This window comes from Pseudochaenichthys georgianus, chromosome 24 (genome assembly GCF_902827115.2).
Source record: "Pseudochaenichthys georgianus chromosome 24, fPseGeo1.2, whole genome shotgun sequence".
NCBI lineage: Eukaryota > Metazoa > Chordata > Actinopteri > Perciformes > Channichthyidae > Pseudochaenichthys > Pseudochaenichthys georgianus.
The window spans coordinates 1,005,826-1,077,914 of NC_047526.1; the positions used below are offsets into that span (position 1 = coordinate 1,005,826).

The 72,089-nt window shown below is 43.5% G+C and overlaps 2 long non-coding RNA genes across 2 annotated transcripts; both read left to right on the forward strand.

Annotated features, from left to right (window-relative positions):
* Positions 1 to 33,667: 33,667 nt before the first annotated feature.
* On the forward strand, positions 33,668 to 38,139 carry LOC139433134 (uncharacterized). The gene is made up of 3 exons (XR_011642714.1): positions 33,668 to 33,787; positions 34,683 to 34,827; positions 38,003 to 38,139. It is a non-coding gene; the product is annotated as an uncharacterized lncRNA (long non-coding RNA).
* Positions 38,140 to 38,369: 230 nt separating this feature from the next.
* LOC139433111 (uncharacterized) lies at positions 38,370 to 39,208 on the forward strand. Its single transcript, XR_011642676.1, has 2 exons — positions 38,370 to 38,478; positions 38,674 to 39,208. It is a non-coding gene; the product is annotated as an uncharacterized lncRNA (long non-coding RNA).
* The last annotated feature ends 32,881 nt before the right edge of the window (positions 39,209 to 72,089 follow it).

A 72,089-nucleotide genomic window follows, 5' to 3' on the forward strand; every position in this document is an offset into this window, starting at 1 on the left:
CTGAACAACAAAGTGGTCAACAATCATTTTATTCATTTTTTGGAAACATTTTCATGATCGCTTTTTTCGTTTTACATTTTAAGTGCTATTAAAATGTTAATGTGCTACATATCCACACAAACACACAAAGTGTGCAATCCAATGAATGTTAATCTAACTGGGTTTTGATAGATAACATATCTCTTTTTCTTCTCTGAATTATTTGATGTATTTGGGTCTACAACAGATGATACTTGTCGTATTGTCATACTGATATTCTGTACACACTGTGAAGACCACTGAGACAAATGTAACATTTGTGATATTGGGCTATATAAATAAACATTGATTGATTGATACAAATGTTAGTGTCAGTAAATGTGTACTAACAGAGGCGGGGGTGTGTGGAAACAACGGGGACAGAGCTGCTGTCAGACGATCAGCTGTGCAGCGTGTACAATGGGTCCTTTCCTCCGGAGCGTCACGTGAAGCGACGTCCGTTTGTGATCACAAACGGACGTCGCTTCACGTGACGCTCCGGAGGAAAGGACGTCCCATTGCTCTTAAAACTCATTTCCTGCTTCTTGTGGTTTCCTTGCGTCTGTCCATGCTTCATGGATGTATAATAAGAACTGGGCTGCAGTCGAATAGTCCAAAGATCAGCTCCTAAATTCTAACCCTATCGTCTATTCCTTGACCTCTGAGTGAAACGTCACGGGGTTAAGGGATAGTGGACAGGAGAATTCAAAAGGACTTAGGAGAAGAGACTGCGATACTTTAGAGCAGAGGTTCTCAATTGTTTTTCAGCCAAGGACCCCTTACAAGATAGAGAATACACCAAGGACCCCCTCATTCTGATTTGTGATTTTGGGCTATATAAATAAAAATGTACTTGATTTGACATGTTATATGGAATAATCTGACGTAGCCTATTTTTTACACTTCTATAGTCTTAGTTATGTGAAAGAACAACACAAGAGACATGTATTAGAAAGATATTAGATATGTATTACAAATATTTGCACCATCTCAACACAGAATACCCATAAAACAATCAATTAGCTGCAAGTAACACTGTACCTACACAACATATCAAAGGGAAATCAAGAGAAAAGTGATCATTTGAAGTGCATTTCAGAACACACACACACACACACACACACACACACACGCACACACAAAGATAACACATCAAGTGTTTCACTCTTAGTTAAATGATTTATAAAAGTCTAATCATATAATAAATGCAGGCTATAAACAATTGAACACATGCCTGCATTGCAACATATATCAAATAAATTGCAAAACAACTGCAACTGCATTGCTACAATCCCAAACTACTTGTAATGGCAGCCAGCTCTGGACACTATTGGAGTGATGCAAGGCAGTCCATGAAGCTGATTGCTTCTCTCTGCAAGTGAAGACACGCATATCAAACTAAATCAATAAATGCAACATATCTGACATTTCTGTTGCACACACACACACATGCACGCGTGCACACACACACACACAGAGAGAGAGAGAGAGATAGCGCGCTCTTACCATTAATGTGAGATATGGGCCCGTCTCTCGCTGCACAACTTCTATCCTTGGAGAAGTAGATGAGAGGCATACACGTAGGTCGTTCTCCACTTCTGTTGAGCCCTGTACTTGGTCTTCATGGAGGTCAGCGCTGAGAATGATGACTCGCACAGGTATGTGGTTGGAAAGGGGAGCAACACCCGCATGGCAACAGCAGCGATTTCCGGATACTCCTGTTCAACCGAAGACCAAAAGTCCACATGCCCCCCTTGGCCGAACCGGATTCTCAGCGTCCCGTCACATGCCAGGTCCAGCAGCTCCTCCTCTGCTTTTCCACTGAGACCCCACGCTGATGTATGGGCAACGAAGGGGTCGCCCACCCAGTCCCAGGCATCGGTGTCAACGTCAGTGAAATAGTCATTGCAATAGTCACTAAGGGAGGCAAGATGCGAACCGATTGTATTTTTCACAATCTCAGCTGGTATTTGGTTTGTGTCCAAAAACTCTGTGAGCTGGGGGAACATGTCTGTAATGCCATTTTGCACCCGCCTTCTCCAGATCGCTGTTTTGGCACGGAATGCCTTGATTTTGTCGCTTACCTCCAGGATAGAGGCATATCTGCCTTGAACGGACAAACTGAGATCGTTCAATAAGTTGAACACATCTGCGAGGTAGGCGAGCTGTGCGATCCATTCGGGGTCCGAGAAGAGTGCTGCAGTGGTTGGCTTGTCATTCTGGATGAACTCACACAGCTCTGAGCGCAGTTCGTACACCCGCTGTAGCACTTTTCCACGGGAGAGCCAACGCACCTCTGAATGGAACAGCAGGGTGTCCTGTCCTGCGCCCATCTCCCTGCAGAGCTGGCCGAATAAACAGGACTGCAGTGGCTTACACTTGATGTGGTTGACCACAGATACCACCGTGCTGAGAACGGACTGTAGCTCAGGACTCAACGATGTTGACGCCAGAGCCTGCCTGTGCAGCATGCAGTGGGTAACTATCATCATTGGATTGCGCTCCTTGACACGAGCAACCAGCCCACTCTTGCGTCCGGTCATGGCAGCTGCCCCATCCGTGAAAATCGCAATGCAATTCTCCCAACTCACATTGCCAGTCTCCATGAACATATCTATAACATTGAAAATCTCCTCACCTGTTGCTCGCCCCGTCAACTCTTGACAAAATAAAAAATCTTCCTGAATCCTTCCTTCCCACGGGTAGCGAACCTGCGCGATGAGCTGCGCAGAGCCGGACACATCAGTGGACTCATCCAATTGAACCGCCAATTTAGACCCTCTCAGTCTTTCCAGCAGTTGTGATTTGATATCAGCAGACATGTCCTCAATTCGTCATCTGATGGTGTCATTTGACAGAGGTACACTTCTCAATTTGGCAGCCGCATCTTTCCCCACCATCACCTCACACAGATCCACCGCAGCAGGGAGCAGCAGTTCCTCCGCTATTGTGTGGGGCTTTCGCGCCTTAGCAATCCTCTGCGCTACCAGGTAGGAGGCCCGCTGCGCTTTAGCAGAAACAGACGTAACATTAACCATCCGTTGTTGTTGCTGCCGGTAGTCCTCGCCCTTCCTCTAAAAAAAAGCCCGGCCTTTTTTTACATAATCTGGATGCTTGGTCTCGAGGTGCCTCTTCAATTTGGCAGGCTTCATCGCCTCATTGGCAAGACACCGCAGGCATATCAGACATTTCGGTTTCCCTTCCACTTCAGTAAATCCATATTGGAGATACTCCTCATCGTATTTCCTTACTTTTGTTTTTTTGTCATTTTAAAAATCTGTCCATCTTCGTAGTATGCTAGCCGTGTTATATCTCTATGATGCTTGCAGCGGCGCTCTCTGAATGACGTAACAGTTATTGTTGTTTCCACGGTAACGGGTGACACGCTTGATTTTTAAATGTATCTATTTGTTAGATTAGAATGTAATCTATGAACTATTTTAGATTAAAAAATATATATATTATTTGTTGAAAAAAATAAAAATAAATTATATCATGATAATTTAAATGAATGAATCTGAAAACTTTTCACGGACCCCCTGGCAGAGTGCCACGGACCCCCGGGGGGTCGCGGACCCCACTTTGAGAACCACTGCTTTAGAGAATCCGAATGCACTTTCACTATCAGCGTGTTTATGATGCGCCAGCGGACGTCATGAATGTGCGTCTGCTGCTGTGGGGAAACCATGGAAACCACAGTTTTCTATACAGCGGACTACAACATGGATGTTCAATAAGAAGGAGGGGCTACTGTGAACTCATCTAGAGACTCTGCACCGTGCTCTGATGCTGCTGCTTTGCTTTATGAACGTGGACACCAGAGAAACATATTCTTCATGACCAAAGCTGGAATTGAAATAAAAAAGGAAAGTGAAACTTCTGCTCGTCACCCTCTCCCTCCGGTCCACATTAATACTAATGATCCCAATACGTATGATTGTATGAACTAAAGATCTTAAAATCAATACAAATGTATTCATTATAAACGTTAGTCCTTAACATCTATCACTGTGAATATCACCATTCAAACATCTTTTAAAAGTTGAACAAACCCCACACAGCTCAGTGAAGACTGTGAGATGTTGACTTTATTTGATCATTTCAGTAAAAACTAACGTTCATATTTCTCTTTTTGATTATAATACTGATGAACGTTCAGAACAAAGCACTTTGGCAACTTACCACATACGTTTTAAAAAGCTTAATAAGCACCGTAACTTTCGTGATATCATTTCTCGGTCATAATCGGTTGTTTCCGTGAACGGCCGACTGTTGAGTGACGGCAAATGCTGCGGCTGCAAGGCATTGTGGGGCAGCATTTTCGCTTCTCCTGTCGGTTAGGGAGGTCCAGTGGTTCCTAAGCTAAAGGAGGTTATAAAGGAAGTTTGAAACCTCCTTTCCTATCATTCTCATCATTCTAGAGAATTCGAACGGCACTTATCATGGCTGCCACTGAGGGACTTCCGGGTCATTTCACTCCTTTAGGAAGGTTCCTAAGCTAAATGGACTATTCGACTTCAGCCCTGGATACAGCGTGGGAGGCGGGGCCTCATTCATTCCTATGAGAGTTGCTCAATGGCGCATGATGACAAAATGGGCCAACTTTTGAGAGAGCGAAACGTCACAGATTACCCGGCATGCCTCAGAAGTACCCGTATGTGCGCTCATAGAGCATGCGCAACTTTAACCACGACGCCCAAAAGGCTCGTTCACATTAAGCACGTGAACTTGCGTACACGTAACAGCACCGCGCGTTCATGACAGCATAGTACTGGATTTATATTAACGAAGCGGTAGTTAGCAGCTAGCAGCTAGCGGCTAGCTAGTAAATTATGCTAAGTTACACATCAATGGTTATGTACTTTTATATTACGCTGACATCAGGATCTAGTGATGTCCAAGCAACAGAGCTTCATTTAGCATGATACTTGTGTGGGTTGTACATAAAACCACTTGGTAATATATACAAATGTATATGTTGAAGCCTGTTATGATCAATTGTGAGTTAAAACTTTATCTAAAAAGTAAAGCTGATGATGGATTACTGTGGTGGAGTTAAAATAACAATAGCCTATTTCTTTTTGAAATGTGATGGAGGAAAAGGATAGTAACTGTGATTATTCATGTTAAGTAGCCCACAAGTAACTAAAACAATTGCAAGTGCAATAAGAAGCTACAGGAACGTTAATCTACGTCGGTAATATTAACTTTATTTAATACAACATTTACGGTACAAGATTTACATCATACAGCCGGGTATGTAGTATAATATATGACAAATGATGAATTACAGCAAATATGTGCAATATATCCATTATTACAGCTCCGTGGGCTGGCAGTAAGGCGATATGGTCCGTTGTTATTGTGCATCCATGGGTAAAGAGAAACTCATGTAGTGCTGAACACGTAACATGAACGTGCCGGGCGGCGCGGTCCCGTAGGTTAGATGCGCGTTCATAATGCCGAGGGAAATAACTCTCAGAATAACGTTATTAGCACATTTTTACAACTTGAGGAACGAATGTTTTTAATAAGGGCTATACAAACGTTCATACTGGGTAGTTTATTTAGTTTAAAAAAGATTATCCAACGAGTTACAGACCACTCTTTCCCCATGTAAGTCAATTGGAAAAAGTGTTTCCGGGCCCAGTAACCTAAAGGAAGTGTAGTACCGCCGTTTGACCAGCACGAATATTCTCATCAGACTCCGGCGCACTTCTTGGGGGCTTGCCATGCTTCCCTGGTGGGAGGGACTAGTCGCAGGAAACTACGCAAATGAGGGATGCAAGGAATCCATTTAACCAAAGTGAGAAGGGCCCTGAGACACGTTAGTTCTTCCCACTTGCATCTCCCCCTCGCTCCTCCTCTCTGGGGGCTGTGACATGAGCTTCCACCCTCCTTTCTCCAATGTCCGATATCGCACATCAGTGGCGTCGCCTGGCCTGGGCATTCAAATGTTTTTTCTGTGTTTCAATGCTCCCTCAATAATATAATACATTGAACGTACTTTACGTGAAATTCATCATGACACATGACACATGACTGCAGGAATGTAATTTCCCGTGTTCAGTGAATGCAACAGAGGCATGACACCAGACCAATCAGAGAGTTGCATGGAAATAAACGTGTCATTCAAGACGACGCTGAAGTTGGCTTCCGATTCAGAGCATCCGATTCGGCAGTTAAGGGGAAAGTTAAGGGACATTTAATTTACAGTGCTGAGCGAACGATCCTCCGTGTTTGAACCTCTTAAATCGCTGCATAGCCGATTTATTTGGACTGGATTATCCCAGAGCAGTGGCGGATTTAGGATTGTAGGAGATCCGGGGCTTAGCCCAGGAGTCGTTGGGTTGGGGGGGGGGGGGTGCAGGGGTACAGGGGTACAGTGCTATTTTTTATAAGTGGGGGGTGGACCGAACATCCTTTAGGGGGGTCGTCGCCTCCTCTTGGGGGGTCCGGGGGCATGCTCCCCCGGGATGATTTTTTTTTTTAATATTGAAGTTGAAAGCATCAATCTGGTGCACTTTGAGAGCAACATTAACCCTTAATAACACCTTAAAGCGGACAAAAGGCACTGGAGAACACCCTTTAATGAAGCAAACTAATGCCTTAACTCGCTCAAATAGTCGTTTACTTATTAAGGTGAAACGAATGTGCGTAGAGTTTTAAAGGATGCGGATAGTCTCACCTTGATTCTGGCGCATTGCTTATCGTTTTATCTATTCTCATCCACCATCTTTGTTTGTGACGTAAAGGGTGTAAGAGTCACGTTTCTGAATCGGACACTCTGAGTGGATGCATTCACAGCCAATCGGAGTCTGATTCAGAGGGTTGCCTGTCAGTTCTGTTGTTATGTGTACTGAAACAAGAGCTGGTATAATTCCATGCGCGAAAACAAAATAAAAATTGGAATACGTTATTTTAGTGTCTTAAAAGTAGACTGAGGTATGAAGGGTTAACGTTACATCTTAGGATAACTTTTAGTCATGTTCTGTATGCATACTAAGATATAAGGTTATTGACTTAGTGTGGTTACTCCATGTTTACTAGCTATAACATTAACGTTATATCACTCTTTTTCACTTCTTCCTCAGTCAGCCAGAGGGCAGATATCACCATTAGATTAACAAACCTGAAACATCATCCATTTCTTCACTGCTGGTGATGACATTGTTGTCAGCTGCTGATACTGCTGCTGCTGCAGCTTGTGGCGCCTGCTTCGATGACAATAACTTTCTAATATCCATAACTTTATAGGCTATTAGCTTAAAACTCGTCAGGCACTAGGAAGGATCACTTCTTCTTCAGGGCAGGCTACGCAGTACGCAGGCTACAATTTAAAAAATAAATGTAAGTGAAATATCCGGGGCTTTTCAGAAAACATCCGGGGCTTGAGCCCAAGTAGCCACCCCCCTAGCGCCGCCTCTGTCCCAGAGGGTCTAAAGATTCTTTATAACACAGTTTGAGATTTGTGAAACCTTTATTCTATTTGTGAAAATACAGAAAAGGGAGATTTCAGTGCTTTTTTTTTTTACATGTAGACCACATTTGACCAGGTCCTGATCTGAAACCACTAGACCTAGACTCATCAAATCTGGACAGTTGCAGTTACAGGCAAAATATTTCAACAGGAAATTAAATATAGTCTATAACTAGCATTGTTCAAGTTTACTTTAAGCAACAAGCTTTGTTTGCCTAATTACAGTATGTCATCTTGAGTACTAGGATTGCTTGGAATGTGAAAGACATTACAAGATTAGAAAATAACACTTTGGTAACAATGGAATGAGAAAGTTGGTTCATTGTAATCCTGTCTTCTCTCTCAGAAAACTAATTGCTATTCATATTTAGCTTTAGGACAAAGCAGCAGAAGCCGTTCAAAGTGGATGAAAGACTGAAGGTTAGCCTTTTCCTTTATCTCATGAACCTGAATTCCTTTAACATCTCTTTCATGTTGTTGTTTGCTATGAAACAGTATTTAAGATACGAAAACTTTGTAGATAAAGAATGATCACCTAAATGAGGAGCATACACTTATTTTTATTTATTTATTCATTTGTTTAACAGGGACAGTGCACATTAATTAACATTCCTGTAAATGTGCCAGAGTTAGCCAAGAGGCTATTTTTCATCTGTTGTCCCGGGACAGATTTTATAAGTGAACCTAAAACAAATTTCATTTAAACAAGTAAATACAATAAAATTAAAACATGCAACATACATTACTGGAATACTTAAATACAAAGACAGAACAATAAAACAAAAGAACATGTTGTGACGACCCCTCCCCCTTCTGCCTGTCTGTGCTCCCTGCCTTGCTGTCCTCTGGCAGGTACTGGGAGTGTCGTCCTGTTTGTGCCCGCCCATCTAGAGGCGGAGCCTCAAGAAGGCATAAAGGCTTGCCCAGCTGGGAGGTTCACTTTCTGATCCTGATCCTGGCCTGCTGCAGCAACCTCAGCCTTCCACCTGTGTTTGTATTTTCACAAATAAAATAAAGATTTCACAAATCTCAAACTGTGTTATAAAGAATCTTTAGACCCTCTGTGATAATCCAGTCCAGATTTGATGAGTGTAGGTCTAGTGGTTTCAGATCAGGACCTGGTCTAATGTGGTCTACATGTAAAAAAAGCACTGAAATCTCCCTTGTTTGTATTTTCACAAATAGAATAAAGGTTTCACAAATCTGAAACTGTGTTATAAAGAATCTTTAGCCTCTCTAGGATAATCCAGTCCAGATAAATCGGCTATGCAGCGATTTAAGAGGTTCAAACACGGAGGATCGTTCGCTCAACGCTGTAAATAAAATGTCCCGTAACTTTCCCCTTAACTGCCGAATCGGATGCTCTGAATCGGAAGCCAACTTCAGCGTCGTTCATTCAAGCTCGGCTCTGTGTGTGTGGCAATAGCGCATTTAGTGTGATCGAGAGAGGGAGAGAGGTGCCAGCAGGGACCGTGTTGCTAGCATCTGGTTAGCTAGCTGCACTAACGGACATAAGGAGCTGTTTGTTCCACAACAATATGGAGGAGGGTCCTCTCCTCTCAGACTGAGAAGAGGCTTCTCAATTCTTAAATTTCCCCTCCTCGAGACTTAGTCCCGCCCACAGGAGATGCGAGCGGAGGACCGAGGAGGGGAACCGAGGAGAGAGGAGGGGAAGCAGCAGACATTTAAAGAAATGAGAACTCCTCTCCTCTGAGCAGTCATATTAAAGCGACGTCCGTTCATTATTACGTGGCAACAGCTGCATCAGCTGTCGAGTGTTTTGTCATAGCGCTGTATTTTATAATCTCTGTTAGATCAGCTGAACATTGTTCTCCCACATATTTAGTTTGAATTCATTGAGAGTGCGGTATAATGAGACAATACCAGGCTACAGATGCGGACACACACACACAAATATATTTATATAAATATATACAATTTAAAGTATGAGAGCACTCCCATAATAACGTAACACAATCAGAGACTGGATATATCCCCCCCCCCCTCTCTCTGGTCGCTGAAATGGGGAATTGAAATTATGGGCCAAAAGTTGTATTTACAAGTATTAAAAGTAAGCAGAGGACACCAAACCAACTGAGACCCGTCTGTCCACCGCATCTACGTACTGTACAACACACACCTACTACTGTATCACACACACACACATACACTGCCTACCACACACACTTTTACGGCCCGTCTACACTACAGTGTCGACAGCGTCGAAAGCTCCAATCTGCCCATTCACTTTCAATGGGGTCACGTAGCCTCGCTTTTTCGCCGAACTGAATTGTGGGTAGCAAAGCGGTCCGTCTCAGGCGTCTCCGGCGACAGAAGTTGAACAATGTTCAACTTCTGACGCCGGAGACGCCGGAGTAGCCAGCGCCAGCCAATCAAATCCCGTTTCCCAAAATCTGACAGCTGAAGCCGTAGCCAATCAAACCACGTCTAAGCTGGGAGAGATATCCCGCCGTTCATTTCTATATTTCAAAAAAAGTTGGAGGAGAAACTAACTATCGCCATAGAAAATCATCCGGTTTTGTGGAGTTTATATATATATTGCTCCCATACAATCCCCGGGGTTTTTTGCTTTGTATGTCGGGGGCGGGAGATTCATGTAGTTGTTGGCCGTGTTGCTTGAATAAAATCCCCAAGCTCCAGACACGCCCAGCTCCAAGCTATTTTTGAAGCTGTAGTGTGGACGCTCCGTTACAGCTCCTAAAGCATAATCAGGCGACAGCCGTTGTGTATTTTATTATGTGAAGCACTAAATGGTTTTAGACTCGACTCTTTGTTTGTAGATATCTACTAAACTACAGCAAATACAGAGAGTAATGTAGGCCTGTTATACTGAGTGATATATATTCTACACACTGCTCTGCTTTCTGCACGGACCTCACAGCTGTTCTCTCTGGAAACATCGCGACGCGATTAAAGCAGTTTCTAAAATAATATCCAGGGGATGCATGCAGAGCTGTCATTGGCTGAGATAAGTCCGGCCGTGCGTCACGCCTCCACCGTTCCCGGCAATGCATCCGCGGAGGAGCCATCAGTGTCTCCTCGGTTAGAGCTCCTCCAGAGAGCCTCCTCGATGCTCGACGGTCGGTCCTCGAAGTGCATTTAGAGAAATGAGATGTCCTTCAAAATGGCGCACTGAAATTCATTTCCGGGTCACTACCGGAGGAGTCGAGGAGGGGAAATTTGAGTATTGAGAAGCCTCTAGAGACTCAGGTGAGCTAAAGTATGGTGGCCCTGAAGTGCAAAACACCACAGCGTTTCAGAAAACGCCACAGCATTTCACATTGGACGGAAAGGGTATTCCTTTAGGGAGAACACTTCTTGTTTGTGATTGGACAGAGCCAGCGCCATATAGATAGAAGAGTTACGACACCGGAAGTCCAAAAACGGTTATCGTCACGTGGTTCATGTAGACGAGGATCGTTCCCCGGAAGTTCATGGCGGGCAATGTGAATGCATTGATAACAGGAGATAGAACTACGATTTTTGGTAATTATTAGTGAATAAAGGTTTTGATTTGCAATATTTATACAACAAATCGATATGTGTATGTATTTACATCAATATGTTTTAAAAAATAAAATCGAATTTGCTAATATTAAGTGATAATATTAGGATTAGTGTGAACAACTAGTTTACATGTTACTAACAGTGCCTTGGTTAAAGAGCCTGTTGCTGTTTATTTATAGCTTTGAATTCTTTCAAACCAATATTATCTTCTTAAACCTGTATGGTAGTCAGGAGCATCACTTTCTAATGTCTATTGATATATTTAGAGGGAGGGGATCTAAAGTAATGCTTTACAATTCAGATTAGATTAATTTCTACCATTTTCTTAAATTCATGGTAGTTTCAGTAATCCCCTGGTGATTGAGGACACAAGCTATCTAAATGACTAATGTCATCTTTATGGCTTTCAGAAAGGACAGGAGACCGACAGGTGACTATCAAAGGACTAGCAGCAGCAGCAGGACTAGCAGCATGATGATGATGATGATGATGATGATGATGATGATGATGATGATGTTAAATATGTTGTTTTAGGAACATCCATTGCAAATACATGGAATTCAATAAACATTGAATAGCATATCATGCAGTTTGTCTGTGCCTTTTCCTCCGTGTTGTCCTGGTTTGCTGTGCTGCCTCCTAGTCGCCACCATGGTTTGCTGTGCTGCCTCCTAGTCGCCACCATGGTTTGCTGTGCTGCCTCCTAGTCACCACCATGGTTTGCTGTGCTGCCTCCTAGTCTCCACCATGGTTTTCTGTGCTGCCTGGGGATGCTCAAATCGCTCTGAGAAAGGAGTACGAATGTACGGCTTCCCCACTGACACAGAGCGGAGGAAAAAATGGCTGGCTCAAGTCAGCAGGAGCAATTTCACGACCAACAGCAAGAAAATATGTGATGTAATTATATACAAACACTGCATTTGCACTTTTTCACCAAACGAAAACCACACCATTGGGAAAGCTTAATGTTTTGTTTAATGCAAAAAAACAGGGAAAGGCTTGAAAAACACTGAGCGTTGAAACTCAGGGTGCAGGGTGAGGGTCTCAGTGCAGGTATTCAGGCTCCATTGAATCCCCCTCTGGTTCTTGTGCTGAAAGAGGGAGTAACAGACAGGAGAAAGGGTTAAACACACCTATATAGCACACCTATTGCCTTGGGGAGATAAGGTGTGGTCTCTGTTCCCAACTGAAGTTATGGAACTTTATTATTTGTGAGTTTAACAAAGTATGACAAATGGCATCAGGAACAGATGTGATATGAATTTCTATAAAGTTGTCTCACATTCTTGGTCATATTTTATATACAGTATGTAATGAGTATAACATGTCCAGTCAGTATAAAGTGTTTCCTAATACTGTGTATTCAACCACTATGGAATATGTATGTGGGCAGACAAAACTGAGTTGTTCTGTGTGTGAAGTAACCTCAAGTCACTCGTTTGTCAAGAGAAAAAAGGGCAAGACTAGGCTGAGAGCAGAGGCTATACCCACCATCTTGGTGCATCGCCCTGTGGTCAAAAAGAGAAGGGCCCCTGCACCACGATTCACCCCGGGACCTGTATCTACAAAGCCCATAGCTCATGATCACAGCTATAGTGTGAAAGGTGACCCCAAGGTTGGTCTTGCTCTAAATGTGTTCAGTAAGGCTACAAGTGCTGGGCTGAAATACATGGTGCAGCAAGAAAAACGCCCTCTGTCCTACCTGATGACAGCGTGGTTCCTGGAGCAGGTTGATCGTTGGTTTGATCTGATGTCATCTCGCCATCCAATTACAGCCCTGAGCAGGCTCAAGATGGAGGAGTACCAAAAGGCCATCACTGTCCTCCAGAACATCGTCCATCTGTTTTGTGGGATGAAGATTGGTCAAAAGGGAGGTTGGAAGCCTGTTCAAACAGGGGTGATAATGGCAACAATATCAATTTTGGCCATACAAGAGGAGACAACCCAGTCTCACAAAAAACGTGTAATAACTACGTTGGTCCACAACGTAGGACGTAGTATTTCTACAAAAACGCCTCTGAAATTGTAAGATCCCTACGTTTTTTTTCACCATTCATTCCAATGGCTGGGGTCTGTCACGTGATCTTCACATTTCTCCCTGCAGAAAAAGAAAACATGGCCGAACTTCGTTTTATTCTCGGTGTAAAATGCCTATTTAAAGTTACTTTGGCCATTAAAATGCGTTTTGATGTCATTTGATGCGAGAAATATGAGTTGTTATTTCAGATTATGTGTACAGTGGATGTACATGATCTTTAGTTTGCTAGTTATTACGAAGATTACTTCAGGAAATGGTGTCTATACAACGTTTTCATTGTTACCAAGGTGGTTGCTAGGGACGCTGCTATCGATATTATTTCTGTTATGTTGTGTAACTGTTTAATGGTGTTATCTTTATTGCAACAAGTCCTCCAACTCATACGACCAAATGGGTCGATTGTTTAAGCCCTTATTACGACCAAATATGTTGTTTGTTCAAGCGCTTAATACGACCTATAATTACGTTTTAAAATTGTTGGCCTCTAGTGCTCCCGTTCAATGCAAACGTTACAGAGGGTTGTTTATTCACAAATAACCCTCTCTGTAAAATCCTAAATTGTAGGATAGTTTGGCCATTAAAACGCTTTATGATTAGATTTCTAGCGAGAAGTATATATTGTACTTTTAGAATCCACGTCCAGTCGATATGTAGGATCTATAGTTTGATAGATATTACGAAGATGATTTGAGGTTTCGTCAGGAGAACGTGTATATGCGGCAAGCTTCCATGTAAAGTTACGGGTTGAAAACAGTATTTCCGGTCTCGCCGTTTTCATAATAAAACCAATGATCAAATGATTTAACTGCACTACTCATCCACTAAAAAACATCAGTTTATCCTAGTTAATTATACGACATTAATTGGTTTAAATTGTGTACAATGCTTTTGTGTTTTTCCCATAGGTTTTTCTCTTTCGATTCTGAGAGACACATTTCTGTTTTCAGAGGTTTTGATAGGCTAAAATCACGCCGCAATGCACGTCGGGATATGGTGTTTATGTGATATGAAATACTTTATTCCGAGTGTTCTTGCTTTTCTCTTTGAAAGTCATCACATAACGGCATTGCAATACACGGTTCGGCTGCATTAAATATTACATATCTGCCCTAGATATGTATTTATAGAGCCCTGATCGGAAGACCTTTTGACAAACTGGAAGAGATTCCGCCAAAACTGAATACGTGACGTGGACCATAAATATATCAACAATTAAACAACATCTTCCATTTCTTTTCACACAATACGTCTCCTTGCAGTATCAACACTAATTCGGCTGACTTTTATATTTGATCCAATTAGTAGATATTCTGTATTTACACAGCTGACAGAAAGGGACTTTTTTGTAGTTTTTAAAGATATTATTGATTTTCTGAACTACCTTTCCAACTCCTCATGCAGTTGACTGTTACAGGTCTATACAGGTTCATGGTACAATGCATCAGCTTCACATCGAGAGACTGAAACTGTATTTTCCTTTAACGTTCTGCTTTAATTTCACAATAAAGTGTATAGTCATATTATGTACGATATTATTATGTTTTATTAACTAGACCACTGGTGTAAACCGCACCTCCTAGTGGATAAAGCACGTTATTGAATGTAGTTGTTGAATAAGTTATATTTGATGAAAACATTTAAATATTAAGACATACATACAAAATAGGGGTCAATGATAGAAATATAGAATGGAAAATATCAAGAAGATACTGTAGTGATCTCTACAATAAAACAGTTTAGTGCAGGACGTCCAAAGATATTAACAGGAGGATGTGCAAAACAGACAAACTGATAAGGCTGAATTTTACTCAGGTGTAACTAAAGTCTGATTTAAGGGTTGTTTATATTTCACATCATTAATCAGAATCTGCAAAGTAACACAAATAAATGTAGTAGAGTAAAAATACCAGGTTAACCTCTGAATTGTAGTGGAGTAGAACAAAGTAATACATGCTGCTGTAACAAAAACATTTCCCAACTTGGGATCAATAAAGTCTTAACTTAAGATGATCGATGGCTACTGCCATATTTTCTAAATGTGCATCTGAACCTTGACAGGTGCATGTTTCAGGCTTATCAATTAACAACAGGAGGGGTCACAGACATAAGACCAGCTGTTAAATAAAGCTCTTCTGACCTTAGCTGTCATGTGGTATTAATGCTGCCCATTATGGACACAAGCAATTTTCACCCATGTATTAATTATATGTTTTAAATTTGATAACACCAATGTGTTTCGTATCCCCTAAACCTCCAGGGATGTATACAGTTTAATACTGGCAACTTCTAATTGTGGGAAATACGAAAACGTCTTTTAAAACTACATTTCCCAGTAGAGACGTGCCATAGAACATGTTGCGAAACACACAATAGCCAGCAAGTGTAATTCTGAGGGGGAGGGCCGGGCTGGACCCGTCCATGACACAGACAGTCTGTGTTTTGTATATGTTTAACTTTTGTCCAGTTTCTGAACAGATATGAGGAGCTGTGAGCTCTGAGTGTGTGCTAACAGCTAACGGCTGATGTGTTGGGCCAATCACGAAGCGTCATTTCTTGACTGGCAGCAAAAACAACCAATCACAGCAGTGCTTCTCTGGCTGGCTCTGTCCAATCACAAACAAGAAGTGTTCTCCCTAAGGAATACCCTTTCCGTCCAATGTGAAATGCTGTTGTGTTTTGTGAAATGCTGTGGCGTCTTGCACTTCAGGGCCACCGTACTAAAGGACTCTGAGTGTTTAGATAGTTCACTTTAGTCTTGCATTCACACCTAATAGTCCGCTTCTCTGGTGAACACCAGATGACAGTTTGTTACATTGTTTCATTTTTCAGAAGATTCGGTTTGCGTTCACCCCAAAACTCAAACGGACTATACACAAGTCATGTGCACGGAAATGCTGTTCAACCATTGGTCAGACATTAAGGGGGTAAAAACGGAGCCTCCGCCATGGAGCATCGGCACTTTTGGCAGGTTATTCTCATGCTGCTGTTAATCTGGAGATCAACAGACACTAGCGGCCCGCGCATATGATTATATAATCAGACAACGTCCGTTAAAAAACATTAACACACATATAATGAGACATTCTGCAGTAAGGAGGGGCGTTTCACAGACGACAGGTGTTCTTACTTTTATGTAGTTGACGGAGCATTTTTACTTTACACGACACTGTTCAACACTTCATTCTGCTTCACTCTTTAAATGAACAACCGCGGATGTCTTGAAAGACTCTTTTGCTAAAGATTTTGAAGACATGTAAATACTGCGCTTCCTATGTTTTGGTGCGGACTGCGTTCACACCAGCAATGAACCGCTCCAGAGTTCGCAAGCAAGCGCTCCGAGACCACCTATTTTAGCGGACCAGAGTCCGGTTGTTTAGTTCACTTCAGAGGTCTCGGACTGTGTTCACACCGACCCAAATGAACCGCACCAAGCGGCTAAACGCACCAGGGTTCGATTCAACCAGACTATACAAGGCTGGTGTGAATGCGCCGTTATCTCAGTGGGTCTCAAACGGTTTGGTCACAAATTATTCAAAAGATTATTTCCGCGGCACACCTTCATATGATCATTATAGTCTATATGGCAGTAAAACAAGAATAGAGTTTAAAAGGGGAGTGATTTGTAAAATATCCATATAGAAAAAGAACATCTGTTTACAGTTCTGTTTCATCTGGGTGTTGAGCAGTGGCGAGCCGTCAGGGCCCTCTAGGCCCTCTGTGAGGGCCTAAGATATTCTAAAAAATAATATTTTAAAACATTAAAAAAAAAACATTTTTTTTAAAATATATTTTCTTTGTTACATTTTCTCATAAAAAATAGCACTTTACCCCTGCCTATATGCCGTGAGCTGATTATCGAGCCTTCATTGTAACAGTCGCGGGTCTACTGTGTGTGTGGGGAGTGTTGCAGTAGAACATTCCACTGTAGCGCCGCGGCCGCCGCCACTGTGGGCTAAAGCCCCGAATGTTTTCATGTCCAGGCGACGCCCCTGACCCAGAAAGCCACGCAGGTTCTGGTCCAGGCTCTCGTCATCTCACGCCTAGACTACTGCAACTCCCTCCTGGCTGGTCGACCTGCATGTGCCATCCGACCTCTGCAGCTCATCCAGAATGCAGCGGCTCGTCTGGTCTTCAACCTTCCTACACCCTCGCAGTGAGGGTGCAGCTCGCTGCACCCTCACTGCGAGGGGGACCCAAGTTCCCATCAGCAAAAACACGTTGGTTTGCTATCCTGGCTCCAAAATGGTGGAATGAGCTCCCATTGACATCAGGACAGCAGAAAGCTTACACACCTTCCGGCGCAGACTGAAAACTCATCTCTTTCGACTCCACTTCGAGCGATAGAATTACTAACAAAGAACTATTAATATACTAATAAAGGACTGGCTTATCTAAAGCCAGTTGAGTAGCACTTGAAATGTTTTTGCTCTATGAAGCCTGATGTACTTATATGATTCTGTTTTCTTCAAGGTTGTGTCTTCCTGGTCGAATGTACTTACTGTAAGTCGCTTTGGATAAAAGCGTCAGCTAAATGTAATGTAATGTACACGCCTTTTCTCCTTATACACTCATTCATGACTTTTTATTTAATGCATTTTAACGGCTGTAATCTTGTTTACGTCAAACCGGAAGTGACGTCATGTGAACAACGGAATTGTCTTTCAATAAAGCTTTTTAGAATACAACCGTACCTTCATTTAATATTCAGCAATAATAACATCTCGGCATCTATACATGTAGTGTTAAAGTCAGTATGTTTTAGTGTGCAACACTACGTGTAATTTTCACCATAAATTCACTTTTATAGAAAATGTAAGATTAGCCACATGCTAATGCTAACCGGAGATGAAGAATTTTCAGAATACAAGTTTTAAGTTAAGAGTGTGCATGAACTTCAATCTTTATTTATTTGTATTTATATAGCACATTTAAAACAACCTTCAGTTGACCAAAGTGCTGTACAGGCAGTAACTACAATATTAAATAACACAATGGGAGTACAATAATAAAACAATAATTAAAAACATAATAAAAAGCACAATAACTAGAAACATATAAAAAATAAATAAATAAAAAACACATACAAATATAAAAATGTAATGCTCAACTAGTATTAAAAGCCAGTACAAAGAGGTGAGTTTTTAGCTGAGATTTAAAAAGTTCAATAGACTCAGCAGTCCGGATATGTACCACAGTCTGGGAGCTGCAAAGCCCTGTCACCTCTGGTTTTTTTCCTGCTCCGAGGAACCGCCAACATATTCTGCTGAGCTGAGCGCAATGCTCTAGCTAGAGCATGGCGGTGCAACAACTCAGACAGGTAATGTGGTGCCAGTCCATGCAATGATTTAAAAACAACAAGTAAGTACTTGAACTGGATCCTGTAACTGACAGGAAGCCAATGAAGGTCTGCCAAAATGGGTGTGATGTGGTCATAACGTCTCTTCCCAGTAAGAAGGCGTGCAGCCGCATTTTGGACCAGCTGCAGGCGACGGATCGAACACTTGTCAACTCAACACCAATATAGAGGGAGTTACAATAGTCTAAACGAGACGATATAAATAAGTGGATTAGCTGTTCAAATTCCTTACTAGGAAGATAGGCTTTTACCTTCCCCAGAAGCCGCAGCTGGAAGAAGCTTGTCTTGACAACTGAGCTTATCTGTTTATCAAATTTAAAACAGTTGTCAAAGATGACTCCAAGATTTCTGACAGAGGGACGGCTGTAGGAGGCTAAGGGGCCGAGTACACTATTAAAGCCATCCAGGAGTTCAGAGTGTCCAAATATTATAATCTCTGTCTTGTTTTCGAGTCAAGAAGTTGATGTCCATCCATGATTTGATGTCTTTCAGACAGCTAAGCAAGGCAATCCTAGATTCCTTATTTGCTTTTATAGGCAGGTATACCTGCAGATGCAAAGCAATGGTAAAACATGTGAAAAATTGACCCCAGAGGTAGTAAATACAGACTGAACAAAATGGGGCCCAGGATAGAGCCTTGTGGGACCCCATATGCTAGTGGGGCTGCAGCTGAAGAATACTGGCCAAGATGCACAGAAAAGGTCCTTTCTGACAGATAGGATTGAAACCATTTTAGGACGTTACCTTTAATACCAACACACAGTTCACTAAATACAGTGAAAAAATAATTTGGTGGTCAATGGTGTCAAAAGCAGCAGACAAATCTAAAAGCACAAGCACAGCAGAATTCCCAGAATCAGAAGTTAAAAGAAGATCATTCAAAACTCTTAGAAGAGCAGTTTCCGTGCTGTGGCGTGATTTAAAACCAGACTGAAACTTCTCTGATTTGCAGTTGCGCTAAAACCACTTTCTCTAGGACTTTAGACAGGAAGGGAAGCTTAGAAATAGGTCTAAAGTTGGAGAGAACAGAATGATCAAGGTTCTGTTTTTTGATAAGAGGCTGCACTACAGGGCTGCACTACAGCGTGTTTAAAAAAGGTTTGAACGTAGCCTGAGGTGAGAGAGATATTTATCAAAGTTAAAATATATGACCCAATAGTATTAAAAACGTCTTTCAGTAGTCTGGGAGGAATACTGTCAAAGGGGTATTGTGAAGGTTTCCATTTTTTAACCACATCTGCAGGTCTCCCTTGAAAAAGAGATCATTGATCTCAATGGGATTTTACCTGGATAAATAAAGGTTTTTTTTAATTGAATTGACATCAGATAACTCGGACAGTGAAACCAGGTCAAACTGCTCGAAGACAGCTGAGCACACAGGAGACACTGCTGGGTCTAAGGTGAGAGGAGGAGGTGAAGATCTGATGGCCAAGACTTTATCATTAAAAAATGAAAGGAACTTTTCACATAGAGTAGGTGATGGCACAACACAGGGAGAGTTACAGGGATTTAAAAGACAATTAAGTGTGGTAAAAAGGAACTGGGGTATATTTCTGTTTTTGGACACAAGATTTGAAATAAAATGAGTTTTTGCACATTTAACAGCCCTCTGATATTCGCTTAAACCGTCTCTCAGAATCCCCAAGGAGACGTGAAGTTTATCCTTCTTCCATCTCCTCTCTGCTCGTCTACATGCGCGTCGCAGGGCGTGGGTAGAGTCAGTTAACCACGGTTCAGTCACAGGTTTAGGGCGTCTGGCCGTGAATGGAGCGATCAGGTCCAGAATAGCCGTGCAAGTAGAATTAAAAAGGCTGAGAATCTCCTCAGCACTGGCATCACAAGAGTCATTTAACGTGGAAAGCACAGAGTCATTAAAGGCAACGGAAAAGAGGATTCAGCGCACGTAGGCGCCGCTCCGGAACGCACGAGTCAACTTGAGAGCAAGGCAGCATCATAGTAAATAACACAGGCAAATGGTCCGAAATACCAGTGTCACAAATGTCCCTGATACAAACATCTAAACCATGAGACAACACAAGGTCCAGTGTGTGTCCCTTCTCATGTGTCGGGCCATTAACCGACTGTGTAAGATTAAAAGAGTCAATGAGATTCATAACATCTTTGACGAGCGGTCGCCAATAATTAAAAATCGCTCAAAGTTCAAGATAACCCCCGCTACAAAGTCTGAGAATTCCTGAATAAAATCCTTATTGAACTTCAGAGGGCGATAGATCAAAGCAAAGAGCACTGGAAGTGTTAAGTGTAGTTTGAAAAGTTGCAGCTCAAAGCTGGAGAAGCTGTTCGACGGAGTTTGACGGCAGTTAAAGCTGGATTTAAAGACCGACGCCAGCCCTCCACCTCTACCGGTGGTCCGCAGGGTGCTGATGAATGAACAGTCAGGTGGTCGAAGTTCCGAAAAAGCTGTTAGCTCACCAGCACGAATCCACGTCTCCGTCGAAAACATAAAGTCCAAATCCCGGGATTTAAAAAAGTCATTAAGCAGGAAAAACTTCAGTTTTTTCAGAATAAAACAGCTTTAAGCTTACGGTACGTTTAAAGCTTTCGTTGGTCCAGGTTGATCATCTGCTGGAATCAATCCTCTCGTTTGCCACTGATTCAACAGTTCCTCTATTTGGTTCCATGCCTTCTGTCTTTCACTGGGCTTTGTTAGCATCGGATCTTATGTTTACCCTTTCTTTAATATCTGGTTAACCCTGGTACTGAGAATGCTCTTAACTTGGAATATGTTAATGACATATTTCTTAAAAAATTATCAAAGATGAATTCCTAATCCACTTAATAGTACCTTTGTACTCCTTATACAAATATTATATGTGTAATGCTTCAATGTGTCCACTAGAATTTATGAAACATTGTTATGTGGGTGCTTTTAACTGTTAGAAATATAATGTAAAAACGCATTAATTGTAATGCCTGAAATGAAACGACAGTGTATACAATATTCTAGAGTCTCTAAAATAATATGATGTGCAATGTATCTTACATAAAAATATGAATATTTAAGTTCCACAATCAGTGAAATTAGGTGACCAGTATGAAAAGAGATTAAGTCAGCAGATAAACAAAAGAAGATAGAAGTCATTTATACGTTACTGTACTAATTTCTCTACAGAATTTAGATTTCCTTATGTACGAGGAAGATATCTAGCATGTTAGCTAAGTTCTACCAACTGCTCATATGATCCAGTTCCGTGCTAACATACATGCCCAGGTCATGGTCGAGTTTTCTATCCTGCAGAGCTTCCAGCTAGGGTTTTTGCCAACTCTGTCACGAGTCATTACATCACCAAGCTATCAGCACCGCCTACTTTGAGAGAAACACAGATGAACGCTGTGTAATTCGTAGAGCACATGGATTTGCAAGACACAAATGTTTTTTTAAAAATTCCTCACAGCCTCACCAGTCATTGTTGTGTACATTACATGTTACTTGTTCGACGCTTTTATCCAATGATGAGATTTCAATGCTGATTTCACCCACAAAAGAGTGAGCCAAACAAGGGTCAATCCTCTGGAGACAATGCACGAGGACAGATCTTCATGACATCTTCATATTTGATCTATAAGAATTAATTTATACAAGTGGACAACTTAGGTGTGATGGTGGTGCAGGACGAAATGTCCGAGCGTCACCAAACCATAGGAATCATCATCTGGGCACCATGAATATCACAGCTAACTGACCTGTAGTTGTTTTAAACAGACTGACCACCAGCCATCACCATCTTAAGGCCCCCTACTTGTGTGACATGTGAAAATTACCTTTAAGGCCAGATGAGTTTCACTTGTTTACTGAGTCAGACTGAGGCTGGCGGGGTCATACTGAGAGAGGGCTCCGGAAAATGGATCGTTTTAATGAGGAGATTCATGCTCCTGTGTGTCTCCTTCCCCTCCATCTCCAACATATAAGCTCATGTGTAGTGAGTGTGATACCACTGGCTTGTTGAAGCAGACAGAGACACCACCAGTCTTCACTGCATACCAAACAATCTTCAAATATTTGTTTTCGCTCAGCTTTTCATTATATCCAAGGCGCCTGGCTGCAGTGATGGCATGGTTTTTAACACGGACGTCTTACAGTTTTTGTGTCTTCGTTTTAATATTTGGTATTGAGCATCACCCTGGGTTTGCATCCCATCCCGTACTAGAAGAGAGCAACATTTCAGATAATGAACTTCTATTCTAGTTCAGTCAGTTTATTTAAATGCATATCTGGAATAAAACAGTAAATTCACCTGAGCACACTGTAAGGTGTTGCTTTATCAACTGAGGCATTTGATGGATTTTGCAGTGACACTCCAAACCATAATCACCCAGAATTCCTCACCCCGGGGACATAAAAACACCAGCTCACTGTAGCAGTTTCTGGTGAGTTTAGCTCAAGAAAGTGTAAACCTGCATGAGCTTCCCAGACATTCCCCCTGCTGTAGATAAGAAGTGATGCTGGAGAGCACAATGGGCACATTATGTTCTGTCACGCTTGTAATTCCCTTTGATGGATGGAAGGACATTCTTCTCTGTTGCACACATGCACTGCTGCCCATGCTTCTGCTAGGGTTTATGGGAAGGTTGAGAATGTGCACTGTGTTCTTCAGATCATCAGAACTCAGTTATTTGACGGGAATTAAACAGTTAATCTCAATTGGGCTTTTTCATCCTTGAAAATACCTCTTGGCCTTTTTCCCTTGAACCCCATCAGGGGCTAATTGTAGTCTGTCGTGAACTGAGGCACAGGACACAGGACCCAAATGCAGGACTCGGAGACAGTTGTCCAAAAACAAAATATATTTCAACCTGTTAACCCCTGGGCCTGTTTTTCAGGTCTCAGGCTCGAAAATGACATTCCCAGAACAAATGACCATATCTTCACTTCTAAAAAGGGGTAAAATTATAGAGTCCGTCCAAAAAAAACACATTACTGATAGTGAAAACCACCCTTGAATGATGGGATGGTAGACTAAAAGCTTTAGGAATCCAAACTGTAAGTACCCTGCATCAAGCTCGATACAAAACAAGTGACATTTGACCTTTTTAGAGAGGTTTAGCAAAAAACCCACTTCTGGGGTCATTTGGGTATATTTGGGTGTATTTGCCGTTTCTCTGGAACCCATTGGTGATTGACATCTCTTTTGAACCGTTAGAGCCAATAGAATCGAAGGGGAAGTTCCTAAATACACCTACAGGTTACATTAAAGAGTAACGGCCCGCCCACACAGCGGCGTGCGTTGAAGCTTCCAACGCTTCTGCCCATTCACTTTGAATGGGGTGACGTCACTTTTAGCCGAACTGCATTTTGGGAAGCGACGTGGAGCGTTGCTGGCGTTGCTCGCTTCAAAAGTTGAGCAATGTTCAACTTTTGGCGCCTCGACGGAGGCGTCAGCCAATGAAATCCCGTTTATGCAAATCTCCCAGTACAAGCGCTAGCCAATCAAACCGCGTGTATGCTGGGAGAGACTACGCAGGTCATTTCCTCATATTCCAAAAAATGGAGGGAAAATTAATTATAGCGGTAGTGAATCACCCGGTGCTGTATGATCAGTCTCTGTTCACCTACCGGGATACAAACCGGAGGAGCGAGGCATGGAGGGAGGGGGCAGAGACAGTGGGTGAAACTGGTAGGTTTTCGCCTGTTTGGGGATTTTATATCCAGTTTACTTCGTTTTAACATTGCTATTGCTTTGTATGCCGGGGGCGGGCGGGAGATTCATGTGATTGGTAGTTGGTCACGTTGCTCGCAAAAAATCCCCAAGCTTCAGACACGCCTACCAACAAGCGTCAACGCACGCCGCTGTGTGGACGAGCCGTGAGTGATGCGCACGCAGTTTGCCAAAACCGAAAGCTATGTTACGCTCTGAAAACTGAAAACTAGGCTTATTGCTGATCAGTAATCATTTCAAGGTGACACAGACACATTGGATTAACCTATGAATTAACCTTCAGCAGCCTTTTATCGTTTTAATGCCATTAAACACAACTTTTGATCAGAAAAACAGCAAAGGTAAGACTATTTTATATGTTTATATGTCGTGCGATGTCTGGGTTTGCTTCCCCTGCCGGTAAAAATACCTCTAGAATCTGTGGAATATCAGCTTTAATCTAATATCTTGTTTGTGCAGATCCGACAAGTAATAAAGTATTTATACCGTGAGTTCTGTGCTAAGTGCGTTAGCATTTTTTCCATCATCTTGTGAGAGTTGTGGTTTTGTTTCGGTAAAAATTGTTCGTATCGTCACTTAGCTGAGTTTCTTCCCGTTTAGTGGGTATGACATATTAATAGGTTGTTAAATGTTAAGAAGCCCTGAGACACAGTTTCGTGAAAAAAAAACCAGCTGGGGGCATCCGGGCTTAACAGGTTAATAACGGTTACTCCGAAAATCAAAGTCACACTTCACGTGGAAAAAATGTTCTTTTCTCTAACAAATCAAAATCACACTTCCAGTGGGAAAAAGAGTTTCCCAAAAATCAAAACTCACTTGACAAAGAGATACTTTCAATCTCAAGTTCAGGAGTCCAAGGGCTCAGAAATACAGGAAGTGACGAGATCAAAAACAAGACTAGATTAAACAACTGGGGTTACCTACTGTAACCCAGCTTCTATGAGTAATGGCGTAGCCCTCTAAGGCTATCGCTATTGGGTAATCCCCCTGCGCCCCCGCGCAGCACTGAAACACTTGTAGTCCACGCCCACCCGCAAGGTGGGCCCCACCCTCGGGCTTCCTTCCGGTATAAATAGGAAGGAGGCCCGACAACCTGCTCCCATGCAAATATCACTTTTCTTCAGCTATTCGTGGAGCCAGTGGGGCCCAGCGCTTAGAGGGCTGCGCCATTACTCATAGAAGCTGGGTTACAGTAGGTAACCCCAGTTATATTTCGTATATATGGCTTCGCCCTCTAAGGCTATCGCTTTTGGGTTAAGGGCGAAGCATGATGTAGTCTGCGCCCCACTGGGTCCGCCCGGCACTAGAAGCACAGACACACCTGCTCAATAACACCCCCTGCCTGTTGTGCCATGCGTAATGGCGCATCACCGTCCCTGGAACATAGCAAAACATGCCTATCTTCCCGACGGGGTGAAGGCTGGGAACAATACATACCGGCCGCTGTGAGAAAGTAGAGACGAAGGTCCCACCTTGCCCAGTGATCATAGAGGGGGGACAGCAGCTCTCTGCGTGTCAGACAGGTAGGAGAGCGCTCAGCTGGATCCCTGACGTCACTCACTCTGACCAGGCACTCCGTACGAAGTGTGTCAGAGGAAAAAGGAACATCCCTCTCCTACGAGGGGGAAAAGGGCCGCTCTCTGTGTGCCGAGAGGCAGGAGAGAGGCGCACCGCTGGCTCCCTAACGTCACTCACTCCGACAGGACACCCAGTACAGGGTGTGTCAGAGAGGAAAGGGAGACCTCCCTCAAATAAAAATGAATAAATGAACAGGGGGAAGACCAAGATGCAGCCGTGCAAATATCTTCCACTGACATTCCTCCGTGCAAAGCCGTGGAGGAGGAATTCCTCTGGTGGAGTGCGCACTGATGTTCTCCGGGGGCTCCACCCCAGAGGAGACATGCCTGCGACACAGCCTCACACAGCCAGTGTGACAGCCGTTGTGCAGACAGAGGCTGCCCGATCGAGCGCTCTCTATAGTGCACAAACAGGCGCTGAGAACGGCGCCAAGCCGCCGTGTGCACCACATAGCAGGACAGCGCGCGCCCAGGACAGAGGAGATGAGACGTGGCTTCTTCCTCCGACCTGTGAGGAGGGGGGAATAAGCCAGCCAGGGTGATCACTCTTGACCTAAAAGAGTTGTGATGACCTTAGGCATGAAGCCTACGCCATTAGGGCGTAAAACAGCTGAGCTGCATCTCCTTGGATCCGGAGACATGACGGAGCCACAGAGAGAGCAGACAAATCACTCGCCCTGTTCTCTGATGGAGCCAAAAGCAGTACTACTTTGGCTGAACACAGTTTAAGGGGAACCTGATCAGGTTCAAATGGGGCTTTGCTTTAGTGCGCGTAACACCCAAGCCAAATCCCACTGAGGCGCCAGTGTGCGTGACACCGGTCTGAGCCAGCAATAGTAGGTCGTCCAGATAAAACCACATCCTGGCGAACACATTCCAGCATCTGTTTGATCGTCAGCAATGATGTATCCTGAGCCCCATGAGGGACAATCTCGGACGCAGTTGTTGCTCATGTTAAAATTATGCTTGCTGTGCTTCAGTAACTGCCGTAGTTTGCTGAAGAAAAGAGGGAGGGAGCCCGAGGGTGGGGCCCACCTTGCGGGTGGGCGTGGACTACAAGTGTGTCAGTGCTGCGCGGGGGCGCATTACGGGGGCGGATTACCCAATAGCGATAGCCTTAGAGGGCGAAGCGATATACGAAATAGAAAACAACTTAACATAACTTAACTACGCTTAGCTAACAGACTAATTTCCACCACTCATGGACTCATGGACATACTGTCACCCTTTAGTCCCTCTCTCTTTCTCTCCTTTCTTTTCTTTCTTGAAAGCCTGACTTTGTTAGTCGTTGAGACATCGTACACACGTCAGTACTAGCATGTTCTGTCGGAATTCAATCTGAACATTTTGAGGAACTGACCTCTTACATGTGTCGGGCCATAGTGTGTGGATGTTAGTCATGGATGTTAGCCCCTTCGATCTGTGAGGAAATTCCTTTTCGATTTTGTCACAAAACTTTTAACGTGTGAACTATGAATCAAGGTTTTAGATTAGAAAATAAGCCCAGCATGATATGTTTAGTATGATTATAATGTTTAACGAGAGAAGGTAACAACCCTGTATAAGTTTGGACCTATTTTTCTTCAAATAAACTGATTCCACCTTTTGGATTAGGACAACTTAAAAGACATCTGCGCTCTCCTCTCCTGCTTCAAAGGTAAGACTGCACCCTGCCACACTCACTCTCAGGTAGGGTCACACCTCATTTACTGATATCAAAGTCCTTCGGGATCGCTTCAACAGATTAAAAGAGTCGTCTGAATTGAAACAGCAGTTAATTGAACCTGGTTCTTCAGGAGTGAGGTGAGATCTTGCTGACGTTGGTGGATCTGAGCCAAGCAGTAAACTTACATAGACTCAATAAATTCTGTCAGGTCAATTAGTAGGTCTGAGTAATTTGCCGGAATAAATGATCAGTCCTCCCGACTCCTACAATGTGGTCACAGTTGCTTGGGATTTGTCTGGAGGGATAAAGGTATCAGTAGGGCACATTATGTGAGGGTGGGACAAGTCCCCCCCACTTTTTCAAATGATTAGTTTAGACCCCCCCACTTTTACCATGTGGAAAGTCCGTGAATCGGTCTCTCCACTCGCCGCACTCTGTAGAGCGCTGAGTCAGTGCTTCATATCAAATCCATTCCACTTGCTGATTGAGAGAATGCCCAAATCAATGAAACTCCGTACCATGTTTTCACTGCTGCTTTGTACCAAGGCAGATTCTCCCAGATTCTTCGCCCTCGAGCCCGGCCCTCTGAGAGCCGGAGTCTTCACCCTCAATCCCGGTCCCCTGAGAGCCACGGCCTTCACCCTCGATCCCGGGCCCCTGAGAGTCTTGGCCTTCGCCCTCGAGCCCGGCCCCCTGACTTTCCCGGCCGCGGTGGCCTTCGCCCCTCCATAACCCCCACCTTGGACTCTGTCTTGCCCCCGGGTCGTCCGCCCGAGTCCCCCTCCTCGGCTTCTACCTTACCCCCGGGCCGTCCGCCCGAGACCCGTTCCTGGTCCTCTGCCTTGCCCCCGGGCCGTCCGCCCGAATCCCCCTTTTTGGACTCTGCCTTACCCCCGGGCCGTCCGCCCGAGACCCCTTCCTGGTTCTCTGCCTTGCCCCTGGGCCGTCCGCCCGAGACCCCTTCCTGGTCCTCTGCCGTGCCCCTGGGCGGTCAGTTCAGTCCTGTCCTCCAGACCCCCTCCACCCACCCTGGTGGCCCTAGTTTTGCGTTCCTCCTCCGGACCCCCTCCATCCACCCTGCTTGAGGTTTTGGACTTTTGTGTTTTTTTTTTTTAGGGACGTCTGGAATCCGTCCCTTGAGGGGGGGGGTTCTGTCAGGATTCTCATGTTTTGTCACGTTTGTAGTTTTGTATGTCTGGTTATGGGTATTTTCCTCCTTGTATATTGTCTGGTCTTTTTCCCTGTGTTTTTCCTCCCGTCGTTAGTTTCCCTGGTGTGTCTAGTTGTCTGATTGTTTTCACCTGTCACTCCTTGTGTGTCTCCTGTGCTCATCAGTGTTAGCCCCGCCCCTGATTGTTCCCACCTGTGTCTAGTTACCCTGTGTTTAAATCCCCCTGTCTCCCAGTGTTCAGTGTCGGTTCGTCTTGTGATTTGGCTTGTCCTCGGTGAGTGTTCTGTCTGTGTAGCCTTGAAATAAAGGAATTATTTTTACTTTAATCTGCATTTGGGTCCTACCTGCTTCACACACCGTTACAATTATTTCCTCATATTTCTCTCCATTCTTCCTTCTGCCAACGGTGTCGCAGTTTCTCGTCTCTCCCGTTGTTATTCTTAGTGCGTACGCATGGGTTAGAGTTTGCGTGGAGGACCGCATGTTTTCCCGTCAAGTTAGTATTTTATAAATCGCAAACATTGCGTAGAAACTGGCGAACGCCATGTTTTGAGCCTATATCCCTTTTTATAAATGAGGCCCCTGGACATGGTTAATACAGCGAAAATCAAAGCTGACGATCTCTTGGTTTGATATGTTTTCTCCCCCAGACAACATGGACATAAGAACACTTCAAAGAAGAGGAAAGTAAGTCATCAGCTGGTAGCAGTTAATCAGTTAACAGTGATGGCGGCGCCGGCGTCTCACTTCTGGAGAGGAGTTTCGTCTTTATGTCATGATAGAGAGATACGAATACTGAATAGTTTAGATGAGAAAAGGCATTGAAATGCCAGGTCACTAGTATTTATCATGTAAACAGGGAACATGAATAACCGATCTCTCTGTGCTCATGTAAACACCATGATGTCCACGTAGAGACGCAGTCAGTGTGTTTTACTGGAGCCTCAGTTCGATAAGAGTTCTTTAACTTCGGTACTCTCTCTCAAAATGATATTGTGCATTATGTTTTAATTATACTTATCATTCAGAAGCTGTTTGTGTGTGTTTATGTTTTACTGAGTGCTTATAGGCCATTTCCATCCCAGTGTTCAGTTAACTGTTTATTTTCTGTGCACATTACAGACTAGCTAATATTCTACTGCTTGGGGCTTTGAGTCTTCAAAATGTCCAATGTCACAGACTGGGACTTACTTTAGAGTCAGTTGTATTTACATTCAGTATGACTTGTTATGATTCAATGTGAAAGAGTATACTGCTCAATACATAATGATCACTTCACCACCTCTCTTGACATCTAGGCGCTTGAGAGTGAGTCAGAGGCAGAACACAGGGACAGTGGAGAGAGGTGTGCTGAGGTGAGTGATGCAAGGGAAATGACAGTTTAGAATGTTAAGGAAATCAGTGGGGATATTGAACAGGAAGCATTTCAGTCAAGGGGCATCATGTGACCAATATAGACTGAAGAGCAACATTTATTTGAACAAGTCAATGATACCATTCCTAGGTGAACTTAACATCTGTATGGAGTCAGATCAGTCTCAATATTAATAAATGCTCACAGAAGGATTCACAAATGTATTTTGTGATTTATATATAAATCAACAATATCCCTCAATGCACTCACACATATTTATTGTTGTATATAAATGTACAAAAAATGGGCATTTAAACTGCTTTTTATTAATTCAAAGACGGCTCTGAATTAATAATCAAATATGTTTCCTTTCTTTACTACTGGATGAAATTACAAAATGTACCCATCATTTTCCTCATGCTAGTATAGCCACAGAAAAGTATCAAACCACCAAATGCACCAGAATACAGGACATCTATTTATTTTTTCGTGGGTGGGGACCCCCACACCCCCCCCGTTAGAAATGTCCCCCCCACATTCAGGATGCTTCCTACGCCCATGAGTGGGCATGTGAACAATTTTGGAGAGGGATAAAAAAGCAGCTAGAATTAGGGACCATTACTAAATACCATGACTGTTGAGCTGAGATTTATTCAGTTTGTTCAGGAAAGGCCTCCAAGTCCTCACACAGAATTGTAAGAGTTGTTGACCTGTATCATTTATTATCCATTGTGGTTGTGATTGTTTTACTGTGCCAAACATCACAACACCAAACAGTCTATATAATGTGTGGTAGAACTGAAGTACATTTCTGATTAAAGCTGTACAAGGCACATGTGTGTGGTCATATTTACCATAGGTAAACATACCAAAGAAACATGAACAAGTATGTTTGAAAGCATCTTGGATTGGACACCAGTAATCAAAAAGTAATGCATAAAGAAAAGCCTACTGTTATATAACAGTGCACCTCCCTACATAACACTACCAAGACACCAGGGGCCTATACTACGAATCTGGTTCAACCTAACCTGGATATGTTTGAGTTAGCCGGTTGGCCTAATCCAAAACATACGCGCTCTCGCTAAACGGTACTACGACGCTGGTTATCAAGTGGATCGCTCAAGCCAGCCGTGTCCTATCTAGTTAGGTGCGCGTTCACATGAAAGGGGTGGTATCTGGAGCATTCGACCAATCACAAACATGGAGAAGCGTACTGACAGCGCAGCGTCATACTTCCTGAATGAAAAGTGAACTTTAATACTAGTCAAAAATGAAGAAGTTAAACTTTAAACATCCATGACTTAAACACTTTATCCAGGATCAAAGCCACATAGCTGCACCTGCAAGGTGAACACAGCTGGGAACAGAAAAAGTGTTTGAATGCGTACATTAACAGGTTTATGATATCACTGCCCCGTCTAAAACACGATCTGACTTCAATTACATTTGTCTCGAGTGTTTCGTCAACTTATGTGTTGCTTAAAATAATACTTCTGCATACAGTATGTGACACTGTGAGTGTTGCACGGCCAGATACGGCTCAGCTGACTCAGATAAGGAGAGATATGATACATTATGAAGTGATATGCCGCGGACTGTACTTAATGTACTCTGATCCGGTTACTTATGTTGTGGCCGATATTTAAGTAAGCTTTCTTAACGCTAATGTTATAATAGTCAGATTGCTCTGAAGATGGAGGTGATATTCTATTCATGTTCACGTTCACACAGTCGGTGATTTTTGCCGGCCGTCTTTCCTGCGACAGCAGCTTTTCTGTATTTCCTTTCTCCTGTAATATGACTTGATCGCTTTAAACTCCGCACACTGAGCTCTGATTGGTCAGCAGGCGGTGCTTTCACTGAGTTGAGCTCTTAGCCTGCAACCTAACCTGGTCCCGACCAGGTTAGCTGCTTAGCATATATTACCATGGAGATCTAGCCTGCTAAAAAGAGAACCAGCTTCGGATGAGCGGAAAGCCGGAGTTTTCCCTGAATTTAGCCGGCTAAGCGAAAATCCTGCTTCGCAGTATACCCCCCAGATCTGAAGTCACCTGAGCTTCTGTTGTGACTAGTGGATAGTAGTGAGTGTGTTGGGTACAATCAGTCTGTGTCCAGCTCCTCCCTTAGCAAAAAAATCTATAAAATCCTATAGAATCCTATAGAATCTTGTAGAAATCTATAGCATGTTATAGAACATAGTCGTATTTGTAATACATGCTAAAGAATTCTATAGAATACTATAGAAATCTCTAGATCATTCTGTAGAATACTATAAATGTGTACTTTTCTATAAACTTCTATAATTAAAACTATAACAATCTAAAGAATTCTATAGGACAGAACCGACTCATGACATATCTGTAGAAATCTATAGAAATCTATAGCATTCAAAGAAAACATGCATGACATTTTCTCTCTGATGCAACCTATACTAAATTCTATAGAATTCTATAAAACTCGTCTTTAAATTGGAATAGAGAAAATCATAGTAATCTACATCATTTTGTGGAACTGAGCTGCTTTGCAAAAGCTGTATGGGTCCCTTTGAAATCTTTACAACTGTATACTGGATTATGTGTCCAATTAAATTATGTAACCTATATACAACCATACAACATATTGGAATGGAACTCTAAACTGAATGAATGTCACTGTCCTTGTAATCTGATGTCAATGCTCCAGAATTTCTGTGACTGCATCTGTATGTATACATTGATCACTTTTGTTATGTAACTAATTATCTGTTACAACTGGAGATTAAAGCTAAGTGACATATAACAATATCTATTGTTAGTGTGAGTCTGTTATAAACAACTCATTGGAGTCTGCAGTACTCTACTCTGTTTTGCAGTCTATTATATACTGTAAAAAAAGATCGTAATTTTACAGGAAATAACTGTAAATGTTTATAGTAAGTATCATGTTTTTTTAAATAACTTGCAAAATCCTGTAAAATGGCAGATATTAACTATAAATTAACAACCCAAAACATTATTTTCAGTATTTTGACAATAACCACAAATAACGTTTATTTCCTTTTTTTTACAGTAGTACTATATAATATTTACAGTATTTTTGCACTTTCAGAAAATAAATGCAGATGTACGTCAAATAAAAAGTATTATCTGTAATTAAATATGTAACTCGTAATATAAAAGTGTATTACTATTATAAGACTTTAAGATTTTCTTTGTAATTTTAAGGTAATCATAAAACTGTAAAAAAAAGCGTCAACTAAAAAAAACGTAAAATGTAATTAAAACCTTTTTACATACATAATTTTCTCAATATTCGATTGAATCCACCACAAACACAAAATATCCAATGTTGAAACAAAAGTAAATAAATATGTTCATTAAATTCCTAACTTACTATATTGTAAACATCTACAGTTGACAATATCATTAAAACAAATTAAAATGATAGAAAGTGGAGACATTTCTGCAGGGAGGATCAAGGTTTAAAACACACACTGTTATTTACTCAACAAGTCACAGTTATCCTTGTTTTATTTATGTTGCTGTTTTTTTTTTTCTCCCATTGGTCAATACACAGTAATAAGCCTTAGTTTTACAGTATAATGTATGGTTTTCGGATTCTGGCCGACAGCCAGAGCTACGGCAATTGAAATAGAATTCAGCCAAAACACGGCAGACAAGTCAGGCATGTTTGGAATGAGTCCACAACACTCCTGATTGGTTAATATAAACGTCATCGAAGAAACCTGCCAATGAGAACTGTCCGCGCCTGTCATTCACATTTGAAACATCCACGTCAGTTTGAGTGGGTCTCCTCCTGCAAGCTACAGCTGTCTGTCTGTATGTCTGCTGCAGGATTTTATGGATTTATATCGGGATCGTTTTACACGTTAAATATGAGCATCGGGACGTCAACAAAGAACAGAAGACTTGAGATCTGGTGAGTCCTGCAACTGTAATGGAGTTAAATATGTATTTAGATAATCCTTAGTTTGTGAATGTTTTATTTTTTATTTAAGGTTACATTTCTTCTTCTAGTTAGCTGAGTTTCTTCCCGTTAAGTTGGTATTCATCATTAATAGGTTGTTAAATGTTAAGAAGCCCTGACATGCTGTTTCTTGCAAGATGTTGCGCCCGGAAAACCTGGCTTAACAGGTGGCTGCTAACGTTAGTTTACAGCTTATTGCAATGCTGCCCCCACCCTCTCGTCTCCAACACGGGAGAATTACACATAAACATGCAGCGGGGTGTCACAATGTTGTCGCCAAGTTTAATGTAAAGTTTCACAGCTTTCTTATAGCGGAAGTCTAGTTTGTTAATGTTCAGTAACAGCTAGCATAGCATGAACAGCTAACCGCTAACGTTTGGCTAACTTGCTAGTTAGCTCTGCTCTATATATTACAAGCTAACATGACTAGCTAATGTCACACTGTGTGAACTAAAATACTTGTTGTATTACTACATCATACATGCTTGGTCCAAATCACTGCTAAAATTAATTATTTTTGAAAATGTATAGTAAAGAAACACTCAGCCATGCATGAAATAACATAGCAAAAAGAATACGGGTAATGTTTGACCCATGTTGTGCCTTAGAAGTGTAGTGATACAAACATGATTTTTATTCAAAAAGTAAGAAAGGGAAAAATACAAATTTGGTGTTGATCCAAAACAGGTTAATTGAGGAATACCTGGAATCCTGAATGGTTAAAGTAATTTATTGCAAAGATATTTACAATTAAAACTAATTCGGGTCACTTTTGACACATGTTGGTTGTATGGTGTTGTGTAAGAAAGGGTTAACATGACGGCTGTGATGTTCACTCTTTTGACAGAGCACCAGTGGACAGCGAGGACTATGGAAGAGAAGATGTGATGGCTTTGTGTGGAAAGCTGCTGACGCCAGCCTGTGTCCCTCATCAGTCTCTCCAGGCAGCACCCAGCTATTCTTCCATCTTGGAGATGAAAAGACTTTGATATGTGAGTAATAACTAACTTGTGTCTAACATAGTATTGAATGTGGTTTAGTAAAGTATTTAAAAATACCCCACATTGTACATGTACAGGACAATCAGACCTTGTTCAACAAAGATCATAAGACAATTGTTTTGTCTTTGAGGTACATCCGCAGCAGAGAGTCTGAGTTTGAAGAAAGCACTAACATTTTATTTAGTGTTGTTTAATCAATCAATATTTACTGGTCTTGAATTTCCTCACTGGATTACAAAATGCTTGAATCTTATTGTACAGGGACATTATGCAGATTTAATCACCTGAAGATGAAAATATAGATTCATCGATATGTACCATTTTAAGGAAATAGACTGTTATGCAGCTTTCACACCAGCGCTTTTCAGTTTCTAGCTCCGAGCGGGAGCTTTTCTGGTTCAGCTCCGGTTTCCCTTTTCAGCTCCCGCTCTGTTCACACCGCCCACTGGCGCCCCAGAGCTGCCCCTGCTGCGTCATGACGTCACCGTTTACATCGCTGATTTGCTCCCCAACGGCAGCCATTACGGCGCTCACAACAACAACAACTGCGTCGGGTCGATGATCGTGTTGCTTTTAATCACATGAAGCCAGAATAAATTGAATAACGACTTCTCCAACCTTATACTTTTCTCCAGAGTGCCGTGGTTCATTGTTTATTAATGTGTTTCTGCAGCATTTACCGACCGCTGCAGTGCAGCTCTTCCACAGGAGTTTATTCTCCCGTTAGCTCCCGGTTAGCTCACACTGCAGCGGCCGCTCTAAAGTATCCACTGTCCGACTCACACAAGCAGCTGATGCATATCCCCAGTTCCCCTTAGCCTAAGTGAATGTGTGTCAGTCTGAATTGACGCTGTTTGGCATCACAACGCTGTTATGAAAGTTTCTCTGGTATCAAACGGGTGATGTTGGCATAGCAACCGAAGCTAAACTGACTACTTGCATCCGATAGCTGCAATAATACAAAACAACACGTCTGCCTCTCTCCACAATGATCGATAACAGCGAACGGATGGTCAAAGTAAGGTACAAATAAACAGAATCACACGAAGCCTGGTTAGTGCTGCCTGACTTTATAAAGTGTGTTTATAGGCACTACTGCTTGTAGGCAGGCATAGCAGTCGACCCATGTTCAGGGGAGTTGGGTTTAGTTTCCTGCACGCCTCGACGTAAGAGAGACGTAAGCGACGTCGCCGCTTAGCTCCAAAGCTCTTGCCTCTGGACTAGGGGTGCAACAACTAATCGACTTAATCGATTAAAATCGATTATCAAATTAGTTGCCAACTAATTCAGTCGTCGATTCGTTGGTGACGTCATCACGTGTGTTTTACACCCCGTTAAGCTCTAACTTTATTGGTCTTTGTATCGGTACTGGAGACATTTAAAAAAGATATGTCATGTATTATTGCTACAAAGACATTATATCGCAGTCTTAGTGTCGCCAACTCGTTTCTAATATGCAAAAAGACAAACAAATGCGTCTATGATGTATTTTCGATCTTTCTCTCCCCCGCCTGCTTGCGAGGGGGCGGGGCAGTTTACACACGGGCAGCTGCAACATGCAGCAACACACACACGTGGGAGATGGCGGAGAGAACGCGCTCCGAGGTGGTTAAACTTTACCCGACCTCGATGTGGAGAATGCTCGTTACCAAAAGTGGAATAAGAGTTTAGCATGTAAGGGCGGTAACACGAGCTATTTGTCTAAACATTTAGCAAAAGTGCTCCACATCCAGACGGAGGAATGCACCGGGTTCCACTGTCTTTCTAGTAGCTCTGTCGCCCCGTCCACAGTAACGTGTCCACGTCAGGTGTTCTGTATGCTAGCAGCATCACACGGAGCTAACTACATTATACAAACATAATGATTAGAGGTAACAGAGTTATTTGCGGACTTTTGGTGACAGAGCCTTCAGTGTGGCATCCCCCACCCTCTGGAACTCTCTCCCCCCCGAAATCCGCAGCGCCCCAACCCTGGACATTTTCAAAAAAGCCCTCAAAACGCACCTTTTTACCAAGGCTTTCCCCACTGTATAGTTAGTTTAATAGGTTTATTTGTCCGCTACTTCCCCCCCCACCCCCTTAACCTGTCTGCCTTTTTTCCCCTACTCCCCCCCCCCCTACCCGACTTGTAAAGCGACCTTGGGTTTCCTGAAAGGCGCTATAAAAATATTATATATTATTATTATTTAGTTTGTTAAAGTTTCAGCTATTCTTATATTTACAGTTGTGTCATCAGATTATTTAATACGATTTGTTAAAACACTGTTGTTTCTTTTGATGTGAAATATTATTTATTTAATTTGAATAAAAAGCAATGTTAGTTTTGTTCACAATTTAAGTTATTTCAATAATATATTTATTTTGGAATCAAGTATTCATCTTTATTGTCTTCATTGTTAGTTTCCACATGCCTAAAACAACCTCAAGCTAAATCTAAAAGTTGATGGCTAAATAAGAGCGTTTGAGAAATTGTGCAAGGCATACAGTAATAGTCCGAATAGTCGATTAATCGTTTCATTAATCGATAGATTAATCGATGATCAAATTAGTCGTTTGTTGCAGCCCTACTCTGGACCGACAATTTTTTGGAGCTGGAAATGAAGCGGATTCCGGAGCTAAGAGCCGGCGCCGCTGCGGTGTGAACAGGAAAACCCGGCGCTTTTCAGGCTCTAGCTCCGAGCCGGAGCTGAAAAGGCGCTGGTGTGAAAGGGGCATTAGTGGTATTGACCGAAGCTCCACAGCTGTAGCTAGGCGCTGCTAATGAAAACTCAAGTGCTCAATTTGTTGGTTTTTCTTTATTATTAAGAATTGAGCAAGCATATCTTCCTCTTCGAAATCCCAGTTGTACTTCGCTAACACGTAGTGCCTGGGAGGGTGTGTTTGATTGTTCCCACCCTTACCTCACTTATGGACTAGGTCATGTTAGACAAGCAATCCAGTGGTTAGTTTTAGGGTCACCTCCATTGTTTTATTTTTTATTTATTCACTTTAAGAGAAAGGGATTTCAGAAACAAGTCTCACAAGTTTGTCTCGAGGTAAAATTAACAAAAGCTAACTGTTGTTAGACTATGTTCCCCCCTTCTAAACTTATGAAATAATCAATGCCCTGATAATAACATCCATCATTATGGTTTACTAATAGTTATCACTTCACTTCCTCCTCCAGCACCTGGACACAGCAGGAACCTACGCCAGGATCCTGTTTGTGGACTTCAGCTCTGCCTTCAACACAACCCTCTGGCTGGAGGCTGCGCACCATCAGGACCAGAACCTCTCTCCCTCAGGACCAGAACCTCTCTCCATCAGGACCAACACCTCTCTCCATCAGGACCAGAACCTCTCTCCATCAGGACCAGAACCTCTCTCCATCAGGACCAGAACCTCTCTCCATCAGGACCAGAACCTCTCTCCATCAGGACCAACACCTCTCTCCATCAGGACCAGAACCTCTCTCCATCAGGACCAGAACCTCTCTCCATCAGGACCAACACCTCTCTCCATCAGGACCAGAACCTCTCTCCATAAGGACCAAAACCTCTCTCCATCAGGACCAGAACCTCTCGGCACCTCAACAAGGCCCGCCCCCCCCACTGACACTTTACCTCAGCCACAACGCAGACTCTGCATGGAGATCACAGGATGGTAAATAATGCAATGTTTAAATATTGCTTACTGCCAATATTTTATATTCTATAATTTATTGCATTCTATTTCTTAATATAGTTCGCTATCTGTGTAGTTTTTACATTTTTTTATTTGTATGTACGACACCTCCTCATACGTGTGAACATACCTGGCAATAAACCCGTTTCTAATTCTGATCTTTTTGTCCTCTAGGTTGCACTGCCACGTCTACAGTAGCACAGAATGGACAGAGGAAACATGATTGGGCCTCAAGTTTTTTGCAGCCAATATACATTATCCTACAAACTTGGGATAGGAGGGTGAGTGAACAAGCTATCCATTGGTTGGAACCTACATCCCCATTGTTAGACGTACTAAATCCTGCACACTGCTCCTTCACATTGACAATGTGAACATATGTCGCCATTTTGCCATTTCTGTTATTTTCAGTTGAATGTTTCAAAGTAATCTTAAAAAATTCAACTTACTTTTTGTTTCTACTGTTTATAAGTATGATGTTTAAATATGAAATGCTGTATTCATTAGTTGTACTATAATTCTACAAATATTTTTAAGTTTTCAGAGTAATTGTTTCCTACAGAACATTTTGTGATGTCATTTTGTTGAACCTGTTTGATTGGAATATGTTAGAAAAAAGCTGTAAAATAACAGTATTCTAGCTCTTTAGGTTCTGTATTTATTTTAGTGTTTGATCATACAAATCTAATAAAAGAAAATGTAAAAAACTGTTTTTCTCATCAGAACTTTATTTAAGGTATTTTAATGTAACATTTTAAGACAATGGATTTTGAAAAGAGAGGAAAGTTTCCTCTAAAATATTTAAGGACAATTTCTGTATACTAATTGCTTTTGCACTTTATTTCATTTAAAGTATTTTTACTTTAATTTTATGGTTTTTGTTTGGCAGCCTGCTGCCAGTCATTTGACCGTTTTTTCCGTTTTTTTTGCCCATAGAAGTTTTAGTGCTGTACTTTTATTAAACGTTATTGACTGTAAAAAGAGCAGATACATCTGTAAAACCTGTAAAATATTTAAGGACAATTCCCGTAAATTAATGTTATAAATTCTGCAGAACCATTTTATAGAAAACAATAGCAATGTTCTATAGATTATTTTGCAGAATCTATAGTAAAATCCATAGGTACATTCTATAGAATATTTGCCAATATTCTGCAGTATATTCTACAGAAATTCTATAGAAACATCAATAGATTCTATGGAATATAGGTCACAAATTCTATGGTATTCTCCAGAACAGTTCTATAGAAAGCATCCATGGGGTTTTCTATAGGATTCTATAGACTATTTTCTACAAAAAAAACCATCTACAGTGTATATTTTCTATACTATAGTATTCTATATATTATTTCCCAGAATCTATAGTAAAACACGTAGGCAATTTCTATAGTATATCCGCAAAAATCCTGTAGTATTCTACAGATATATTCTATAGAATGTGTCCATAGATTTTTCTATAGATTATTTCCCAGAATCTATAGTAAAACACGTAGGCAATTTCTATAGTATAGCCGCAAAAATCCTGTAGTATTCTACAGACATTTTCTATAGAATTTGTCCATAGATTTTTCTATAGATTATTTCCCAGAATCTATAGTAAAACACGTAGGCAATTTCTATAGTATATCCGCAAAAATCCTGTAGTATTCTACAGAAATGTTCTATAGAATTTGTCCATAGATTTTTCTATAGATTATTTCCCAGAATCTATAGTAAAACACGTAGGCAATTTCTATAGTATATCCGCAAAAATCCTGTAGTATTCTACAGACATTTTCTATAGAATTTGTCCATAGATCTTTCTATAGTATTCTATAGATTTTTTTGCTAAGGGCTAGCTCCTAGATCCCAGCTCCTAGCTCCCAGCTTACAGATCTTCTTACTTAATGAACAGTTGCATCCTACAGTTTCATTTTGTTTTAAATATTTAACCCAACAAATATTTTGCAGGTAGATAGATTCCCCCCCCCCGCCCCGTTTGTTTTAATAGTGTGTTTATCGTAACAATGGCAACGGAAGACAGCCTTTTTACATGGGCATCACCTATTCAAATGTTGAACTTCCTCCCCTGTTGCTTATAGTTACACAAACACACTGCTGTGTGATGAAAGGGGATTTGCATGTGTAGCGACTTCAGGAAACAAAGCTGAGGGGCTGAGGGGCCTGGTTGCAATTGTCTGACGCGCTATCAATAAATGCATTGCTGACATAAAATATGTGGTGAACATTTTTTAATGTAATGAAACATTTTATGATCAACTTGGAAAGAGGAATTGTATTAACAGTCAAAGCAATTGCAAAGTTTGCGGTCAACAATAAATACAGCGACCCTCTCTTCCACACACACCTCACACAGGTCATTATAATTCCCATGAGTGCCGCCCATATACAAACCAACCCATTGCCATCTTACAATAATATATTATAATAATGCAAAACATCACCCATACAAAACAAGATAAACAAGTACACACCTGATTTGTAATATAATGAATCACTTTGTCCTTTTCATGGCTCCTACAGCATGTTTAGTATATTTCCTGCAAAACACATGCACCATTTTCAAAGCTTTTCTGAAGTGTGCCTTTAAAGACTCAGCTCTAATCTTAAACTACAGGAAACGACACACATCTGTAATCTTCCATTGCCTCTGTTGTATGAAGACCACTTCATATATTTAACTCTGCACTAAGCTATGGGCACACAGCTGTTTCCACGCAGCGAACCAGTGAACATAAATGCTTTGCTATTCAGGGGTTGTTTCAAAACAGAACTAAAAACAATAGTCAACAAATTAAACCAGCAGTGAGCGATATATTTATATTTATATATTTAATATTTATAAAAATCGGTCTGAGTAGATGGTCCTCTTCAGTCTTAACTTTAAAAAGTATTGTGTTCAAGCTAAAGCTAAGACAACCCTGATTACATCGTTGTGATAAGCAAAGTCCCCCAGAGCCCCAGGACACTGAGTGGAAGTCCCCATGACAGGAGGGATGTTCAGTTACTGTCCCCTCAACAGCCTTGTGTCCCAGCAGGAAAACAACAGTGATGCATTTCTTTTAAACTAGCTCAGTGACTCAGTTTCACTCCATCCAGAATTTGCCAATTATTCCTCCTGTCCAGGTTCTGAATCAGAAAGACAATAGCTACACCGTGCCAGTTCTCCTGCTCCTCTGTGTGCTTCCAGCTCCTCATTAGCATTTCCCTTTGACGGGGTGAAGCTCAAAAGGAAATCAACCCATCTCTCCTTCGGGGCTTTGTCCGTCGCTGGAGGAAGAATGAGAGGAATTGTTTCCTGCATTGTCAAAGATTCACCCAGCCTTTGTTTAGGGTTTTCTATGCACAAGCTGGAAACATAAATGCATGCATGCAGTCGGATGAGTCTTTCCCGTACGTTATATAAACATAGGGCGTACAAAAGGAAACACACGCTCAGTCAGATTATACTGAATGAAAAGAAACACATTGCTTAGTCTTTTGATTTAAAGGAGAATAGACTGTATTTTAAAACCCTTGTGTTTGCAGTCATGTTAGCCGATCTGTGAGGCTGCTCTCAGACAGGTCAAGGATTTGGGCTTCATGCTAGGAGCACGCTTACACGCTCAAAGCCATAACGTTACCATGCATTTCTTTGTTGTGTTTACCAACGTATCTTCTTTTAGTCGGTTCAAATGCTAACACATGCTAATTAGCAGAGGTGGCGACTCGAGTCACATGACTTGACTCAGACTCGAGTCGCATATTTTTGGACTTGAGACATGCTTGACTAACATTGATAAAAGACTTGACTTGACTTTGCCTTGTTATTCATGACTTGAGACTTGATTAAATATTTGCGTTTGTTTTTGTATTGAGATATTACGTTTAGTTTTTTCAAAACGTGATTGGGTGATTATAGCGCCATGCGCGCAAACCTGGCAACCCACTAGAAGGCAGTCTCAGTTAACATGGCAGCGGCAGCTTTACTCCACAAATAGTGAAGTTTGGATTCAAGGATTATTTTGTCGATGACGGTAATAAGAAGAGAACAGCGGTATGCAGGGTCTGCAGCATAAAGATCAGTGACACGACCACCACAACATCCAACTTCATTCGTCACTACAACAAACCCCACAGAGAAAGGTAGGCTACGTGCATGGGTTGTGTTAGCTAGAAAGCTAACGTTAAGTTTAAGCTACGTTAGACTTGGTTTCAAATCGATAAAGACAACACGGTAAATGAACACGAGAACCTCCAAGGGATTCATTTTTGACTAACCCTGATACTGACGGGCTGTGTGTCTCTGAATCGAGGTCACCTCTGAGAGGGAGTTGGTTGACAGCTAAAAAAGCTATAATATCCTCTCTCTCTCTCTCTCTCTCTCTCTCTCAGGAGAGAGATCGGCTGTGTTATTATCAGAAGTTACTGTAAACTTTTGAATAATGTAGTTCATCTACTTTTAGTAGTTTGTTTAAATGTTTTAATGATGTTGTTTTTGTTTGTAGAAGTGCATCATTCCTTGATTTATTGTAACATGAATCTGAACTTTGTGATCTGTTAGATGATAAACTGAAGCCATTTCTAAATGAACCCAATTAAATGTAGGACTTACTCCCACCTCTGCTAATTAGTGCTTAACACAGTACAGCTGAGGCTCATGGTACATATATAGTTGTGAAGGTGTAGTCTAGATATAACATTTGACCTTAAGATTTTGCTAAAATAAACATCTAGAATGGGAATTTTGGTATTTAATTCTGACTTCTGACAAATATGTTAATCGTTCCCTCTATTGTTAGGCCTTAAAAACCCAGATGCCAACTTCAAGTGGGGCTAAAATAAAAACCAGGGGATCAACAGTCGGCAGGAATCCTCCTCTGAGGACCACACACATTTGTAATATATAATATTTGGAAAGATATTTGAGACATTTCCCTCTGGGCTTAAGTGGGTGATTGACTGAAAAAATTGGATGCAGTTTTCCCTAGCACTTTGCCCCCCGCAGCACCCCCTCCCCTCCCCTCCCCTCCCCTCCCCTCCCACCACCTCCTAGCCCCCCTGCAGTAACTGGTGCTCTGGAGGTTCTCGCTGACCTACATTCATCCAGAGCTTCCTGCCGGCTCCAGATCCATGCTGCGCTAGCACATCAGCGCTCTGACCTATGGCTCTGACCCATATCGCCATGGCAACAGCTCCACAATGCCCTGATAATGCAACAGTAGCGGCGGCTGGCAGAATGAGAGAGAAGGCTACCTGACCTGCAGAGCAGCCCCTCACTCTCCCCCCATATGAATGAATCGCAGAATACACAAGTGAAAATGTAATGTCCCCGGGGGGTTTGCTTTCCACAGTTTTCAGGTGAACTGTTTATCTTTTGGTTGCCATTGATATTCTTGTCTGTGTCTCCTTTAAGCCACACCGTTGACTCCTGTGGCTCCTCCCACCCTGTGCCATATGATGCTATTCACTGCCACACCCCATGTGTGCAGCACTCTGTCATTGGTCTCTGCAACCGGATTATTCCAAATCACACTCTGGAATATTGCATAAACACTGGTTACAATGTGTTGTTAGCAGTGTTGGGACTCATGCTACGTTCACACCGGACGTGATGCGAATATTCGCTTCGTTCTAAACGCTCCTATCGCATCACTCTAGTCTAATTGTCCGTTCACACCGGACGCGAATATTCGCTTCGCTCTAATCGTTCGAGTTTCACCGCGGCTGCCAGCTGTGTTTACTCGCATCATTCAAACAAGACGCGCTGGCTCGGGAGCTAACTACAACAAAATGAACATATTTTACTGTGATTAAATTGTAATACACGTTTCTAAATGATGCCGACGTAACAACATACTGATACCGGTTAGTAAAAACCATGAATTAATGCTTTGACAAGTCTGCAGACAGACAGCAGGCGAAAAACCTTTTAGAATGTTTGTTTTCTGAATGGAGATTGGGTCGACCAGGCTAAGCTAACGTTGTATATGCTCACTCCACACTCATAACAACGGCCTACAGACATAAATAAACCAGCGACGGTATTCGCCATGACACAGGCAGTCTGTGGTTTGTACTTGTTTAACTTTTGTACAGTTTCTGAACAGATATGAGGAGCTGTGATCTCTGAGCGCTAACAGCTAATGGCTGATGTTTTCTGGTTGAACGTCAGTGACGGCAGGCTGAGATCCTCACCGCTGATTGGCTTCTGCGAGAACGCGTCACGCAAAGGTCGCGTTAACCGAATATTTTCCGTCTATGATGGATTTTTTTTAACAATGACGGACAAATCTGAAAGCAGTCCGTCATTTTGACAGATTAGAACAAACTCGGAACAGCGCCAAAGTTTCCCTGCAGCGAGTCTGCTTATGGGTGTTCCAAAAAGGAAATTATACCGTTTCCAAACCTAACTGCCGTACAAATCATTGGAATGTCTGTGAGTTTTGGCTTTACGCTGTGCATGCTCCCGCGAGGTGCAGCAGCCATGCATAACACGGCGCATGTGAACTGTCCCTCCCCCCCCCCGTTGACAGTTCACAAGCATGCTTCTCCCCCCCCCCCCCCCTCGTCAGAGTTGTGTAAAGGCCGACGGGTAATTCTGGTTTTGACGGAAGTTTTTACGATCCTGTCCGTCAAAATGACGGGCAGCGAAAAAGTCGAACGCAACCTCTGGCGTCACGTGCATTTGACGCTCGAGTTGAAAAAATTGAACTCGCGCTTGATGCGGCACAATTCAATCGCCTCAATCGCGTGATTCGCGCCGCATCAACCGCTTCATGCTCGCCGTCGGAGCGAATTCGCATCTGTCCGCATCACTGCATTGACTTTACATGTAATCGCGCCGCCCCAAACATCGCATCGCGTCCGGTCTGAACGCAGCATAACGCGTTACAAACTAACAAACTAACAAACTATGTATGTATACTATGTTAATTTTATATATACAGTCTATGGTTACAAACTAACGCGTTACTGTAACGTAACTACCTTTTGCGGTAACTAATAATGTTACTAGTTACCTATTCCCATTCAGTAAGGCCGTTATAGTTACTGTGATTTAAATGGGTGCGTTACTGCGTTACATTATGTGATGGAACTGAACCGAATCTCCCTGTGGATGTAGCTTACAGGCGAATACAGCGATGTCCTCTCACAGTACCATGGAAAAGTGAAAGTGACCAGAGAGGAGTGATGATTGGTTAACGCGGGGTAACATTTCAGGGTAAGCCAATCAGAGACAGAGTTGGGCGGGTCTTGCCTTATGGGGAACATACACAGACACACAAACACTTGCTAAATTAGCAAGTGTTGTGTGGCAGATGCAAGTATCAGCGAGAGCAGCAGCGCATTTACCTTGGAGATATAACCACTACTAACGCGTTAGTCCCAACACTGACTACAAGTGCACTACTTAGAACTTGATTGTTGAGGCTACAATAAAGATGCCTGTCAAAATGTCTAAACATATCTTTTGTGTTTTATTGTTCCACTACATTTCATAATGATAATTGCTACAATGATGGGGAGTTGTCTTTTCTCTTACGGTGCCACAGAACAACACAAACACTTGTATTTTTATTGTTATTATTTTAAAAGTAAAGTAACTTGTTACTAGTTACTTTTATAATTTAGTAACTAATAAAGTAACTAGTTACTTTTTTTAGAGCAGTAACTATAACTATTACTAGTTACTTTTTAAAAGTAACTTGCCCAACACTGGTTGTTAGAAATGTCATTAGAATGTATTCAGATGTTAAACCAGAGGTGGGCTTTGGTAATTGAACAACAACAGTAACAGGTTATGCTGCTAGTTTTCCTCCTCTCACACAAAGCGAAGTTTGCAGTTTGGGTTCTGCTTGCATTACAAAGTTGGCCAATAACAGTGTCCCTGTCTCTTGCCAACACTTTACCCTCACACATCGCGGGGTGAAACTGCCAACACTCTGCTCAGATAGCACCACTGACAATCAGTCCCCTGTCTGTCTATCTGCATTCCTGCTGGAATTTGTAACATGTCTAATATCCAGCTGGAGGCTGCCAGGCAGACCCCCAGGAACAGCCTAAGGCTTAATTTAAAACTGTGTTACTCACTAGATAATATTGGCACTTGCAGGATTGAAAAAACTCAGGACATGTGAGGTTGGATCCTACTTTCCTTTACTGCTCTCATCTTGTCTCTTGAAAACTGAAGTATAATGATCAGTGTTGGGCAAGTTGCTTCCAAAATGTAATATATTACATATTACTGTCTTTTAAAGTAATACGTTACATTACAATATTAGTGTCTCTGAAATGTAATGAGTTAACTACTTTTATATTACTTTTGAGTTACTTTCACCAAAATAACCTCAAAAGAATGGCTAGGTATTTTAAATGATAACATGTGGAGCTCATTATACATCCACTGTGAAGGGCAATGTGGTATAGCATAACAACTGTGTAGGCCCTTAAGGCTACTAACAACTTGTATTACACGGCTTAGTTGAATACTCGATTCTGATTGTAACTTCTTAACATGTGACACGTTGTTAATACAGTAGTACAGACCGCTGTCAAGGACTCTAATGAAGGTTGCTAAGGAGGATCAAGAAAGAGAAAGGAAAAGAGGTTAAAAGACGGAGCGCTGGACGTCAGATAAATCACCAGAAGAAGGCAGAGAGGAAGTGAATAATAACAGGACACGGAATGGGCTCTGTAGTGTGTTTAGCATGTGGCCGTGTGCAGGCCCGGTTCCAGAACAACATGACTCAGGGTGCCTCTGAGGTTACAGGGGGCGCAGCAGTAGCAGGTTTACGTGAGCAATAGTGGCCGGCAACAGCAATGAGAAATAGCATTGATGGTCCCCAATGAACAGATTATGGCATTTGTTATGTTTTGAAACCAAGCAAGTGAGAACATTTCAAGTGAGTTAAAAGTGCAATCCTGAAATATCTCATACTGTCACAATCTTAAGGAGAACCCAAATGCAGCACTCGAGAAACCAAGGAGAATTGGTAATATACTTTATTGGAGATTCCACTGGATCGGAGGAATACCAACCGGGCAGTATAACGCACCGGAGGACAGCGGGCAGAAGGTGAGTCAGCGACAGGCAGAGGGTCAGGGAGTAAGCGAGGCGGTCAGCGTGGATACAGGCAGGGTCGGATAACAGGCCAGGCAGGATAGTCGAGGGACAGGCATGATCAGGAAACAGGCAGAGCAGGCAGGCAGGGTCGGAACCGGCTAGGCAATCTAGTTTTGAACGCGGGAGAGACAAGCATGAGGCAAAGTACAATCTGGCAAAGAGTGTGTGTAAGGTGCGGGTTTAAATACTGGCAGAAGCTAATGGGTGCAGAAGAGAAAGAGAGTGAGTTAACGAGTGGGTGTGGAAAACAGGTGAGACAGGTGAATGGAAAACTACTGGTGAAAGATGGAGCAGACTATGACAGAACCCCCCCCCCTTAATGGACGGCTCCTGACGTCCCTAAATGCTAATATACAGATGAAGTAGGGAGGTGGGATTAATACTCATCTGAAAAAGTTCTTTCGGCCTCCCTCTCCTGCCCCCTGTGGGAATCTGCATCCTCATCAGAAGCCTGCCCCTCGCTGTCCTCCTCTGAAGAGCTGACGGTAAGAGGAGAGACTCTCCCTGTGTCTCTGCCCGTCGACGTGACGGTCTTAGACGGTTGCTCGGGATTACGCCGATGGAACTCCCTGATGAGCCGGGGGTCCAACACATGACGAGCTGGAACCCAAGACCTCTCCTCAGGGCCGTAACCCTTCCAGTCCACCAGGTACTGGACTCCTCTTCCTCTGCGACGGGAACGAATAAGTCGCCGGAGAGTGTACGTAGGCCCGCCGTCAATCATCCGGGGGGGTGGTGGGGGAGGGGTCGCAGGAACCAAGGCACTCTCTCGGACAGGTTTGATCCTGGAAACGTGGAAGGTGGGATGGATCCGCAGAGTCCGAGGCAGTCTTAGCCTTACTGCTGCGGGATTGATTATCCTGACAATTTCAAACGGTCCAATGAATTTAGGTGCAAGTTTCTTCGAATCCACCCGTAAAGGAATATTCTGGGAGGAAAGCCATACCTTTTGGCCCACCTGGTAGATAGGTGCTTCGGAACGTCGGCGGTTGGCAGAGGAGGCGTACCGGTTGGCCGAACAGACGAGAGTTCTCCGGGCTTGATTCCAGGTCCGTCGACAACGACGGATGAAAGCCTGGACGGATGGACAGGTAACCTCCCTCTCCAGGGCCGGAAACAGAGGGGGTTGAAGCCCGTAAGCACACTGAAATGGGGACAGCTTGGTGGCCGAACTGACCAGAGTGTTGTGGGCGTACTCGACCCAGAGCAGCTGTTTAGCCCAGGCCGCTGGGTTCTTGGAGACTATACAGCGTAAGGTTGTCTCCATCTCCTGGTTCTTTCTTTCTGTCTGACCGTTGGATTGCGGATGGAAACCGGATGACAGACTGACCGTGGCCCCAAGGAGCGTGCAGAATTCCCTCCAGAACACCGAGGTAAATTGAGGACCACGATCGGAAACCACATCAGTAGGCAGCCCATGGAGCCCGAACACATGGAGCAGGACCAGCTCCGCCGTCTCTTTAGCTGAGGGGAGCTTGGGTATCGGCACAAAATGAGCCATCTTACTGAATCGGTCTACCACCGTCAAGATGGCAGTGTGTCCATTGGACGGTGGCAGACCAGTAACAAAGTCCAGAGAAATGTGAGACCAGGGGCGATGAGGGATAGGCAGAGGTCGTAGGAGACCAGCAGGAGCTTGGTGAGAAGACTTGTTCTGATTGCAAACGGGGCAGGCATTAACAAATTCCCTGGTGTCCTCCTTAAGTGTTGCCCACCAGAACCTTTGCTGGACTACCTCCCATGTGCGTTGGATCCCAGGATGGCAGGTGAGTCTGGAGTTATGAGCCAACTGGAGAACATCAGACCTCAACGTCTGCGGAACGAACAGGCGGTTCGGAGGACAGGCACTGGGTCCCGGCTGGTCCTGCTGGGCGGCCTTGACCCTCTCCTCCACCTCCCAGATGAGGGCGGCGACGAGCTGAGAAGTCGGAAGGATGGTGTCCAAGCCCCTGGGAATGTTACCTCCCTCTCCAAACTAACGAGAAAGAGCGTCAGCCTTAATGTTCCGAGAACCAGGGCGGTAGGAGAGGGAGAAATTGAACCGAGTGAAGAAAAGGGCCCATCTAGCCTGTCGGGAATTCAGTCTGCGGGCCGACCGGATGTACTCCAAATTCTTGTGGTCGGTCCACACCAGGAAAGGTTGACTGGTCCCCTCGAGCCAGTGACGCCACTACTCCAGAGCCAACTTCACTGCTAGCAGCTCCCGATTTCCCACATCATAATTCCTTTCCGCTGGAGTCAAACGCTTTGAAAAGAAAGCACAGGGATGGAGTTTTTGGCTGTCCATTGCTCGCTGAGACAGGATGGCTCCCACCCCCATATCAGAAGCATCCACCTCCAAAACAAACTGTCTTACAGGATCGGGTACTCGGAGGATGGGGGCGGAGGTGAACCTCGCCTTAAGGTTCTGGAATGCCTCCTCAGCCGAGGAGGACCACTGGAACATGACCTTAGAGGAGGTCAGGGCTGTGAGAGGAGCGGCCAAGGTACTGTATCCACGAATGAACCTCCGGTAGAAGTTGGCGAACCCGAGGAACTGTTGTAGCCGCTTCCGGGAATCTGGAACCGGCCAGGAAGTGACTGCATCAACCTTGGAAGGATCCATCTCGATGCTCCCTTGTCCCACGATGTATGAAACTCGGACTTCTCCGTTTTAACAAACAGCGAGTTCTCCGTCCGGAGGAGGGACGCATCACTAAGCCACCAGGGTGGGAGGAGGGGGTTAGGAGGAGGGACGTAAAACTAGGGCCACCAGGGTGGGTGGAGGGGGTCTGGAGGACGGGACTGAACTGACCGCCCAGGGGCACGGCAGAGGACCAGGAAGGGGTCTCGGGCGGACGGCCCGGGGGCAAGGCAGAGGACCAGGAAGGGGTCTCGGGCGGATGGCCCGGGGGTAAGGCAGAGTCCAAAAAGGGGGATTCGGGCAGACGGCCCGGGGGCAAGGCAGAGGACCAGGAAGGGGTCTCGGGCGGAGTCCAAAAAGGGGGACTCGGGCGGACGGCCCGGGGGCAAGACAGAGTCCAAGGTGGGGACCATGGAGGGGCGAAGGCAGCGGCAGGAAGAGTCAGGGGGCCGGGCCCGAGGGCGAGGACCGCTGCACTCAGGGGGCCGGGCTCGAGGGCGAAGACCAGACTGCTCCGCAGGCCGGGCAGGAAGGCGCTGACGGGACAGTGCCGGAGGCCGGGCATGACCCGGTGTCGGAGCTGGTGGGAGAGGCCTCGGCAGGATCCCCCACGGAAGAGGACCATGACACGGGATTGGCAGGACCCCCGGCAGGAGAGCAGTCGGCGGGGCCTCCAACAGCACAGGACAAAGGGTTGGCAGGACCCCCGGCAGGAGAGCAGACGGCGGGACCCCCAATGGGACAGGACAAAGGGCCGGCAGGACCCCCGGCAGGAGAGCAGTCGGCGGGGCCTCCAACGGCACAGGACAAAGGGTTGGCAGGACCCCCGGCAGGAGAGTAGTCGGCGGGACCTCCAACCGGACAGGACACAGGGTTGGCAGGACTCCCGGCAGTAGAGCAGTCGGCGGGACCCCCAACGGGACAGCACATGGAGTCGGCAGGACCCCCGACAGAAGAGCAGTCTGCGGGACCTCCAACGGCACAGGACATGGGGTTGGCAGGACCCCCGGCAGAAGAGTAGTCTGCAGGACCTCCAACGGCACAGGACATGGGGTTGGCAGGACCCCCGGCAGAAGAGTAGTCTGCGGGACCTCCAACAGCACTTCAGTAGGGACTTTAGATGGGACTAGAGAAGGGACTAGGAAAGTGACCTGAGGAGGGACTAGGGAAAGGACTAGAGAAGGGACTACAGAGGGGACCAGAGGAGGAACTAGAGAACGAAACTCGAGAGGGGAACTAGAGAGGGGACTTGAGGAGGGACTAGAGGAGGGACTAAAGGAGGGAACTGGAGAGGGGACTCCAGAGGGGACTAGAGGAGAGAGGAGGGACTAGAGGAGGGACTAGAGAAGGGAACTTGAGAGGGGACTCGAGAGGCGAACTAGAGAGGGGACTCGAGGAGGGACTAAAGGAGGGACCAGAGGAGGGACTAAAGGAGGGAACTGGAGAGGGGACTCGAGAGGGAACTCGAGGGGGAACTGGAGATGGGACTGTGGCAGCTGGGGCCACATCTGGGTCTGGCACCAGGGCTGCTGGGACCGGGACTGGGGCCGGAATTGAAGCCAGAATCCTGGCTGAAAGGTCCGGTTCTGGAGCCGGAAACATGGCTGTAAAGTCCGGTTCCGGAGCAGGGACCGTGGCTGCTGGGACCGGCACTGGAGCCGGAACCATGGCTGCTGGGCAGGGAACCGGAACACGGATCCATGGCTGTGTGGGGTGGTACTGGAGCACGGTACCATGGCTGCTGGGGCCAGAACTGGTTCTGGAACCCTGGCTCTTTGGGCTCGTGCTGCCAACCTGGCCTTGCGACCCCTTCCTTTAGGAGCCGTTTGGAGGCTCCGTGGACCTCCAAAGGCCAGACGAGTACCAGCGAATGGCTCCTGGACAGTAGCAAACACTGGGTGAGAAGCAGGGGCTGACACCAGACGGACCACACCAATGCGTGTGGTATCAAAACAGGAGTTGGGAGACCTGGGTCTGTCAGGATCGGGAAAACAAATTGTGAGGTAATCCAAAAGCCTGGCAGGTAAGAATTTCACCAAACTTTGATTCCTCAGTGTAAGGTGGACTGCTTCTGCCAGAGCAGCATCTCGCTGCTGAACCCTGACCGCTCCTATCCATTGATAAGAGCAGGTAGCCAAAGAAAACGTAAAATCCAATAATTCCTGCTCAAAAGGATCTGCTGGGCCCATATAGCCCTTAGGGTCGGGTTGTAATGTTACGGTGTGTGAAGCAGGTAGGACCCAAATGCAGATTTACGTGAAATTCCTTTATTTCAAGGCTATAAGGACAATGACAGAACAGAACACTCACCGTGGACAAGCCAAATCACAAGACAACCCGACAAAGAGAGACAGAAAACACACAACTTAAATACACCCAGAACTAATCACATAAACACAGGTGAGGAGGGAGGAGAAAACACATAGGTACCAGGTGAACACAATTGGGTAATCAGAGAGGGAAACCGACAGAAAGCAAACAGGCAGGAAACGGGGGTGAACACTTTACAAAATAAAATAGGAAACCCAAAGATAGAAAAGGACAAGAAAAATACCAACACAGACAAATCCTAACACGTAGTGCCCCGAGGTGGTGTTGAAGGCTGTCTTCCACTCATCCCCCTCGCGAATACGTACCAAGTGGTACGCGTTACGCGTAGTAAATATGGTTGCTCCCTGCAACAACTCAAATGCAGAAGAGATAAGAGGCAGTGGGTATCGATTCTTGATTGTAATATCATTAAGACCCCGAAAGTCGATACAGGGCCTTAGGGTCTTGTCTTTCTTCTCTACAAAGAAGAACCCTGCGCCAGCAGGTGATGAGGACGGGCGAATAATCCCAGCCGCCAGAGCATCATTGATATAAGTCTCCATGGAAACTCTTTCCGGAGCAGAATCGACCCCTGGGAGGGCTGGTGCCGGGATGCAGGTCGATGGCACAGTCGTAGGGCCGGTGTGGTGGTAGGGAAGTAGCCCTCGACTTGCTGAATACTTCCTTGAAGTCCAGATATTCCGGTGGAACTCCTGTAACATCCAGAACTTGGCTGGGGTTCCCCGAGCGTTGAGGCGCGGCAGCCTGTTTCAGACAGATCTGATGACAAGAGGGGCTCCATCCCAAAATGGCTCCCGTCTCCCAGTCAATGTTAGGGTTGTGGCGGCGGAGCCATGGGTAACCCAGGATAAGCGGGATATGTGGAGACCGGAGAACATGAAACTGAATAGTCTCGTGATGGTTCCCAGACAGGAGCATGTGAACGGGTACAGTCTGATGAGTCACTGTCCCCAGCAGGTGACCGTCTAAGGCGTTGTCTGGAACTGGGCGAGATAAGGGAACCCGGTCTATTCCCAACTGCAGCATAAGCTCTTCATCCATAATACTCGCGTCCGAACCAGAGTCAATAAAAACTGCAAGAGCCTGAGAGCTATCCGGTAATAGCAACCTGGCGTGGCTCAATGGTCTCTGAGTGGGAACAAATCCAGGGGTTTGGCTCACCAGTATGTTCCCCATTACTGCTGAGCCTTGCCTTTTACCGGGCAGTGAGAAACAAAATGGCCGGCCCGGCCGCAGTAGAGACACAGGTTACGACGTCTGCGATGCTCACGTTCCTCCAAAGTGAGGTTGGTGCGACCCACTTGCATGGGCTCATCCCCCCCCTGGTTGCGGCTCTGGAGTGAGGTGAGGAGTCGCAGCCAAACTCGGACCCAGGCATGTTGAACTTCCGCGGATCGTCGCTCCCGTCTCCGTGTCTGGATGCGCCGATCCATGCGGGAAGTCAGTTCAATCAACCCATCCAGTGAATTGGGCAGATCAAACGACACCAGCTCGTCTTTAATGTAACCCGCCAATCCACGCAGATAGGCGTCACACTGGGCTGCAGAATTCCAGTTGCTGAGGCGACTCCGGGTGCGAAACTCAATGGCATAATCCACTATAGATCCATTACCCTGGCTCAGGTTCAATAGTCCTCCTGCAGCGTCTGGACCCACAGACACGGGTCCAAACACCTTGCGCAGCTCCGCAGAAAAAGCAGGGAACGAAGAGCAGGCGAGTGTTTGTTGCTCCCATTCCGCTGTGCCCCACAGTCGGGCTTTCCCAGTCAAATGATTGACCGTGAACGCCACACGAGCAGCTTCAGAAGCGAAAGTGTGTGGCTGCAGTAGCGCTCCGGAGTTCCCACCCGAGGCTCCGGGGTAAATCCCATCAGAGGTGATGCAGAAGCGGGTGTCGACGGCATAGGAAGAGGCGCTGGAGTGGCCACTCCTGCCACTAGCTGCTGCACCGTAGCCGTTAGCTGCTGTAGCTGCGCAGCTAAATAGGTTAGCGTCTGGTCCTGTGAAGATGTAGCATGATGAGCCTCGGTGGCCAGGATGGCTATCGAGGCTTCCTGCCTCTGGTGAGCGTCCTCAACTCTCTCGAAACGGTCTCTTGATGAAGAGGAGTGCGCTGGGTCCATGTTCTGGCCAGATTGTTCTGTCACAATCTTAAGGAGAACCCAAATGCAGCACTCGAGAAACCAAGGAGAATTGGTAATATACTTTATTGGAGATTCCACTGGATCGGAGGAATACCAACCGGGCAGTATAACGCACCGGAGGACAGCGGGCAGAAGGTGAGTCAGGGACAGGCAGAGGGTCAGGGAGTAAGCGAGGCGGTCAGCGTGGATACAGGCAGGGTCGGATAACAGGCCAGGCAGGATACTTGAGGGACAGGCATGATCAGGAAACAGGCAGAGCAGGCAGGTCGGGGACAGGCAGGGTCGGAACCGGGTAGGCAATCTAGTGTTGAACGCGGGAGAGACAAGCATGAGGCAAAGAACAATCTGGCAAAGAGTGTGTGTCAGGTGCGGGTTTAAATACTGGCAGAAGCTAATGGGTGCAGAAGAGAAAGAGAGTGAGTTAACGAGTGGGTGTGGAAAACAGGTGAGACAGGTGAATGGAAAACTACTGGTGAAAGATGGAGCAGACTATGACACATACAGTCCAAAGTGGACTGTGGCAAAGAAAAGCACAACAGCTTCAAAGCTGTACTGATAAAACAAATGAGAACATTTTGTAAATCAAGGCACATGTTATTTGAACCAGCTCATGGTTTGAAATGGCAAACACTGAAAAGCAAAAGTATTATTAAAACCATGTACTAAACATCACCATGGTCCCATCATATACTCTGGGAAGAGAATATTTACTGTGCTTGAAAACTGGATCACATCATCATCATGTGAGGTTGACTTTGTGACCTGGAGAACATTTCAGCTGCAACATCAGCTCCTTGATAAGCTTGTGATATGAGATCTTTGTGTAGCCATTCGTGGTGAAGGCATCTGTGCATGGTCCTGCGGGCCGCAGAGGGGTGGCGTAGTTTCGGGCGACGAAGACTGCTGCTCCGGGGGCGAGGGCGGCGAGTCAGGCTAGTGTCCACAACGGAGGGTCACGTGATGTCCCCATCCGACCTGTTGCTACGGTCTGCAGTAGATGCAGTGTTGCTGGCGTTTAGTGATGGCTGCTTTAACCATTTTCATATAAATGATTATCCACAGATGTGTGTCACTGCTGTGGAAGCACTTTGGAAATTATGCACGTGTAGCGGAGCAGGTCACGCGCACCTGACACAATTTGTTGTTTGTATTTTTCGCTCCGTTCTCTTTTTTGAATAGAGGGTGCATAACATTCAACTGCCCCGAAGATCCCGACGCGAAGCCTGAAGGGTAAACACCAGGTTTACTAATCTACCCGCACAATTTTTCTCCGGTGTCGGAATGTCTCGCTATGTTAGTACATTCTTAAAAAACAAAACACCATTTAATTTCGGGTTAAAATGTGTTGTAACTGCGTTACTGAGCATTGTAACGGGTAATATATTACCCACATTTCATTAGTAATGCGTTACATTACTTCGTTACAGCAAAAAGTAATATATTACTGTAACTCCGTTACTTTTGGAACGCGTTACACCCAACACTGATAATGATGGATGAACTCATGTTTCCTAGCAGACTCTTTCATTCTTATGCTCCCAACTGGGGTTTAATGAGCACAGGTTTAACTTATAGTCAAAGGATTCCTTATGATTGAACTTTTGAAATGTAATGAAAATAACAGAATATATAATGTTGTCCACAGTGGTGGATCCAATGCCTTGCTTGTGCTTGATTATCTGGTCCCACATATGAAACCCACTGTAACAAATGTGGGTGTACAGACTGATCAGGATGTTAAATTGGATCAACAGATACATTCTGTTGTAAAATCCAGCTTCTTTCAGCTGCAAATGTTATCAAAGGTCAAGCCTTTCCTTTCTTTTAATGACTTTGGGAGGGTAGTACCTTGTTTTATGACAACTAAACTAGATTACTGCCCTCTACGTTGGAGTTAGCCAGGCATCCATCTCCCATTTACAGCTAGTTCAGGATGCTGCTGCACGCCTTCTGACGAGAACACACATTACACCTGTACTGGCATCTCAACACTGGCTTCTGATAAAGTCCAGAACGATATTTAACATTTTATTGTTTGCCTACAAAGTAAGTACTTGTCCTTAAGTGGATGCGGGTGAATGACAACCATTTGCACTGCCCAGAGCCCTGTAGGAGCCCCGTCCTGACGTCACCTTTTACCTTGCTGCTTGAATAACCCTGCCAATAACACTCATGACTGAATGTCAGCTGATGTATATTTCCCCATAACTCTATATTTTTTTCAGTTTTATTGAGAATCTTTACATTGCACCATGAATAAAGGATTGTATAAAGTGAAGTATATCTCGTATTACATTGATGATGTTGGCCTACAGCCACTAAAGCCATTCTGACTAATTCATAACAAGATTGCGAGCCAAAACATTAAATAGTAATGGTTTTGGTTATTATTATTCTTGCCGAAAGAAAGTCTATGTGTTATGGATAGTTAGAGCAGTCAACTGCAATGTTTACATTACATTACATTACTTTGCATTTAGCTGACGCTTTTATCCAAAGCGACTTACAATAAGTGCATTCGACCATAGTTTATTTATATAGCCCAATATCACAAATGTTACATTTGTTTCAGTGGTCTTCACAGTGTGTACAGAATATCAGTATGACAATACGACACCCTCTGTTCTTAGACCCTCTGTCCTTAGACTCTCACATCGTACAAGGAAAAACTTCCGGAGAAAACCCACTAAAAGCAACACACTCTCACTCCCTAAGCGTCCAATAGCGACGTTTGGTCAGTGTCCGTGGCGTCCAATTGTGACGCTCCTAGGCTCCTTCAGCGTCATAAAGGGATGCAAATAGCTTTCAACTGATTGCAATGTATTCCCATCTGCGTCGGGATTTGACGCTCATGGAAGCACGGCATTCGTTTATGCCGGCTGCCCTTAAAGGCAATGTGAGCGTCCATTCCCATTGGATAACGGCGAATTGTACACCCGGAAGTAAGTACTCCTCTTACTGTCGATTGATTTTACAGTGATATCTGCACTACTCATCGACTAAAAAACACCAGATTATCCTTGTTAATTACACAACATTGATTGGTTTAAATTGTGTGCAATGCTTTTGTATTTTTCCCCTTCGATTCTGAGAAACAAATATTTTTTCTGAGTAAAGGATGGCAGAAGACACTACACTACCCAGAATCCCCAGCGTCTATGTCACATGATCTTCAAATTTCTCCCTGCAGAAAAAGAAAACATGGCCGAAATTCGTTTTATTCTTGGTAGAAAATGCCTATTTTAAAGTTAGTTTGGCCATTAAAATGCGTTTTGATGTCATTTGATGAGTTGTTATTTCAGATTATGTGTGCAGTGGATGTACATGATCTTTAGTTTGCTAGTTATTACGAAGATTACTTCAGGAAATCGCGACGTTTTCATTGTTACCAAGGTGGTTGCTAGGGACGCTGCTATCGATATTATTTCTGTTATGTTGTGTAACTGTTTAATGGTGTTATCTTTATTGCTACCCCCTTTCCCGTCAATGTATAGTGTTGGTCCACAGCCTAAACATATTAGTTTAACAAAATACGCATCTAAAGATAGCCTACGTTATTTCCCCCCTGTGCAATTCCAGTCTCACATCTCACAGCACATCGTCATTAACAAATACCGGAAACATTTAAAAAAAAAAATAATAATACTTTATTCCGAGTGTGCTTGCTTTTCTTTTTGAAAGTCATCACATAACGGCATTGTAATACACGGTTCGGCTGCATTACATATTACATATCTGCCGTAGTTCTGTATTTATAGAGCCCTGATGAGAAGACAAACATGAGGAACTGAAAACGTGACGTGGATCATAAATATATCAGCCATTAAACAACATCTTACATTTCTTTTCACACAATACGTCTCCTTGCAGTATCAACACTAATTCGGCTCACTTTTATATTTGATCCAATTGTTAGATAGGCTGTATTTACACCATAAAGGTGCACAGCTGATATAAAGGGACACCTGGTGGTTAAAGCATGTTATTGAATTTAATTATTTTTATTATTAGATATTAATACGATCCCAATAAAGTATATTCATTACTCGTTATTCTCCACTAATAGTTAATTAAAGACTGTATGTAATGACTATTTTGCACATCCCTTTCAAGATTTCATGATTTTCTAAGGTTTATTGACATATCATATAGGCCTACACAACTGTGGTGAAGTTCTGCACTGAATGAAAAACTTGGGTTGCAGGTTCCTCAATAGTGCATTACAAGACATCTATCAATATTTGTGCATACCTCCAGCAATGTTAACTATGTTGAAGCACTTATTTTAACTGATATTATACATAATGTATTATACTCTTATAAGATGTATGTAGATATTTCATCTCCGGCCTTGTCAGGTATTGAACAATCAATAAATAAAGAACACAGAATTGTTGAATATAAAACACAGAATTTGTGTGATTATACTAAATGATTTTCAAATAAACACCACTGCATATTTAACTGTTACACATGCTGATGTAACGCAAATGTTCCAACTTGGGATCAATAAAGTATATCTTATCTTAAGCTGATCGATGGCTACTGCCATATTTGCAAAATGTGCCTCTGAACCTTGACAAGTGCATGTTTCAGGCTTAACAATTAATGTAATGTAATGTTATCACAGGGGTCACACACATAAGACCAGCTGTTAAATAAAGCTCTTCTGACCTTAGCTGGCATGTGTGTATATATATTAATACTGCCCATAATGGGCACAAGCAATTTTCACCCATTTATTAATTATTTGTTTTAAATGTGAGTGTTTCCTGTCCCCTAAACCTCCAGGGATGTACACAGTTTAATACTGGCAACTTCTTATTATGGGAAATACGAAAACGTCTTTTAAAACTACAACTCCCAGTAGAGACGTGCCATAGAGAACATGTTGCGAAACAGAATAGCCAGCATGTGTAGTTCTGGGGACGGGGTGGGGGAGGGGGGACGCGGTGGACCCGTTCAAATCCAGTTTTGGACAGTCTGCCGTGGTTCCATCCCATTTCAAGTGCTGTTCGAGAATCGGCTTAACCCTCGGAGCACACTCTCCAATCACAGAGCTTGAGGACTATCACGGGGTTTGTCAAGAGTACATGGTGTAGTCCAAACGATAGCTGGGGATTCTGGGTAGTGTAGTGTCTTCTGCCATCCTTTACTCCTGGGAATGGACGCTCACATTACCTTTAAGGGCAGCCGACACAAACGAATGCCGTGCTTCCATGAGCGTCAAATCCCGCCGCAGATGGGAATACATTGCAATCAGTTGAAAGCTATTTGCGTCCCTTTATGACGCTGAAGGAGACTAGGAGCGTCACAATTGCACGCCACGGACACTGACCAAACGTCGCTATTGGATGCTTAGGGAGTGAGAGTGTGTTGCTAAAAGGGAACATGTGAGAAACCTCAGGGAGAGCAACAGAGGAGGGATCCCTCTCCCAGGACGGACAAACAATAGATGCCGTGTGTAAATCGAAAAGTAGGGCTGTCAGTCGATTACAATATTTAATCGCGATTAATCGCAAATTAATCGCACAGTTCTAAATGTACCTTAGAGGAATATTTTTCAAGTTTTTAATACTCTTATCAACATACGAGTGGACAAATCTGATTTATGCTAATGTTTATTATCATTTTAACAATGACAAATATTCTCATGAATTTTAAACACAAAAACCTCTGAACATTACAAATATTCGCCTCAATTCAACCTGGAACCTCTCATACAATACAAATGGTGTGTGTGTGTGTGTGTGTGTGTGTGTGTGTGTGTGTGTGTGTGTGTGTGTGTGTGTGTGTGTGTGTGTGTGTGTGTGTGTGTGTGTGTGTGTGTGTGTGTGTGTGTGTGTGTGTGTGTGTGTGTGTGTGTGTGTGTGTGTGTGTGTGTGTGTCGTTGGAGCTATGTGCAACTCAAGGCATATGCTCGAACGGGAGCTGCCTGGACGCTGCAATCATGTTGCACACTATCCGTGCTGAGTGTGCTGACTTCTCCTACAATGTCCCACTGTCTGCTTCCTGCATAAAGTCAAATGCTTGTGTGTGTGTGGATAGAGCGCTCCTCTGTTTTCATTTAAACAGCTCCTTATATCCGTTAGCGCAGCGAGCTAGCACCAGATGCTAACAACAACAATGCACGTAAGGTCTCTCTCTCGCTCGGGCCACACATCCACACACCCTCCCGGTCCTCCCGATGGCCAGTCGGTGCCTGCCGGTGAGCGTGGAAGTGTGGTCTGCCACAAGCGGGCAGCAGGAGCGGGGCTGTCAGCATCAGCTTGTAGATGGTATTTTAAACTCGATGCGCTACGGGGCGGCCAAGGTAAAAAAATACACATGCGTTAATCGCGTTAAAATAATTAGTGGCGTTATTTTATTTTTTGCGTTAACGCGTTAACGCGTTAACTTGACAGCCCTATCGAAAAGATATGGACACAAAAAAGAGATTTGGGGGAAGCTGGGTTAATCGGAACATGAGAGTACACAGGTACAAACAGCCAGAAAGACGGAGTAAGGTGCCCCCCCCAACAGTCCAAGCCTATAGCAGCTAAACTAACATGTCTACATACATGCACTCCCTTAGGATAGGTTGAGGGAAAAGGGTAGCAAGTAAGAAGTAGGAAACAGAGGTGTAGAGGCACGCAGGGAGAGAGGTCCCCACTGGAACCTGAATTGGTTAGAGGTAAGGAGTAGGTCAGTGACTACGTTCCACACTCCCCGGCCGGGTGAGGCGTTCTCTGCAACCTGTTACCCTCTATTAGAACTTCGAGAGGTCAGAGAGGGGAAAGGTTTTGGATAAAGTTTTAAATATATAAATATAAGTTTTTAGGTAAGTGAAAGAGTAAGTACTAAAATGTATAGGTGAAGAGGCACAACGTATCTACGTCAATGCACTCTTATTAGATTATTGTATCACTATAAGCTTTATCAAAAAGGAAGGTCTTAAGCGCACTCTGAGTCCTGCGGGAGTCAAAGACTGACAAAGACAGTAGGCTTGTTTGAGACAAGCAAGACCTGCGCAGTTGCGATCAACGTCTTGCTCGTGCGTTGCATGATGGTTAGTCATTTTGTCCGACTTGCTCTGGAGGCTCGCCCACATGAGACTTTGAAATCTCGCGGGACGCAGCCTTGAGAGCGAGGCGAGGCGGCGCAGTTGCTCTCTACGAGCTGCGGAAGCGAAATTATTGATGGGAAACGGCTTGCTGGTATCTCGAGCTGAGCGCTCATTGGTGGGTTTTACCACGTGCTGCTGATGAAGCTCTCCAATTGGCTGGCAAAAGTTTGTTGTTGTTTTGTGTCAGTTTTACGTCGCCACATCCATTCCCATGTTTCATCATTGTTCCACAATGTTTATCATCATGAAATTAATATCTATATATTTTATACTATACTGCTTACCGTTTTCATACTTTATATATCTTAGCATATTCATACACACTGTTCATACTGCTCACAGGCTGATATCTAGTGTATTCATACCCCACTGTTTATTCATCATTCAATTCATTCTATATGTTATTCTGTAGATTGTGTACATTACTTTCCACTTCACTGCTTGTTGCACCTGGTTAGAAGCTAAACTGCATTTCGTTGTCTCAGTACCTGTAATATGTGCAATAACAATAAAGTTTCTCTTTAAGTTAAACCAAATCATTAAAATAAGATCTATTGTAATGTAATGATTTGGTTTAACCTTATTTATTGAATACATCATTTAAAATGGCAAGATTAAATCAAATTACATCCATGTTGTACACATCATAAAGCTTAAAGTGGCAGCTAAATAATTAACACAGCAGCAGGTCTGTCTAATTCATGCGGGGGGGGGGGGGGGGGGGGGGGGGGTGAGCTCTTTAAAAAAGGTCCCAAATCTGATTTCTGTGCAACACTGCATCTTGGTTCTGGGGATGCGGTGCCCTGTTATCTGCTGCTTCAACCTGCTCATCAACTTCAATTGCTTCCCCTTCCTCCAAGCACATGTTGTGAAGTATGCAACAGGCAGTGACTGCTGTGCTAATGTTTGCAATGTTTTTCATGTACAAACATTTGAGCCTCCTGAACTTCGTTTTCAGTAGGCCAAAGGTATGCTCAATGACCACGCGTGCAACATTTAATTTTTCATTGAACCGACGCTGCCGAGCAGTTAAATGGCCATTGTCCCTGTATGGCCTCATAAGCTGAGGCAATAGTGGGTAGGCAGAGTCCCCAATGATGTGCATTCCCTCAGGCACCAGGGACTGGGGATCTTCATCAAGCAGCCTTCCAACAGCAGACAACCGGAATGCCCGTGCATCATGCCAGCTACCAGGGTGGCCCACATTAACATGACAGAATCTCCGTTTACAGAACCCAGTAAGCACAACAGAATAAAACTGTGTTCTGTTGATGTATGCTACTGGGTTCTCAGTGTGGTTTCACAATAGGAATGTGGCATCCATCGACCGCACAGACAGTGTTGGGAAATCCTGCTGCACGAAATCCTAACTCAGAATTATGTAGGGCTTGCCCTGTGGGCCAGGACATGTGGTGAGACAAATATGTGGTGACAAGACTACAGAATCCATGGAGATGCAGGCAGACAGTGGATTTGGTGATATTGAAACGATCAGCAACCCCCCTATAGGACTCCTGGTTTGATAAGAGTCCACAGACAGGCAAGAACACTGTTTTGAAGCGGCACTTTACTGTGCTGTCTGTTCCAGTAGAACGGGCCAATAGTCGTCATCACATCCTGTTTGGTAGAAAGGAATAAATGGCTTTTAATATCACCAGTCCAGATAATACATATTTGATGTTATTTATATATATATATATACACACACCAGGGTTTCCGCTAGGATTTTTTCTCGCCGGTCAAATGTCCGGGCAGAATTTATTTTACCGGACTAATTTGAAACTTACCGGTCATATTTCAATAATAATAATAGTTGTGTAGCAGAGTTTCCGTTAGCAGGTAATTACCGGACTATGAGCAGATATGCTTCAGTTTAAAACTCAGTTCACGGGCTCATTTTTATATTGCTTCAGTTTATAATCGTAACAGATCGAAAAATTCAGATTCATTTTTCAATAAATGATGCCACAAACAACATAATTATTACATTCAAACAAACTACTTGTAGTAGATAACGTACATTATTCAGAAGTTTATGGTCTATATAATGTGAATATATGTAGTAGACAGTAACAGGCCCCTGACAACAGGCCTATACTAAAAATGGTAGGGTCTTTTCACAGCTTGCCAACCTGCAGGCATCCTCTGCATAGCAGTATGGATAGCCTTAAAAAACAAACAAACCCACTCTGTGGTAACGAGAATCATATTTCTGACCCCTGTGCCCAAGTGAAGCCGTTAGACTCATCTGACTGACCCAAGGGTTTGGAGCTGGTGTGACAGGGAGGCTTCCAAGTGTTCAGAGCAGACGTCAAGCTTTCAGTTCATGGCTCGGTGGGGGGAAGCAGACCCATGTGAGACAGTATCAACGGCTGTAAAGTTCAGTTTGAGGAATGTTATTCTCTCTGGGAGCAGGAAATGGTGTCCATTCTCGGACCAGACCATTAATGTCATGTAGCGCAGCCATAGCATCTCTGTGACTGCACACAGCCTGTCTGTAGTAGGGCAGAGCTGGGTGACTTTTAGTGAAGCCGTCCGAAGCCATAGACAACAAACGGAACACAGGATCATCAATGTCTCTCTTTACCAGTGGCTCAATCATAAAAGAAATTAGTGGGGAAATGTGGAACACTAATCCATCATGTGAAATGTTGAGTTAATTTAAATAATTACTTATGGGATGAAATCAAATTATCATTAATATTAGAAACTAAAGTCAGTTAAAATAGGACTTGCACGGATCAGAATCTAGTCAATACACCATTTTCCCAGCTCTGTAATGAAATGGATGACAAGCAGGTATGCAAACTTGTCACCTTTTGAATCCAAACTAGGTCGTTTGTGTGATTCATGTAGATCTGCAATACAAATATTATTTGGGGCATGGGCAAGGTTGCCAACTCTGGGTACCTGGCTGGATTGAGATTTCGATATCATGGGTTTAATTACACACATGCGCACGAAATGACTGCTATCGTGTCAGTAGCGGGACCTTAGCATATATGTAGGATATGTATATAATATATATATATAAATGCACAATATTGGACTCAGACTATAAAAGGGCACACAGTTTCATTCACTAATGAAAGTCAAACACATGTTTGTTTCCACTGTTTTATTGTGTGCCTGTCATGATAAGCAATTCATTGACTTATCAGCTCCTGAGTATTTTTTTTTTTGGGTAATCTATGGTAGGGCTAACTCATACAGTGGTGGGGCTCAAATCAGTATTTGAAATGTAATTACATATTGATTGATTGATTGAAAAGTTTATTAACAGCTTGTATATTGGGTACAGTACAGCTCAAAAAATACAATTGTCAAGGGGATGCAGACCAGAGAAAGACTTTCGTCTTGTTTACATCAGGGTCCCCCATTTCCAATTCATCATGTCATTTAAGACATATAAGACATATTTGACATACAGATGGCTATATCGCCCCCTTGACGGTGAAACGCCACGCATGAGGTTTGGATTATTTCCCTGTCTCAATCCAAATGGAACTGTATGAAAATAAAGGCACATTTGTGTGACAAAATTGACATGCTGAAAACCCAACCCCGCAGCGGCGCTGTCTGGGGGGATTTTTTTTTTTTTTTTTAAATACTAACATAAAATACACATTCTCTCTTGAGATGAAAAATAAATCCATCGACAGTATTACTACACGACATATTTAAATGAAGCTGAACCTGCTGCTCCTCACAGAGGAAAAAGGCTGTGTGAATTACTTTACATTTGTGGATGGGTGGATATCCCCCACTGTCCTGTGTGTGAAAAATGGAAGACAGCCCACACCTATCAATCATCAAACCGTGGGGTCCTATTTCATTTTCAGCATGAAGCGAACTGAAAAACCTTTCCGGCTAACGTTAGCTTTAGTACTCTTGTTCTTGAGTAGAAGTACCAGAGTGTAGGAATACTACGTTACAGCAAGAGTACTGCATTAAAATGTTACTCAAGTAAAAGTAGAAAAGTATTCTCATCAAAATATAGTGGAAATAGCGACAGTAAAGGTAGTCGTTGTGCAGATTGGTCCATTTCAGAATAATATATGATGTTTTATAATGATTGATCTGGTAGACCTGCAGCTAGTCTGAAGTACTTTGTAGACTGTAGGGTAGCTTGTGGATTTACTCCAGGTGGAACTAAAGTCTGATTTAACACTTGATTATATTTCACATAATTCATCCAGATCCGCAAAGTAACTGAAGGTATGAAATACATGTAGCGGAGTAGAAATACACCATGTACCTCTGAACTGTAGAAGTAGAAGAATAAAGTGGCAAAACATTTAAATACTCAACTAAAGTACAAGTATCTCAAAATAGTGCTCAAGTATAGTCCCTGTTGAGTTTATGAACTTAGTTACACCAGTGGCTATACAGATAGAAAGACTAAGCCTTACACAGAGGCATGAAAACACATCTATGAAAAATGCTCAACAATGCTGCCAGAACCACAAACTGACTGCTACAATTAAAATAAATGCCTCTATCCATCTCCATCAGATGTATATAGCACCTTTCAACGCAAGGCAATTGAAAGTGCCTTACAAAAAATGAAAGACATTAAGCATTAAAGAAAAGTTAATAAAATAAGCATTAAAAGGACAAATACATGGATAAAAATTACAGTGCAGTTTAAAATATGAATAGTTCAATTTAACATTAAAAAGGAGAAGTTACATGGATAAAAGTTACAGTGCGGTCTAAGATATGACTAGTTCAATTAAAAGCATAATAACTGAACGCTGCTTCTCCATGTTTAGTTCTGACTCTGGGGACAGAAAGCTGACCAGTCCCTGAAGACCTGAGAGATCTGGATGGTTCATCATTTAGCAGGAGGTCAGAAATGTATTTTGGGCCTAAACCATTCAGTGCTTTATAAACCAGCAGCAGTATTTTGAAATCTATTCTTTGACACACAGGAAGCCAGTGTAAAGACTTCAGAACAGGAGTGATGTGATCCACTTTCTTAGTGTCAGTGAGGACTCGAGCAGCGGCGTTCTGAATCAGCTGCAGCTTCCTAATAGATTTTTTAGTGAGACCTGTGAAGACACCATTGCAGTAGTCCAGTCTACTGAAGATAAAGGCATGGACACGTGTCTCCAGATCCTGCTGTGACATTAGTCTTTTAATCCTAGATATGTTCTTTAGGTGATAGTAGGCTGATTTAGTAACTGTAAATCACTTACACGTGTGTGTGTGTGTGTGTGTGTGTGTGTGTGTGTGTGTGTGTGTGTGTGTGTGTGTGTGTGTGTGTGTGTGTGTGTGTGTGTGTGTGTGTGTGTGTTTGTTTGGTGGGGGTAGCCAGATGTTCCTCTTTGTGCCTTTAGGCCATAAAACCCCCAATGGTCGCTCTGTGGTCTTGCTCAGATTCTCTGCCCCTCCAAAGGTCACGCCTGTGATTGACCTCGGGTGCAGGATTTTAGGAGCAGAGGAAAGGGGAGATTCCGTCCAAAATGCAAACCTCTCCATGACTTGTCTTTAAAACGTTCTTTAAGTCCTGTATTAAGTCTTCTGTTATGTAGCGGAAAATCCCATTTAAAAATGAAGAGCAATATAGTTTAGTTTACTTCTCTGTCTGTTCGGATTTGGAAATGTTTATGATTTATTTTGTGTGCTCGTGAACGAGAGAAGGAGAAAAAAAACATCTACCTTTGAACTGCAATTACTTATCTTAAAAATTGCAACATTATACTCCTTTAAAAAATTGCTCAATTCATCTAAACACATTTATTATGTGCACAATAAAACCTCAACAAGTATATTGATCCTGGCTTAACCAGCGACCTTTACTCTATTGTTCATAAGCTCAGTATTTGACAACTATTAGGATTGTAGTAATGTCTGTATAGACCAATTGTACTAGAAATAATTTGAAACAGTTTAATAAAGAATGTTAAACTATATTTAAACTGTAATTGAACTTCAACGTATATCAATTATCTGATTCCAGTGGCCAGTTGGAAACAGACAATCAACAAGGTTTTCATTTTGCAGCAACAGCGCAAAAGTTTCAATTACTGTCTGACTACATTGCATTTAGCTGACGCTTTTATCCAAAGCGACTTACATTAAGTACATTCGACTAGGAAGACACAACCTTGAAGAAAACAGAACCCTATAAGTACATCAGGCCTCACAGAGCCAAGCACCTCAAGTGCTTCTCAACTGGCTATAGATAAGCCAGTCCTCATGTCTGAGTCTGGTTCTGTCTTATCTTCTTTGTTTTGGAATGTGTTCAATACATTACGTTTTTTTATTATTCATTATTACCATATAATACATAGATTTAAGAATAAATGAAACAAATAATACAACATTGAGCTGTTTGAGCTTTTCATCTTTACATTATTGTTTCATTTCTCTCAAGTCATTTAATTTTGGTGAAATAACTGAAGTTTTAGTTGATTTTACCCTGGCTGTGGACTGATTCATTATGAGTTGTTACAACGCATGCACAAGACGGCGGGTAGACAAACAAACACGAAACAATTATACAAACAAACACTGCAGTTAGACAAACAAACATAAAAACTCTCAACAACTCAGCCTGACAAAAACTCTTCCAGCCTATTTTAATCCGAATTAGGGAGACTTTCAGAGGGGCCATTAATTATGAGAGCCCTCAATACTCATAATTCTCGTGTATCAGCAAACACAACCAAATTCAGCAATTCATACAACATTCTCAAACCACACATTGAGCACTTTCTTTAGTTCAAAAGTGTCAATAATCGCGGATAATGCTGTATGCTCCTTTTTCTGCATGCAGCTCTCCCCAGGGGGCGGAGAATCGGCACCTCAGCAGAAATGCTATTTATCCTCTGAAAACTCCTAAATTCGGCGATTTGTTTAAATACAAATCTTGCGACATTGCTTCTAATTCAGAAAATCCACTTTGCTGGTGCATCTCTCAAAAGTTTCTCTGAATATTTGTTGTGTGTAATTGCCTGGTGAGTTAATTCCAAGAAGCACACACAGAGGAGATCGATGAAATTCGATATTCCTAGGTTATCATTAGCCCCAAATATTCTCATAGTTTTCACATAGGCCGTGTTTGCTCGTAGACACCTGTCCCAGCAACAAACACGGGGAAATCGGCCAGGACAATATCCCCTTGACACCGATTCCTGAGGTTATAGATTAGCCTCCAGATGTAAATGAGTAGAGAAACCCAAAAAAAATGCAGCAGCTCAGTTCTCTCAGGTAATTTTAATACACCGTTGATCTCAAACGCTGGCGAGTCAATCTCAAAATAGAAATGTACTCACCAATGTTTCAAAGATCTGAAGGTGCCTGTTCGTGACGCCAATCTGTGAGAGAAACTTCCTGCTCAGCAATGTTGATGGAAGAAATGGAGGCTGGAGTCCGCTTTATATCAAACACTGAGTTTAATGAGAGCCAACGGCCGTGAGTGAGCTCAAAGCGTTTACACAACATGCTATGAGAAAACCCTCCAACTCACTGAAGCATTACACAGAAAACACAGACGATCTACCGGAGAATCCGGGAGGGGCCTCTATTTCGCGCGTCTTCTGATCGATAATCACAAAAACACATGGATTCAGAGACAAAGACAGTCTGTTAAAGTCCTCTGGCAGTTAGTCACAGTCCCCCAACAGGAAAGCGGAACCTTTAACCCTTTAACCTTTAAACCTTTAAACCCCTGCTCTAAGTTATGGCAGACCTATGTGAAACACAAAATGCTTTTTGGTACAAACACTTAAACAAAATATTTCCCTCACAAGTTCATTTTTGAAACCATGAACTTTAGTTCAACATTTTGAATTATGAACTATGAACTGAACTAGTTCATTTTAAAATGTGTGAACTGTGAACTGAACTAGTTCATGTAGAAAGTGAACTTTCCCAACACTGCCAGTAGTAGGCCTCGATACATGTAGTAGCCTACAATATATTTTGTCTTTTTACTTGTGTATTGTATTGTGTATCTGTTTTTGTTACCTGCCTAGGTAGCCTACTGCGGATGTAAATTAGCACGTTTGCTCAAACACATTTATACTTCTTGTATTTTATACTGATGTTCATTAACATGCTCTGTCCCTATCAAATTAAAAAATAAAAAGATACGTAATTACCTCAATCAGAGGAGGCAAATCCTCCTCTGATTGAGGTAATTACCGCTGGTGTTTTCTTTTCTTTTCTTTAGCTTTCTAGCCCCTCATGCTATAATCATGTGTATTTTCTCCATTCCTGTTCATGTGTCTTCTCGCAATTATCACTGGCCTCTCCACAGCATACTCCTTCTCCCATACACCTGCACACTGGCAGAGGAGGTGGCACTGGTCTCCTGCTCTCTCCCAAATGGAGCTTTTCCCTCTTCGAGCTACCTAACTTCACTCCTTCCACCTTTGAATTCCATGCCGTCACAGTAACCCATCCTATACAATGAACCATTGTTGTTCTCTACCGTCCACCGGGCGCATTGGGGGACTTCTTGGAGGAATTAGATCATCTCCTCTCACACATCCCTGAAACTGGTCCTCCTGCTGTACTTCTCGGAGACTTCAACCTCCAGACGGGGAAGATAGACGAACTAACATCTCTGTTAACCGCCTTTGCTTTCTCACTGTCTCCGTCCCCACCAACTCATAAAGCTGGCAATGTCGTTGATCTCATATTCTCAAGGAACTGCTCTACTTCTAACCTCTCTGTAAACCCGCTCCACACATCCAATCACTTCTTCATTTCATTCTCTCTACCCCTTTCCAAACATAAAAAACTAATCTCTTCTCGGTGGAAACGGTGGAAATCCAAACACCATGACGACCTCCTAACCTATCAGGCTTTCCTCTCCTCTTTCTCTGCTTCGATCTCTCAGGCAAAAAGCACTTTCTTTCAAGATAAGATCCAATCTTCCTATTCCAATCCCAAAAGACTGTTTTCCATCTTCTCCACCCTCTTGGACCCTCCCAAAGCCCCTTCCCCCTCCTCCCTCCTGGACCCCCCCAAAGCCCCTCCCCCCTCCCCCCTTCTGTCAAGCGACTTTGTTAACCACTTTGAAAAAAGGTTGATGATATTCGCTCTTCTTTTTCTGACTCACCTTTACTCACCGCTGGGTCACCAGACCCTCCTTTCACCCACACACTAACCTCCTTTTCCCCTCTCTCTCCAAGTGAGGTTCTTACCCTCATTACCTCTGCCCGCCCTACCACCTGTCCTCTGGACCCTATCCCTTCAAACCTCCTTCAGACTATCGCTCCTGATATTCTACCGTTTCTCACCCATTTCATCAACACTTCTCTAACTTCTGGTCACTTTCCAAACAGTATCAAGGAGGCAAGAGTAAACCCTCTCCTAAAGAAACCCACTCTCAACCCGTCTGATGTTATAAACTACAGGCCTGTCTCTCTCCTCCCGTTCCTGTCTAAAACATTTGAACGTGCTTTCTTTAAACAACTCTCCTGTTATCTCCACCAGAACAACCTTCTGGATCCGCACCAGTCTGGTTTCAAGGCAGGTCACTCCACAGAAACTGCTCTCCTTGCTGTCACTGAGGAACTGCACACTGCTAAAGCAGCCTCCCTCTCCTCTGTCATCATCCTGTTGGACCTGTCTGCTGCATTCAACACGGTGAACCATCAGATCCTCCTTCGCACTCTCCAAGAACTTGGAGTTTCAGGCTCTGCACTTTCCCTCCTCACCTCATACCTCAAAGACCGTACCTACAGGGTAACTTGGAGAGGGTCCGAGTCCGACCCTTGTCAATTAACTACAGGGGTCCCTCAGGGCTCTGTTCTTGGTCCCCTCCTCTTCTCCCTGTACACAAACTCGCTCTGATCTGTCATTAGCCCCATGGTTTTTCATACCACTGCTACGCTGACGACACCCAATGAATCCTGTCCTTTCCCCGCTCAGAGACCCAGGTCGTCGCACGCATCTCTGCTTGTTTAGCTGACATCTCTGAGTGGATGTCTGCTCATCACCTCAAGCTCAACCTTGACAAGACTGAACTGCTTTTCCTTCCAGGAAAAGATTGTCCCACTCTTCACCTGACTATCAACATCGGCACCTCTGTTGTTTCCCCGACTCAGACTGCAAGGAATCTGGGTGTGACCCTAGATAACAACCTGTCCTTCACTGCAAACATCGCTGCTACTAGGGCTGTGCAATTTAATCGATCTTGCGATATATATCGATATTTAGTTTTCCGAGAAAGTATCGATATTTCAGCCGCGGGTATCGATACATTAAGTCTGATAACTGTGTTCGTTATACTCGCGTCCAGGAGAGAAGCTTTAAAAAGGAG